General features: G+C 44.7%; 12 non-coding genes across 12 annotated transcripts; all 12 read left to right on the top strand.

The window, feature by feature from the left end:
* The first annotated feature begins 33,364 nt into the window (after window positions 1–33,364).
* Window positions 33,365–33,437, top strand: trnav-cac (transfer RNA valine (anticodon CAC)). Its single transcript has one exon. It is a non-coding gene; the product is annotated as a tRNA-Val (tRNA).
* Window positions 33,438–36,745: 3,308 nt separating this feature from the next.
* trnav-aac (transfer RNA valine (anticodon AAC)) lies at window positions 36,746–36,818 on the top strand. The gene has a single exon. It is a non-coding gene; the product is annotated as a tRNA-Val (tRNA).
* A 3,303-nt stretch (window positions 36,819–40,121) lies between these two features.
* trnav-aac (transfer RNA valine (anticodon AAC)) lies at window positions 40,122–40,194 on the top strand. Its single transcript has one exon. It is a non-coding gene; the product is annotated as a tRNA-Val (tRNA).
* Window positions 40,195–43,480: 3,286 nt separating this feature from the next.
* On the top strand, window positions 43,481–43,553 carry trnav-aac (transfer RNA valine (anticodon AAC)). The gene has a single exon. It is a non-coding gene; the product is annotated as a tRNA-Val (tRNA).
* Window positions 43,554–46,856: 3,303 nt separating this feature from the next.
* Window positions 46,857–46,929, top strand: trnav-aac (transfer RNA valine (anticodon AAC)). Its single transcript has one exon. It is a non-coding gene; the product is annotated as a tRNA-Val (tRNA).
* Window positions 46,930–50,214: 3,285 nt separating this feature from the next.
* Window positions 50,215–50,287, top strand: trnav-aac (transfer RNA valine (anticodon AAC)). Its single transcript has one exon. It is a non-coding gene; the product is annotated as a tRNA-Val (tRNA).
* A 3,285-nt stretch (window positions 50,288–53,572) lies between these two features.
* Window positions 53,573–53,645, top strand: trnav-aac (transfer RNA valine (anticodon AAC)). Its single transcript has one exon. It is a non-coding gene; the product is annotated as a tRNA-Val (tRNA).
* Window positions 53,646–56,948: 3,303 nt separating this feature from the next.
* On the top strand, window positions 56,949–57,021 carry trnav-aac (transfer RNA valine (anticodon AAC)). The gene has a single exon. It is a non-coding gene; the product is annotated as a tRNA-Val (tRNA).
* A 3,285-nt stretch (window positions 57,022–60,306) lies between these two features.
* trnav-aac (transfer RNA valine (anticodon AAC)) lies at window positions 60,307–60,379 on the top strand. The gene has a single exon. It is a non-coding gene; the product is annotated as a tRNA-Val (tRNA).
* Window positions 60,380–63,682: 3,303 nt separating this feature from the next.
* Window positions 63,683–63,755, top strand: trnav-aac (transfer RNA valine (anticodon AAC)). The gene has a single exon. It is a non-coding gene; the product is annotated as a tRNA-Val (tRNA).
* A 3,303-nt stretch (window positions 63,756–67,058) lies between these two features.
* On the top strand, window positions 67,059–67,131 carry trnav-aac (transfer RNA valine (anticodon AAC)). Its single transcript has one exon. It is a non-coding gene; the product is annotated as a tRNA-Val (tRNA).
* Window positions 67,132–70,416: 3,285 nt separating this feature from the next.
* Window positions 70,417–70,489, top strand: trnav-aac (transfer RNA valine (anticodon AAC)). Its single transcript has one exon. It is a non-coding gene; the product is annotated as a tRNA-Val (tRNA).
* Window positions 70,490–71,490: the final 1,001 nt, after the last annotated feature.

Here is a 71,490-nt window from a genome sequence, read left to right as displayed (position 1 = left end):
TGGTTTGCCCTCTGGTATTAGGAGAGCACCAGAGGACATGAACTCAGACTTAGATATTGCCTATTTAATTCAGAAATGAGGAGGAATTTCTTTGCTCAAGGCCCAGTGATTCTGTGGAACTCTTTCCTTAAACTGTTGGTGAGGCTGATTTGTTGTGCATTTTCAAACTGTGCCAGACAGATATTTAACCAGAAAGTCGATGAAGCATTATCGAGGTTAGGCAGGAAAATGGAGGTGAAGATTATCAGATCAGCCATGAGTTCGTTGAATGGCGGAGAAGATTCGATGGGCTGAATGGCCGACTCACAATCCTATATCATTTGATGTAACGCCTTTTTTTATGGATAAGTTTAGAATTTTGAGGGGATGGGATGAAGTGATAGAAAAGGTTTCTCAAACTGATCAGACAGATCAGGAACTCGGCTCATAAACTGATGGACATGAAATGTGCTGTAGCTTGGAGGCATAAATGGCACGGGGCACACCGCAGATGGGTATGTGCAGACGCTGTGTTTGCTAAAGAAAATTCGTGGATCTTATGTTGTTGCCAACTTGGTGACCACGCTGGATGATTGATCGCGGTATGATTCACACAACAAAAGGTTGTGGAAGAATGAATAATTCGTTTCATTGTAAAAGTTTTCTGCTGTTCCAATTCAATTGACTGTTTAAAATACTGATCAGAACTTTGTGTGGAATGTTACATTAAAATTCACAATCCCACTGGATAAACTATTGCACCCGATCTCTCCTTATTTGCTTCACTTTCATTCGATGTAAATTCATAGAAAGTCAAGATGGAATGAAAGGAGGAAAGAAACGTTACACTCCTTTACATTATCCCAATCTAACTTACAACAGAATCAAATTGCTTTATTTCGACATCGATTTATCACAAATCTCCAGTCCAATGAAGGACAAGAGCAAGAATCTCCATCCAATGTACATTAAATATGCGAGGCACAAAGAGAAACCACAGCTGTGTTTGATAGAAGTAACAGCCAGAGTCGGATTCAAATCCACACATGCGCAATGGAAGAGCAATCCATCGCCTTCACCTCTGGGCCACTTCAGCCCACGGCAAAGGCGCTCACATGTGAAAACATCAAGATTACGTATGGTGCACCGAGAAGATAAGAAATTCCCTGAGCGGAATCGAATCCACACCATTATGTTTCTGCTTTCAGTGGAATAGTAATACCAGCAAAATCCAAGGAATTGACCTTGTCCTTGGAAGGAATACCTTGTCCTTGATTCATTCCGAGTCGGAACTGTCTCAGAATGAACCAGCAAACATGTAATTCCCGTCACATTCACACACACATTTAGTCTTGACGCATAATTTCTTCAGACAGTTTATCTGACACGTGAAGAAGTATATATGGACAGAGAAGTGAAGGTGATGTTTTAGTTCGATGGGCTTTCTCATATGGTTGAACCTGAAGTGGATAAAATTCCCAGAAATGCAGTGTTTTTCGTTTCATTTTATTAATTTTGCTGCAACTTCACTTTGTTCATTGCAATGATCGGAAGTGAATTGGATTTATGTGATTGGAACGTTTAATGTTGCATTCAATTTTGATCCGAGTTTATTTCAGCTTAAAGAAAATACTTATGATATAAACAGTAGGTTAAACTACAAAACAAGACGCCAGTTTTGAGTCTCAGTTACTTTGGCAGATTTCATTGGGTATCAAATGAACCCAATATCATGGTGATTGTCCTCCCATCTTTAAACCATGAGATTAAAGCAGGAAATCGATCTCTAAGAGTCGGGTCACTTCCTGTTCATTATGGAATAGCTTTCCTTGACAATATGCAAAATCTGCTCAGTTCCATTTATAATGCTTCATTTGAAATATGAATAGAAATCTTTCAAAACTCTGAGGTTTTTTTGCTGAATCTTACTCAGCTGCATACGTTTCCGATATTTCTTTGCATCTGAAGTCATCCAAATTAGACATTGTTTCCTCGCATCTTCTACCCTCCCCCCCCCCCCCCCCCACCCAACCACACACCACTTTTACACTTTTACCTGGCCACAGGCTGTCTCTCTCCTGGTGAAACACACTGCTTGTGTGACTCTAAATGTGCCTTTCCAAATGTTTTGGAAACGGATTCTCTGAGTGACAGAAATTCTGCTCCCATCATTTCTTTGTCCTACATCGATGGTTTTGAATACCTGACGTTCAGAAATATACGAACTTGAATGAGTGAATTTACCACTTATTTACTCTCTCCAAACCTCAAATACTCCGGAAAACTTCCATTCGGTTTGACTTGGTTCAGTTTCAAATTATCCAACACACAAATAAATAAACTTTCATCCCCACTAAACGCCGTCAGCATCGTCTCTAATGTCTTAGCAGCCCAATAAACGCTGGCAGTGTCTTCTCTGATAGAATCACAGATTCCCAAGAATGCAGAAAGTACAGTTCAGCCAATCGAGTCTGTAGGGACATTCTGAACAGCACCTCAACCAGACCAAGCTCCCTTCTCTATCCCCGTAGGCGTACGACTTGTGATTTCAAATAAACCTTTTGGAATAAAACCTGGCATCATGTGACTGCTGACCTTATCACTGCATTACCCATGGCTAATTCACTTAACATACTGAATTCACTCCGTGGACACATCAGCATAATTTAACATGGCCAATCCACCTAATCTACAGACTTAACAGCAGTGCGAACCACTGAGCAAATGTACCATCACATTGAAAACGATCTGTATCATGTGTAATGGCTTTACACACTGGTAACTCCGCCTCGTGAAAGCACGCTGCGCCCACCAACCTGTTTTCAATGCATCCAAACGCGGTTCTACGCTGTACAACCTCATTAGTGCTGCTGGGAATATTTCTGCACTCAGATCTGAATGGGTTTGCTCTGTTCTCTTCCTCAGATTCCTGCTTTAAATAAACACATCAGTCAGGAACAACTCTATATAATGGTTTTCATTCCAACACAAACACAATGTGCAGTTTGCAGAAGTTACTTGTTTGCACTTTCACTGACATTCTCTCTCCCCAGGAGCTGCAGTCCTTCTCCAGCTGATTCAGACAGCTGTCCTTCCTGTGACATATCCAATCGAGAATGGAAAGCCAAGCATTAATAACCTCAGTGGGGAACAGAGCGACAGGTTTAAAACCTTTACGATTCCCTCAGCGGAGAATTGAGCCCTGTGACAGGAGGGGACACTAACCACGATACTGTGGAGGAGGACAACATCGAAGGAAGCCCTTCAGCCTTTTCTGGCCGCACTTGTCCAACGCAACTGCTTAACGACCTGAATCAAGTTTTCCATCGTTTAGCCCATAGTCTTATATGTTTTGGCATCACAAATTAACATCTCAATTTTTTTAAGGTTAGAACGATTCCCGCCTCTCTGACCCTTTCCGCATATCTACTCTAACCTTTCTACCTTTTTCCGAAATCTCTTGGCCCCAGTGTTCGATCTCTCCATCAATAAGAAACGCTTCTTTCAGCCTATCCTATCCATATCCCTCAGCATTTTGTACATCTCAGTCATGTCTTCTCCAATCTCCTCTGCTCAGTGACAAACTACCCCAGTCTGTCAAAGCTCTCCCCATAACTGAAACTCTTCATCCCAGACAATATCCCAGTGAATCTTTACTGCAACGTTCCCAGTGCGATCACATCCACGCTGTACTGTGAATTGCAGAACTGCACACAGTAATCTAGCTATAGCCGAATGAACTTTTTTTCTATTCTGTTACAGTATGAGGGCGTCGCTGGTTCGGCAGTATTTATTGCTATCCCTAATTGCACAGCGGGCAGTTGAGACTAAACCATATTGTAGTGAGCCTGAAGTCACATGGAGGCCCGAGCAGGTAAGAATGGCAGTTCCATTCCTTAAAGGACGTCAAATGGTTTTGATTTTTCAACAATTGAACATGGATACATAGGTGTTATTAGATTCGTAATTCCAGATATTTACTGAATCCCAATTCTAGCACCTAGCATGGTCGGAGTCAATCCCGGGACCCTGACGTCTGAATTAACAGTTCAGTGGTTAGTGGTAATAGCGCTCGGCCATTGCAGAAAAGCAGTGAAACTGATCTTATCCAATGAAGTCGCTTTTCCCCGATACTGTCCTGTGCCATTTTCCTGAGCTTGACCACCCCCCCCCCCCACTCCTCCAATAATCCCTGGTCCATGTCGGTAAAAGCTACTACATGAGTATTGATCTCACAACAGTGGTAACCAAGTGGATCAAATGGTCTGCAGGTCCCGATGGTAGGGCTGGGGCACGTTCACCCAGCAACAATGACCGCAGCCACACAGACTGATCGGTATCAATGTGAGAGTCTGTATTAGATTCTGCAATGCCTTAGTGAAATAGGAAATGATGAAAGAGCAGCGCTCCGAAAGCTAGTGCTTCAATTAAACCAGTAAGACCATAACCTGGTGTTGGGTGATATTTAACTTTGTACTCCATAGTCCAACGCCGGCATCTCTAAATTAATGAAATGGGGTGTGGGACAGAAAGTTCGGTTAGTGGTCGGAGGAGGAACGAAATCTCTGAGAACGGGTGGATTTGAATTCTGACATATGAAGCACAGAGATGTGACCGAGCAGAGCTTGAAGGAAAAAAAAATCACCTTGGAGAAAATCACCATGTTAAAACAACTGATTCCTTTGTGTTTCACAAAAGCCTGGGACACATAGAGCAATTACTGTCGTGACTCGGATTCAAACTGAGGTTGCTGCGGCCACAACACAGAGTACTAACCACTATACGATCACGGCACCCACCGATGGACACACTAACCACTAGCAATAAGTAAAGTATCATTAGAAATGCTAGGCAGAGCACCAAATGCAAAATATCAGTGCTTAGCGAACAGTGGCAGATATATGGGAACTCAGAATGGGCTGACCGTAAACATCGGTGCCCACAGAGGCTGTGGTGATTCCATCGTTAATGTACTGAAGGCTGAGATAAATAGATTTCTCCAAAGCATTAAAGACTCCGGGGACATTGCAGCTCTTGTTACCTGCACAACCACCAATAACATTTATGGTATCCGTTGCTCCCGGTGCGGTCTCCTCTACATTGGGGAGACTGGACACCTCCTAGCAGAGTGCTTTAGGGAACATCTCTGGGACACCCACACCAATCAACCACACCGCCCTGTGGACCAACATTTCAACTCCCCCTCCCACTCTGCCGACGACATGGAGGTCCTGGGCCTCCTTCACCGTCGCTCCCTCACCACCAGACGCCTGGAGGAAGAACGCCTCATCTTCCGCCTCGGAACACTTCAACCCCAGAGCATCAACGTGGACTTCAACAGTTTCCTCATCTCCCCTTCCCCCACCCCACCCCAGTTCCAAACTTACAGCTCAGCACTGTCCCCATGCCTTGCCCTGACTTGTCCTACCTGCCTATCTTCTTTTCCACCTATCCACTTCAACCTCTCCCCGACCTATCACCTTCATCCCCTCCCCCACTCAAATATTGTACTCTATGCTACTTTCTCCCCACCCCTACCCTCCTCTCACTTATCTCTCCACCCTTCAGGCTCTCTGCCTTTATTCCTGATGAAGAGCTTTTGCCCGAAACGTCGATGTTACTGCTACTCGGATGCTGCCTGAGCTGCTGTGCTCTTCCAGCACCACTGATCCAGAATCTGGTTTCCAGCATCTGCAGTCATTGTTTTTACCAAGCTTTTGTTGAAATGTATGCTTCAATAGCAATGCAGTTTAACATCGGCTACTTCACGAGTTTCCCCCAGAAGGCAGTAACCACTGCTGCCACACAGTCCCAGTTCCTAGCCCCAGAATCAGAGGAACTGAGTGGCGCAGTCGCGAAGATCCAACTTGAAATCGAGATGGGAATGAGGTCGCAGAGATACTCGAGGGCTCAAGTGACACAACCGGAGAATGCACGATATTTCTATGATGGTTTAGAGGCGCAAGCAATTCCGAGGTTGGGAGTGCTCCTGGTCAAAGGCGGGGCAGAAGGGAAAATGTGTTCCCGTTTATAATAACAGCAATCTACAGTGCATCTTGCTGAGACAGCTGAGTGCCACAACTGTAGCGTGGGCAGCTGGTTTGAAGTTTAATTTTGCCTCACTATCACCCAATTCCCTGGAATGAATTGCTTTTACCATTTTTATTTCCAATTGTTTGATATCTCCCTGCAGTCTGCGGCTTTCTTCCTCATGGTTAATTGCAGGACTAACTGTTGTATGATAAGCACACTGCTAAATCACGGCCACTACAAGTCAATATGAATCATTGATCTATATGGGAAAACAGTGGGACTCACAGCAGGCATGCTTCGTAGGTTTGCAGGCGACACCAGAATTGTAGACAGTGAGGAAGATTATCTAAGTTTCAAACGGATCCTAATTCAATGAGTAGTTGGACTTAAAAATGTAACATGGAGTTCAATCTGAATAAATGGCAGGTATTGCATTTTGGTATAACAAAAAGAATATGGCTTTGCGTATATTGGAGAACACGGAAGCTCGGTGTGCAGGTACATAATTCCTTGTAGTTTGCATTACCTACAGAAAAGGTGGTTCAAAGGTATTTGACACACTTCCCTTCATTGCTCAGTCCTTTGTGTATACTAGTTGGGACGTTATGTTGAAATTTTGCAGGACATTGATGAGGCCTCTTCTGGAATATTATGTCCAGTTCTGGTCACCCAGTTGTAGAAATGATATTATTTAGCTGGAGCAGGTTCAGAAAAGGTATACGCGCATGCTGCTCTGTGTTGCAGGTTTGAGTTATAATGAAAGGCTGGATAGGCTGAGACTATTTTCAGATTCGAGATTGGGGTGCTGGAAAACCACATCAGGTAAGACAGAATCCGAGGAGAAGGAGAATCATTCTTTTTCACGCAAGTGTCGTTCATCAGGCTCTTCCCAGAAACGTCGATTCTCCTGCTCCTCAGATACTGCCTGACCTGCTGTGCTTTCCCTGCACAACACTCTCGACTCTGATGTCTCATTTGCAGTTCTCACTTTCTCCGAGTTGAGAGTGTTTTCACTCTAGGTTAGGGGTTTGAGCGGCGACCTGACAGAAGTTTATGAATTATTGAGAGGTAAGTTAGAGTTAACGATAGATGCCTTTTCCCAGGATAGGGATTTCAAGGCGAGAGGGCATATGTTTAAGATGAAAAGAGAGAGGTTTTTTTTTAAAAAAAAGACATGTGAGGCTTTTTTTTAGGGAAGGTGTTTTACGTGTGCAATTAACTTGCTGAGGAAGTGATGGATGAGAGTACCTTTGCAACATTTAAAGGACAATTGATTCCAAACACGAATGGGAAAGTGGGATTTTTAAAATAAATTTATTCATGCCTAGTACATCAGTTATTTCCCAGAGGACATTTAAGAGTCAACCACGATATTATCCATCTGGAGTCTCCTGTGGGACAGATCATATGAATATGAGAGTTTGCTTCCCGAACTGGCATGAGTGAATCAGATGGTATTTTCCACACAACTGATGCAGGTCATCACGAGACTCTTCAATTCCAGGTCCTTAGTGAATTCAAACTCCACTATCTGTCATACCAGGACCTGAACCCTTTGTCCCCAAAATATTACCAGGTTTTTTTTGATTAACAACACAGTAATAAAACTACAACGGCATTATAACCACTCAACGGGTACAGGAGGAGGCAGATGGGACAAGGTTAGTTTGGCAGTATGTTCAGCATGGATTGGTTGGACTGACGGGCCTGTTTTCATGCTGTATAACTCTATGATTGACGCTATGTAACAAATAGCTGGTTGGGATTAACAGCAGCACTGACAGCATAATTGAACACCTGATGGGATATATAATCCTGCTGGAGGCTCCGGAGGTTGTTTTGCTTAGAGATCCCTTCCCACACACGGGACTGGTGAACGGTCTCTCCCCAGTGTTACTGATTAAATGAGTTTCCATTTCTGTAGTTAATTGAATCCCTTCCAGCAGTTCCCACATTGCTCTGCTTTCTCTGTGGTATCAGCGTCCTTTTTTCTACCCAGGGTGAACGATCCTTTCAAATTGTGTCCACACAGATACAAATCCAGTTTCCATGTTGTGAATATGTTTTCATTGTTTCTCATTCACCCACAGGGTGTGAGTATGACTGGTCAGGACAACATTTATTCTTCACCCCTCGTTCATTGCTATCTGGCTGCACCACAAACCCGGGTGCCATCCCAGCCTCGGGTAACTGTCTGTGGGCACTCTGCACATTCTCTCTGTGTTTGTGTTTTTATTTCTCCCTCGAACCAAAGATGTGCCAGTTACAGGTATCAACAATGGAAAATGCAGGCTTATGGGATAGGGAATACCGTGGGGTCTGGTGGGATGCGCTTCGGATGGACGTGTGGACTGGACGGGCCGATTAGACTGCTTCCCCACACACAGGAGATTCTTGGATTCAGGGTCAGCTCATATTTTTTTCTGGTCCTGGAGTCTCTCATCGGCAGGACTGGGTGAAGATGGTAGAATCCCCTGCACAAGAGACATGAATGAATGGGATTGCAGGAAATTAAAGTCAGGATCTCTGTTCCTGAGGTCAGGCTTGCATTTCAGGTTTTATTCGTGGAACTTAAACATCACCCTTTCCGTGTTCCAATCGCCAAGGATGACAAGTTTAAAATATCACCCCAACACCACATTCTCCAGGTTGAAATCTTGCCTGTGTGGAAGAAACTGATACTGAGCTGATGAGAGCAAATGTAGCTGCCACCGCCAGTGTCGGAAAAACAGATCCAAATAGCAAAATCATCTTTTAAACCCACCACTGCAAAGTTAAGGGCTCAACACGCCCCAGTTGTGCCACTCAGCTGTCTTAGAAAGATGCACCGGAAATCGCTATGATAGTATAAACGGGGACAACCATTCCCTTGAGCAGGACCACACTCAATCTCGGAATTTCTTGCGCCTCTATACCATCCTAGAAGGACAGCACGCTCACCTGTTGCATCACTGGAGCCAGAGAGTAACTCTGCGCACTCATTCCCATCCCAATTTCCGGTCGGATCTGGGCGGCTGTGCCGATGTTAAGCTAAAATGCTATTGAAGAATACATTTCAACAATATCCTGTACTGTCCCCGAGACTTTGATGTTTTGTCGAAATCGATCAATCTCAGTTTTCAACATTCTCATTCAAGGGATCTCCACAGCCTCTGAGGACATCGAACTGAAAGATTCAGCTCATTCTCAGTTCCCACATATCTGTCACTGTTTGCTGAGTACTGATAATGTACACTTGCTGTTCTTCCGAATATTTCCTCTGCAAGCATCCAGTTCTGTTGTTGCTGTGATCGTGGTTGTCGGTATTTTGCATTGTGACCACAGCAACCTCGATTTGAAACCAAATCACGGCACTAAGTGTTCCCTCCGTTGCTCTTTTTGTGACACATGCTAAGAAATTAATTGTTTTACCTTCAAATTCCGCTCTCTTACATCTCTGCGTTTCATATATCAGGATTCAAAAAGAACCGTTGTCGGAGATTCCTCTCCTTCCCACGATCATTAAACCTCCTTTCCATCCATCCGCCCCATTTCTCTGAGGCAATGCACAATCTATCACTCTCTTTCACATTGATGTTGTTTTGTCTGTGGTGCTGCTGCGGTCACTGTTGTTGCGTGAAGGTGCCCCAATCCCACCAGCGGGACACCCAAACAAGTCGATCCATTTGGATACCGCGGTTGCGAAATCAACCCCCATGTAGCAGCTTATGCTCACATAGGCCAGAGACAATTGGAGGCTTAGGCTCATGAAAAGGACGCAGGGCAGTTTTGGGGAAAATATATTTTATTCATAAAGATCATCTTTTGTGGTTTCTGCGATGGTCTTGTGTCAATTTCATCGTACTGATAATCCAGAGACCGAGCTAATAGTCTGGGTACTCGGGCTTGAATCCCATCATGCTAAGATTTTAAAATTTGATTCATTAAACATCTGCAATGAAGGATCTATTGACTACTATAGATCCATTGACAATTGTTGAAAAAAAATCTGTTTCAAAGATGGCATTTTGCGGTGGAATCGGCTATCCTTTCTTGATCTGGCCTGCATGTGATTTCATACTCATAGCAGTATGGTTGAGTCTCAACTGCCCTCTGGGCAATTCGGAATGGGTAATAAATTCTGCCTAGCCATAATCGCCCTCATACTAATACAGAAATTTTAAAACAAATGCTCATAAGGTTCAAGCAAAAGTTTTGTGTGCAGTTTTGCCAGTCACATTATCGCAGGCATGTGATCACACTGAGAAAATTGCAGGAGATATTTACCGGGATACTGTTTGGGCTGAAGAGTTTCAGTTGTGAAGAAAGACAGGACAGAGTGGACTGTTTGTCGCAGTGCAAAGGAGATGGAGAGAAGACATGATTGAGTTAGGGTATGGACAGGGATGACTGAACGAGTTTCCCACTGATGGAGAGATCGATCAGCAGGGGCCACAGATTTAAGGAGAAAGGCAGAATGGTTTGAGAAGATGTGCGGAAAAGCTTTATCAGCCAGCTGCGGGATTGGAATTTGGAATACACTGTCTGCATTGTTCAGAGCGGCAGAAACCTTTACGACTTGAATAAATATTCAGATGTGAACTTGTGATGCCAAGATAGATTAGGCTGTGGGATAAACATTGGGAAATGGGATTCAGTTCATTAAGCAGTTGTTTTTGACAAGTGCGGCCACAATTGGCTGAAGGACCTCTTTTGACACACTTGTCTTCGGTAGTGTCCCCGCCTGTCACAGGGCTCAATTCTACGCTGGGGACAGTGTAAATATTTTAAAACAGTCGCCTCGTTCCCAAGTGCGAGTATTGATACTTGTCCTTCCATTCTCGATGGGGCATGTCACAGGAAGGACAGTGCTGCCTGTACCAAGGTGGGGAAGGGTTGCAGCTGCATGAAGGCAGAGTTTCAGTGAAAGTGCAAATATGTGACTTCTGCAAACTGCATCATGTGTTGGAATGAAAACTATTTGACAGAGTTTTTTTTTTCCGGATTGGAATGTCGACTGGAAGCAGGAAGCTGAGGAAGAAACAGGGTAAAAGTATCCAAATATGATTGCAGAAACATATCTCGCAGCACGAACTGCTGTTCGGTCTGAGGCTTAGTTTGATTGGCCAAGTTAAATTGCCCTCTTGTGTCCAGGGAGAGAATTAAGTACGTTAAGTGAATTAGCCATGGGTAACTCGGGGACAAGGTCAGAATTCAGAGGACGCCAGTTTATCGTCCAACAGGTTTATTTGACATCATATAGGGGAGGGATGCCCCTTCTTCAGGTGAAATATAAGGGAATAGGGCGGGGAGATAGGTCTGGGTGAGATGCTCTTCAGAAAGTGGAAACTGGATCGATTGACTGAAATGCTCTTTCTGCACTGTAAGATTCTATGATTCTATCGGAGAGGATAATGACGGTGTTTACTGGGATGTAAAGCCATAACAGACGATGCTGACGGGGTTGACTAAGGATGAGATTTTATTCACTTGTTTTCTTGGAAAATTTAGAACAGTTATCCCTGAACCAAGGAAGACTTATTGGGGTTTTTTCACGTTATGAAATGTTTGGACAGAGTAAATAGGTGGAAAATTTCCTCTTTCAAGTAAGTAAAAATCTTAACATCAGGCATTCAAAACCTTTAATAAAACTTTGAAGGACTAAGAAATGATGAGAGCAGAATCGCTGTCACTTTGAATCTGTTTTTCAAAGCATTTGGAAAGGCACATTTGGTGACATACAAGGAATAAATTTCACAAGGAGAGACAGTGTGTAGCTAGGTAAAGGAGTACGGGTGGGGTTTATTTGGTTGGAAGCCACGGGGGAAATAATGTCCAAGCTGGTTGACTTTAAATGTAAAGACATTTCGTGAACGTGTGCACCTGAATTCGATTCGGTTCCAAAACTCTGGATTTTGAAAGATTTGTCATAATATTCCACCAAAAGCATTATAAATGGCCCAGCGGCTCAGTGGTTAGCCCTGTTGCCTCACGGCACCACCGTCCCAGGTTCGATTTGAGCCTCAGGTGGAGTTTGCACATTCCTCCTGTGGGTTTGCTCCGGTTTCCTCTCACCGTCTAAGATGTGAGTCCGCCCCAACATTCAACGAACTCATGGTTGATCTGATCGTTTTCAACTCCTTTCTGCTCACTTACCTCGATAAATGTTCATCATCTTTCTGATTAACTATCTGACACAGCCTGAAAGTATCCAACACCTCAAACTCAACAGTGGTTGTGGCAAAAATGGCACAGACTCTCTGGCCCCTGAGCAAAGAAATTACTCCTCATTTCTGAATTAAATGGGCAATATCTAATTCTGAGATTATGCCATCTGTGCTCTCTTCACAGCATAGGCAAGCCACCTGCCTGTATCTCCCCTGTCAAGACCCATGAATATTGAACGTTTATAATTGTTTTTGTGAGATTATAGAGTTCCCCTCCACCTCCCCTGTCTGAAGCAGAATAATCCCAGTCTAACCAATCGTGCAACGAAGCTCCATTTTATACAGAGTTAGCAGCACGTTAGTAAATCTCTGCTGTCCTTCACACCCTCCTTACATATTTTGAAGACAGGTGGAGAAATTTTGGCGAGGAAACGGGTTGAAAGTTCAGGCGCAGACGGGAATTGGAACTTAAAATCTGAAAGCGATTGGAATCAGATTGATCCACAGAAGGACCAAATGCAGAAATGATAAATCTGACAAATGAGAGTCTAATCATATCGATTGACATTCAATGGCTTCATTGTAACTGAATTCCTCTGTGTAATCGTCCTGGGAGCTAGTATTTAGGAGAACTGCAACCTGACCGCCCGTACAAAGAAGTTGACAACAAAAGCATCTCCGTCGGTCGACTTTGTTTGATTATTAACTCAACTCTTGTCTCAGTGAAGCCTTCATCGTCCACAACGCACAAACTAGATGTTTAACAGAACTCTCCATTTGCCTAGGTGGGTGCAGCTTCGATACCACTGAAGAAACTGGACACCCTCCACGACAATGCAGTCACATAACGTACATTGTTCAACACCGGAATATTTATCCCCTTAACTGCTAAGGCACAATTGCAGCAGAGTTCACCACCTAGAAGATTCACTGGAGTAAGTCATCCAGGCTTTGTTGACAGAACATTCAAAGCTCAAAATCTGTACTGACAATAAGGACAAGGGTGAAGATGCCTGAAACGTCACCATTTACAAATTACCCTCCAAGACACATACCAGCATGACTTGGAGAGGAATCAGTGGTAAATTCATTGAGTGGTGAAGCGGTCTTGATGGGCAAAGAGCTATACTTCAGCCCTCCATCTTTTATCGTACAATTTTTAAAAATGTTGATTATTGCATTTACCAGACTTCTGATCATTTCTTTAGTTGCTTCCTAAACTGGCGGTTGCTAAAGATCGAATATCATCCTCAGCCTGTGGTCAACAATAGAAAATATCCAAAAACCCTCTCGAACAACTGATCTCCCTGTCCAACAATCTTCAGAGATCTCTGAATGTCCACTCCAAGATCTCTTTGTTCCTGTACACCACTCAGAATCCTCACTGTTATTGTTTCAACTCCCCAAATGCATTACCACTTATTGGTCTGGATTCAATTCCATTCGCCTTTTTTCCCTTCCACCTCATTGATACATCCCTGCAATCCCTGATATTATTCATCACAGTCAACTACATGAACAATTGTTGCATCGTCTGTAAACTTCTACGACAACTAAGATTGAATTATTGATCTACATCAGGAAACAGTGGTACTCCACTGGAAAAAGGCATCCAAACATGGTTCATTGCTGGATGAGATGAAAACCTGTAATAACAACAGAATCGGACCCTTGCTATCAATTGTAAACCTAATGGCAACTCTGCAGGTTGGTCTCCTGACTGATTCCTTCTCAAATATGGGAGTGGTGAATGACCTATCCACATTGTGACTGAGCAAGTGAGTGTACATTTCAGCGGGTCATTTAATCCCTTCCTAAAGACCCCGCCCCCATAGACCTTACTTCATGGCAGCGAGGGTATCCTTTTGTCTATTTAGTTTGGATAATCGGTTGAATTTGAGTCCACGCTGAGACGACTCCGATTTTTTCCCCGTCATCCATGTATCTTTTTTACCCTTCCTTATTCTCCCAAGCAGTGTGGCTATCATAGTCTGAACAGCATTTGTTGTTCATCCTTAACTCTCCTTGAACTGAGTCAGAGGGAATTTATGGGTGAACCGTACTATTGTGGGTCTGGAGTTAAATGTTGGCAGGTCTCGTTAAGGACGACAGATTTCCCTTTTGAAGGGACATAAATGAATGGGTTTCCAGCAAATTAGAACGTTTAGTCACTCTTCCTCTGAGCGGGTTTATATTCCAGATTTTATTCATCAAAACTAATTACCAGCAGCTGCCATGCTCCAGTCTCCAAGGGTTGCTGGCCCAAATATCGCCATTGCATTTGCAGATGACACGAAGATTGTTGGAGTTGCAGACAGCATAGCGGACCGTCAAAGAATGAAGGAGAATGTAGATAGACAGGAGAGTTGAGTGGAGGAGTGGCAGGTGGAGTTGGGTCCAGGTAAGTGTGCAGTGATGCATTTTGAGAAGTCTAATTCTCGAGTCAAGTAAACGTAGGATCTTTGGGCAAAGTTGATAAGCAGAGAGATCTGGGAATTCAGGTACTTTAGATTAGATTAGATTACTTACAGTGTGGAAACAGGCCCTTCGGCCCAACAAGTCCACACCGCCCCGCGGAAGCGCAACCCACCCATACCCCTACATTTACCCCTTACCTAACACTACGGGCAATTTAGCATGGCCAATTCACCTGACCTGCACATCTTTGGACTGTGGGAGGAAACCGGAGCACCCGGAGCAAACCCATGCAGGCACAGGGAGAACGTGCAAACTCCACACAGTCATTCGACTGAGGCGGGAATTGAACCCGGGTCTCTGGCGCTGTGAGGCAGCAGTGCAAACCACTGTGCCACGGTGCCCCCCACGGTGGCACGATAGCTCCCCCCACACCCCCTCAGGAGGTGCAATCCGGTCCCCATCACCCTCTATCTTAAATGTATCTTAGCTCTATCTTGTCTATTGTGTGCAGTTCTGCAATTTGCATGACAGCACGGATATGATAGCACTGGAAATGATGTAGGAGAGATTTACTAGGGTATTGTCTGGGTAGAAGAGTTTCAGTTATGAAGAGAAATTGGATAAACTGAAGGCGTTTTTCTTCAAGCAGAAGAAATTGGGAGCAAAAATGATTGAGACGTACAAAATAATAAGGAATATGAATGGCGTAGACTGAAATAAACGTTTCTCTTTGATGGTGAGATCGATCACGGGGGGAGGGGTAGGGTGGCATCCATTTAAGAATATAAGAGGAAAGATTTCAGTGAATGTGCCTACAAATTTTTTGAAACAGCGGTTGTTTTAAATTTGGAATCAGTGCATGCAAAGCTTGGAGAGGCAGAAATCCTCATAACTTCTGGAAGCATTCAGATGTGAATTTGTGATGCCAAGACATACAGGGCGATAGGCAAAGAAATTTTAAAAAGAGCTTGGATAGTTAAGCAAATGTTAATTTCCAGTATTAACAAATAGGCGCCTTTTTGCATACAATTCCTGAAAAGTACCACTGCCTGTCACTGCGTGAGACCGGGTTCAATTCGCTTCCAGGATGGGCGCTTGCATATTTTGAGGGCTCAGTGGGTAGTACTGCGCCTCTCAGCGCCAGAAACCCGCTTTCGATTCCAGACTTGTGTGACTGACTGTGTGGAATTTGCACACTCATTTTCTCTCTCTCCCGTGTGAGTTTCCTCTGGCTGCTCCAATTCCTTCCCAAAGTGCAAAGGTGTGCAATTCAGGTAAATGGCAAACAAAGTCTGAATGGACTGTAAGTGTTGTAAATCAGAGTCAAAAGTCAGAATTGCAGCTGGTGGAAAACAGAATGACCATTTCGGGTCAACAGACTCTTCCTCGGAACTGTTTTTCATTCGCAATGTTAACTCTGATTTCTCTCCACTGAAGCTGCCTGACTCGTTGAGCTTTTGGAGTAATATCTATTTTTTGTAAGTAGATCATAAATGCATGTTTAGAAAGATAGAGTGGGGGAGTGTGAATCTCTTGCACGGCACAGTGCAGACTCAACTGGCCAAATGGTTTCTGTGTGCACTGTCTCTAATTCTATTAACTCTGAATCTATACGTTTTTGTCCTTTTTAAGCCTATGGTTTTCACATCTCTCCTGTCATGTGAATTGCAGAGCAGGACAATCGACGTTTCGGGCATAAGCCACCACCAAACCGTTACCACCTGAGCCTGGAAGATGAACGCCTCATATTCTGCCTTGGGACCCTGAAACCACACGGGATAAATGTGGATTTCAACGGCTTCCTCATTTCCCCTCCTCCCACATTATCATAGTCTGAAGCATCCAACTCAGCACCACCCTCCGGACCCATTCATCTCTCTCCCTCTGACTTATCACATTCTCCTCGCCTCCATCCACCATTCGCTTTCCCAGCTACCTTGCAGCCAACTCCAACCCCCTCCCATTTATCTCTCAGTCCCCACCCACAAAACTCATTCCTGATGAAAGACTTATGCCAGAAACGTCGATTCTCCTGCTCCTCGGATGCTGCCAGACCTGCTGTACTTTTCCAGCACGACACTATCGCCATGGCAAAGATAGACGAGCTCAGCTCAGGCTCTTTATCTGAGAGCGGAGAAGCCTGAGTGAGGAAGGGATTAAGGTGCACATTAAGGGGATCGGTATGTGTGATATGAGTAAACTTCTTATGGGGAGAGTTAACAACCAGGGATCTCCGTTAAACGCAAGCGAGAGGATGTTCAGACGAGATATAGGAAGAACGTTTTCACTCTGAGAGTGTTGTTTGTTTGGAATTCACTGTTCGAACGTGTGGTAAAACTATGAGTCATCAAAATATTTCAGGAGTATTTAGCCGAATACTTGAGAAGCTAGAACATACATGGATAAAGACCAGGTACTGGAAAGTGGAGTGAAGATAAACAGATGTCTGATTAAAACTTCGAACACTGTACAGAAAATGCAGAGAATGAAAGCATGGGAAGAGTAAAGGCATGGAAACTACTGGCGATCTGTTACAAAGGTCCGCGAATGCTACACTCGTCAAAAGTTTACTGGGGCAGGATGGGGCCATTGTGGCAGGATGGGATAAGAATAGTGGAATGCTCCTACACCAACCAGCAGAGTCAGACTGGGCTGAAAGTTTACTATGGCAGACTGAGATAATAACAATTAGTAAAGTCAGACTCGCCTACTAACTACCATCATGGCAGGTTGGGACAAGTCGTGACAAGAAATACTTAGGACCTGACTTTAAATAATAAATTCATAGTAGAGTCAGCCTGCTTGACACGTTTGTAGCAGGACATGACATTAAATATCTAATCAGTAGTTAGTAGAGTCAGCTTGGGAAAGGAAAACATTGTGATATATGGGGTAGCTAAATATCTAATCATGACAGATTAGTCTGAGATGGAAGATCATTGTAGCACAGGTGGCAGTATAATACCTAATAGTGACAGTCGAATAATATTAAGGAGAATTAGGAAAAAACCGTGGCAGAAGTAGACAATGGGAACTAACACTATTGGTTTATTGTATAGCTGGAGTGAGGTAATTCTGATTAACACAATTGGGCATTCAGATATGCTAACAAAACATGATTAAAGAAAAGGTATGAAGTGATGGAGTTTAATTCAGATACATGCGAGCTGCTGCATTTTGAGAAAGCAAACCTTAGCAGGACTTATACACTTAATGGTAATGTCCTAGCGTGTGTTGCAGAACAAAGAGACCTTAGATTGCAGGTTCATAGCTCCCTGAAAGTGGAGTCGCAGGTAGATAGGAGAGTGAAGAAGGCGTTTGGTACGCTTTCCTTTATTGGTCAGAGTATTGAGTACAGGAGTTGGGAGGTGATGTTGCGGCTGTACAGGGCATTGGTTAGGCCACTGTTGGAATATTGCGTGCAATTCTGGTCTCCTTCCGATCGGAAAGATGTTGTGAAACTGGAAAGGGTTCAGCAAAGATTTACAAGGATGTTGCCAGAATTGGAGGATATGAGCTATAGGGAGAGGCTGAACAGGCTGGGGCTGTTTCCCTGGACCTTCGGAGGCTGAGGGGTGGCCTTATAGCGGTTTACAAAATTATGAGGGACATGGTTAGGATAAATGGACAAAGTCTTTTCCATGGGGTCGGGGAGTCCAGAACGAGAAGGTAAGAGGGTGAGAGGGGATTAGGGTGAGAGGGGAAAGATATAAAACAGAGCTAAGGAGCAACTTTTTCTCGCAGAGGCTGATAGGTGTATGGAATGAGCTGCCAGAGCATGTGGTAAGGCTGGTACAATTGCATCATTTAAAAGGCATTTGGATGGGTATATGAATAGGAAGATATGGAGGGATATGGGCCGGGTGCTGGCAGGTGGGATTAGATTGGGTTGACAGAAGGGTCTGTTTCCATGCTGTACATCTCAGTGACTCTATGACCCTATGCCATGGGCCCTGAGGTTCGGCGGCATTCAAGAATTTAGTTTCTGAATGTCACGGTTTTTGTTTGCAAATAAAAGATCTACTCATTGAAAAACTCTCCGCATCTCCTGGTGATTGTCAACATTTTCTCCACGACAAACGCAAATTTGGGTGCAGTAAAATTGTGGTGACTGCAGCTCTGTGGCGCAATGAGAAGTGTGTTAGATTTCTACAACTTTGGGAACATTGCTATTCAATGTTTGTGGTGTCTGTAAACACCAAAATTGGTAGTAACTTCAATTTTCAGCTGAATCATTGATTGTTGTGCTGATTCATCGCCAATTCCTGTCGTCTGGAGTTCTCGTCCCTGCTTCTGACCAGAGGCAATTCCGTACCTTCTTGGTTGTGAGCTTTTACGGAATCATATTTTTTGAAACATGATCAGACCAGAATCAGATGCTCACCCGCAGAACCTGCAAATTTCGTTCAGAAACACACTGTCTGTAAACACATTTCCCTACGAATGTTGCACATAAATTTTTGATTGCTTAAATTTATTTATTCCGTTGTGTGGCAGGTTGTTGTGGATGAGGTGGTGAAAGACATTGACCTGTTTGGTCAGCCATGATGATATCAAACGGCGGGTAGGACAGGTGTTTGGAATAGCCTCCTCCTGTTCCTCTCTTTCTGTGCTGTTTCTTACAGAGGGTTTTCAACAATAACTTGATGAGGGCAATGTAAATCGACACTACGGAATATCAAGGTCCCCCCCTTTATCCCACTGCTCTCACAGCTGGAATAGACAGCTCCTGTTGCAACTTTAGATCAGACAGTGGAGGATTCTCTCAGGCGCTCTGTCATATTGCATGCTCATTCACACAGGTTTTCAACTGCACACATGGAGCGAGCAAACGTGTGGATATTGGGGATTCAGGGACAGATTTCTAATCTGCTGGGCTGCAGTTCTGGTCACATGAATTTCTTAAATGCTGAGACTTTCTGTGCATTCTTCCTACTTTCCAATTTCAACTGTAATTGAATTTATTCTTGCATACCATTCTTACATCTTCAATATTCATGGAAACTGTGCAACGTGTTCTTGGATGCAGGAATGGTAAAGCTTATTGATTAATGGAAAATGTTTCATGTTACCTATATTAACTTTCAGAAGGAAGATGTTGAAGTTTAATTGATTCGAATTCTGTGCCGATTGAAGCTGATCGAAGGAAAAACCCTGCGACAGCGGCAAGGTAACACTGTCTGTAAACAACGCAGAAACCAACGGAAACCCATTTTTCAATGTAGTCTATTTTTAACATTTTTGTGTCCCTTTTGTATCCTTTTCGTGAACTTGATGCTTCAATAATCAAACGTTCATGTCAGTTTCACCGTGTGTGCATTAGCGGTAATTTCAGAACCAGACGGTTCAGGGAAATGAAGCAGGGTGAGTGACTGAGGTACCAGTGAGGCAGCACATCACCACCAAAGATCCCACAGTGTTGTGGTTCAGTGGTTAGCACTGCTGCCTCAACAGGGTCCCAAGTTCGATTCCAGCCTCGGTGGACTGTCTGTGTAGTTTGCTCATTCTCCCCGTGACTGCGTGGGGTTCCTCCGGGTGTTCCATTTTCCTCCCACAGTCCAAAGATTGTGCAGATCAGGTGTGTTGTCCATTCTAAATTGCCTAGTGCATTTGTCAGAGGGGAAATGGTTCTGGTTGGGTTACTCTTCGGAAAATTGGACTGGACCTGTTGGTCCGAAGGGCCTGTTTCCATACTGTAGAGCATCTAATCATCACAGCAGAAGTAGAGCAGTTGAGTTAACGTTCCCAAAGTATGTGTAGGTCACGTGACAGGCTTGCTGTCTGCGGCTCCAGTCGCGCAATTGGTCAGCGCCTAGCACTTAAAGGTGCATAAAATGCCAAGGTTGTAAGTTCAATGCTGATCTAAAGATGCTGTTACTGACATTGACCAGGGATTATTGAAGTATTAGACTGAAAGGGAGTTGAAAACAATGTTGAGTAATGTAGCATTTATTTGAAAACTCCAGTTTCTGACGTGGGGAAAAGTTTTGTCTTCAGGAAAAATGCCAATTATTAAATCTGCAAATTTTCCCCAGTTGAATATCCATCTGTGGATAAAGAAACAGAGGTTAAGTTTCAGCTTGATGACCTTCCTCAAACCGCTGACCCAGCACTGGATCACATCCTGGGAAAGTCTGTTTAACTCGTTTCATATCATTCCATTTCCTGAGAGCTGCACAGATCATTAAACCAATCGAAATTATTATATTTATCTCTTTGTGGAGTTTGAATGTTGTCAGCAAACCTGGTAAAGGATCTGAACAAGTGGTTTTGCTGTTGGGATGAACAGGGGGTCAAACTGGAATGAGGTTGAGTCTTGACACAGGATTTTTCAAGCGGAGATAAAAGAGTATTAAATGGACTCATTCCCCTTTCGCTTGAGTATTACCAATTTTCAAGACAACAGATGGCAATGATAATGATGTTTTACATCGACAGGCCAAATCTTGCTCACTAGAGGCACCACAGTGTTACTGGTCAAGTGAGCGATGGAGATGATGATCCTTGTAGAATCCTGATACAGTGAGAGAATTAATACCACGCTGTCGGTCTCACTTTTCTCATAAACCAGTTAGTCAGCGGACTGAGCTGACAGACTTCCATTTAAAATAAAGCTAAACCAAACAGCTCAGTGCATTTACATTAGATAATATTTCATGTAAAATGAGCTGCTGCACCTTCCAACTCCACCAGCTCTTGTTAACATTTTCAGTTGCATGTATTTTGCAATTTCTTTCCTTTGAATATTAACCAATTCGAGACTATTTCCCTTTTGCATCCCCATCCAGGCAGCCCAGAATCCCTGTCGCTGTTTAAGCCACTCCTTGTGTGCCTGCACGCGCTTTTCAAATATTCTGGAATCAGCTGCTAAAATGCTTTTATTTATGAAAATTCATCTCCGCATTCAATAATGCTCAGAATAAAGATTGCCAACTGCAAATATCTTTATCGTGCCCTGCGGGGTTGGAAGCTCTAACCTCTAGTTTCCACTCACCTAAACGAGGGAATTCCCTCGTATTTTACTCTTAACAACTTCACATCAGCTGGATAGCCTCTCTTTGGACACAACTAAATCTTTCCTGATTTCTCTCGCATTATTCTTTATCTATGCTACATCCAATTAAACCCCCTGTATTCTTTTCTAGTGGCTTTATCACCCAGTAAACCTCATTTCCATCGTTTTACCGACATGATATCAAGTGAGCCATGTCATTCCTAACGTCTTTATATTTCAATAAACGCTGCTCGTGTCATTCATCATGTCTTTATATCCCAATAAATTTCAACCTGAGAAAGGATGCCGAGTCCAATTCAATGCAAGAAAAACTCACTTCTAAGTTATGCAATCTTATTACGGACACAGGAAAGGTGGAAGCAATTTCAATTACAGCTGAATGGATTGGTTGCAACAGAATCGGGTCAAATCCCAGTCACATACTTGACTGTTGTTCTTATAGTTATTTGTTCTCTACGTGTGCTGGAGTAACACAGTGAGGGATCAATTACTATTGCCAGACATACATAAGGGGGCGTATGAAATGCTGAAGTTGTGAGATTAGAGCAGTTTTTATTGACATAGGCCATTCATTGTTCGAATATCAGTCTTAGGAATTAGACAGAGAGCGATTTTGAACGAAATTTGAGCTGGGAAGTTTACCGCATGATGTGACACAAAATTGTGTGGTTACTTTGGTTTTACCTCATTTGTGTGTTTTGCCTCTTTGGGGATTTTGAAGTTATCCCCTCTATACAAAAGTTCCGTGCTTTTGCACCATTATACAAAAGATGCAGTACAATAACACCCAACGCTGTTTCAGTCTACTTGTACAGATATTGACTCCTGGAAACAGCACTGTGCACTCTCCTCGAGTCTGGAAAATAATTTGCTGCATTCCCACTCTTATGGCTCTTATCATTACATCGGCCTCTGTTCTTCACGGAATCTGATTCAGCAGATCTTGTCACTGAGTCATTTCTTTGTCTGTGTTCAGATCATGTGAGCAGAATATCACGTTCCATAACCCAGAAGTCAGACCATACTCAGAGAACTATACTCTGCTCTTGATCATTTCATGAACACCAGTAAGAAATATCTATGTTCTTCAAAAATTACTAACCTGTTTTTCAGAAGCAAGATAAACAGTCCCAGGTTTCTGCTTCTGTTGTCACACGGACCAAGATTGTAAATGTTGGAACCAGTTGAGACTGTCTGCTCTCCCACATCCATTTTCTCCACAGGAAGTGTTAACTTGATTGTCTGAATTGGATTCTTCTAAAAAGAAGAATATTTTTATCCATTGATTTCTGGTTTATGGGCCACTAGGCTCCCGCTGGGCCTCTGTGTATTGCACTGACGACAGCAGTTTCCAGCCGTCTTCAGTTTTTTTGTAGCAAGTACCTTCGAGGATGACATCAAAAGCTGTTCGCTGTGACTGTGTGATACTGTACCAATGGAGACAGCTCTATCAATGGAGGCTGCTCAGTCCGCTGGGATGGGATAATTTCTGCAGTGTGTCCTGCGGATCAGATACAGTGCACTTTATCATTCAGATCATACAGAGTGAGAGCGCTCCAAAAGGCCAAATGAGTTTTCCCCACAGGAGTTTATTGTAGGTGGAACAATACCAACGGCACCACCCTAACCCAGGAAAGAATTGTCTCAGAAGTCCATTTGGTAAGTTTAGTTTTCAGACTCTGGTCACCATGCTCCACGAGTCCTGCAGCCTGTGGGCAATAAGCACAATAAAGTTGGTGGTGGATCCCAAAATGAGAGCATAATTTCTCATTAATATCTCCAATAAAATGGGGGTGGTGGGGGGGGGGGGGGGGGGGGGCATTGTCAGAGGTTAGACAAAACAAATACCAAAGCAGGTAATAATCTCCTTGAGTAAAATATTTACAACAGTTTTAGCAGTAGCGTTGGAAGTGCGGTAAGCTTCAACTCATCAAGGAAAAGAAAATCAACAATGACCAAAACATACTTATATTGCTGACACCTTTGCAACTCAATGAAGTCTTTAAACATCTTTTGCAGTTGGCATTAGGTGGTCAGAGGTCGACTCACCCTTGTCAGAGAACATAGAACATAGAAAGTACAGCACAGAACAGGCAGTTTCATCCACGATGTTGTGCCGAGATATAATCCTAATGTAAATTATAGTTACAACCTACATATCCCTCAATTGACTGCTATCCATGTGCAAGTCTAGAAGTCGCTTAAGTGTCCCCAGTAACTCTGCTTCCACCACTACCACTGGTAACGCATTCCATGCAATTATAGCTCTCTGTGTTAAAAAGAAACTACCTCTGACATCTCCTTTATACCTTCCTCCGACTATTTTCAACACATGAGTTCTCATACCAGTCAATCTTGCCCGTGGGCAAATTCTCTAGCTATTGACTCTATCTTTTCCTCTCATTATTTTGTATACCTCTATCAGGTCTCCTCTCTTCCTCCTTCTCTCCAGAGAGATGTCCGACCCTATTCAACCTTCTTTTCATAAGCCAAGCCCTCCAGTCCAAGCAGCATCCTGGTAAACCTTCTTTGCACCCTCTCCCAAGCCTCTGTATCTTTCCAATAGTAGGGCGACCAGAATGGACAAAATATTTCAAGTATTGCCTCACCAGGGACTTGTGGAGCTGCAGCAAAACGTCATGGCTCTTAAACTATATCCCCCTATTAATGAAAGCCAAAACACCATATGCTTTCTTAACAACCTTCTCCACTTGTATGGCACCTTTGAGGGATCTATGTTCTTGCACATCCAAATCCCTCTGTTCCTCCACACTGCGAAGAATCCTGTCTTTAATCCAATATTCAGCATTCGAGTTCCACCTTCCAACATGCATCACTTCGCATTTATCCAGGTTGAACTCAATCTGCCATTTCTCAGCCCAGCTCTGCATTCTTCCTATGTCGCGCTGCAGCCTGCAGTAGCCCTTTATACTATCGCTGACGCCTCCAAGCTTTGTGTCATCTGCAAATTTACTAATCCTCATCCTCATCATCCAAATCATTTATAAAAACTACAAAGAGCAGAGGCCCACATACAGAGCCCTGGGAGACCCCACTCAACATTGTCGTCTAGGCAGAATACTTTCCATCTGCAACCACTCTCTGCCTTCTGTCAGCCAGCCAATTCTGTGTATATCTGTTTAATGCCTGGAAACAGAGTGTTGATGGAGGGTTGTCTGTTTATGTCTGATTAATGGTCCGTGATAGGGGGTGGTGCAGGGTTGTCTGTGTTATTTTGTATATATCTGCTTAATGACAGGAGACAGACTGGTGGTGGTCGAATGTTGTGTGTATGTATTTCTTGTGTATATCTGCTCAATGGAAGGATAACAGGGCGGTGGTGGAGGGTTGTGTGTGTGTGTTTCTGTGTATATCTGTTTAATGGCAGGAGATAGGGTTTCTTGGAGGGGTGTGCGTGTGATTCTGTGTATGCCTATTTAAGGGCTGGAGACAGGGTGGTAGTGTGTGTGTTTCTGTGTATATCTGTTCGTGGCAGGAGACAAGGTGGTCATGGAGGATTGTGTGTGTGTTCCTGCATATATCTGCTCAATGACAGGAGACACGTTGTTCATGGAATGTTGCGCTTGTGTGTGTGTTTCTGCGTACATCTATTTAATTGCAGGAGATAGGGTGGTGGTGGAGGATTGTGTTTGCATGTACGTTTTTGTGTATATCTGTTGAAGAGCAGTAGGCAGGGTGTCCGTGGAAGGTTGTGTGTGTATATTTCCGTGTATAACTGTTTGATGACAGGAGACAGGGTGGTGAAGGAGGTTTGAGTGAGTATGCGTGTGTGTTTCTGTGTTAATGTACATAATGGCACGAGACAGTTTGGTGTGTGTATGTTATTGTGTATATCTGTCCAATGGCAGGAGGCAGGGTGTTCATGGAGTGTTGTGCAAGTGGGTGTTTCTGCATATATCCTTTTAATGGCAGGAGACAGGGTGGTGATGGAGGGTAGATGTCTGTGATTCTGTGTCTAAGTGCTTATTGGTAGGAGACATGTTGGTGGTGGAGGTTTCTGTGTGTGTGTTTCTGTGCATATCTGTTTAATGGCAGGAGACGGGGTGGTGGTGGTGGAGGGGTGTGTGTATTTATGTGTATATCTGTTTAATGCCAGGAGACAGAGTGTTGGTGGAGGGTTGCCTGTGTGTGTGTGTGTGTTTCTTTTTCTGTGTCTGTCTGTTTAATGCTGGTGTTAGGGTGGTGGTGCAGGGATGTGTATGTTTTTCTGTAAGTATCTGCTTAATGACAGGAGACAGACTGGTGGTGGTGGAGGGGTGTGTGCGTGTCTATTTCTGTGTATATCTGATTAATTACAGGAAACAGGGTGGCGGTGGAGCGTTCTGTATGTATGTGTGTTTCTGTGTATATCTCTTTAAGGGCAGGAGACAGGGTGATGGTAGAGGGATGTGTGCGTGTTTCTGTGTATATCTGTTTTAAGGGCTGGAGAGAATGTGGTGATGGAGGGTTGTGCGTGTGTGTTTCTGTGTATATCTGATAAACGGCAGGAAACGGGGTGGTGGTCTAGGAATGTGTATGTGTGTGTGTTTGTGCATATACCTGCTTAAAGGCAGGAGACAGGTGGTGGTGGAGAGTATAGCGTCTGTATTCCTGTATCTGGCAGGAGACAGGGTGGTGGTCGAGGGTTGTGTATGCATGTACGTTTTTGCATATATCCGTTTAAAGTCAGTAGGCAAGGGTGTTCATAGAAGATAGAACATAGATCATTACAGCGCAGTACAGGCCCTTCAGCCCTCAAAGTTGCGTCGATGTCATACCAATCTGAAGCCTATCTAACCTACACTATTCCATGTACGTCCATATGCTTGTCCAATGACGACTAAAATGTACTTAAAGTTGGCGAAACCACTACCATTGCAGGCAAAGCATTCCATACCCTTACTACTCACTGATTCAAGAAACTACCTCTGACATCTGTCCTATATCTGTCACCTCTCAATTTAAAGCTATGCCCCCTCGTGCTCGCGTCACCATACTTGGAAAAAGGCTCTCCCTGTCCACCCTATCTAACCCTCTGATTATCTTATATGTCTCTATTGAGTCACCTCTCAACCTTCTTCTCTCCAACGAAAACAGCCTCAAGTCCCTCAGACTTTCCTCAGAAGACCTTCTCTCCATACCAGGCAAGATCCTAGTAAATCTCTTCTGCACCCTTTCCAAAGCTTTCACAGACTTCTTATAATAGGGCGACTAGAACTGTACACAATACTCCAAGTGCGGCCGCACCAGAGTTTTGTACAAATGTAGCATAACCTCATAGTTCCAGAACTTGATCCCTCTATTAATGCCTTCTTAATAATACAGTCAACCTGGGTGGCAACTTTCATAGATCTGTGTACCTGGACACCGAGATCTCTCTGCTCATCTACAGTACCAAGAATCTTATCACAAGCCCAGTATTTTGAATTTCTGTTCCTCCGACCAAAGTGCATCACCTCACATTTGTCCACATTAAACTCCATTTGCTACCTCTCAGCCCAGCTCTGCGGCTTATCTATGTTTCTCTGTAACCTACAACATCTTTCGTCACTATCTACAACTCCACCGACCTTAGTGTTGTCTGCAAATTTACTAACCCACCCTTCTACTCCATCATCCAGGTCGTTTTTTAAAATGACGAACAGCAGTGGACCTAACGCCGACCCTTGCGGTACATCACTAGTAACTGGACTCCAGGATGAACATTTCCCATGATCCACAACCCTCTGTCTTCTTTCAGCAAACCAATTACTGATCCAAACTGTTATATCTCCCACAATCCCATTCCTCCGCATTTTGAACAATAGCCTACTGTGGGGAACCTGATCAAACGCCATGCTGAAATCCATATACATCACATCAACTGGTTTACTCTCATCTACCTGTTTGGTCACCTTTTCAAAGAACTCAATACGGTTTGTGAGGCATGACACAACTTTCACAAAACCGTGCAGAATATCCATTATCAAATTATTATTTTCTAGATGATTGCAAATCCTAACTCTTATAACCTTTTTCCAACACTTTACCAACAACTGAAGTAAGGCTCACTGGTCTATAATTACCAGGGTTGTCTCTACTCCCCTGCTTGAACAGGGGAACCACATTTGCTATCCTCCAGTCTTCTGGCATTATTCCTGCAGACAATGACCATATAAAGATCAAGGCCAAAGGCTCGCTAACCTCCTCCCTGGCTTCCCAGAGGATCCCAGGCTAAATCTCATCCGACCCAGTGGGCTTATCTATTTTCACACTCTGCAGGATTTCTAATACCTCTTCCTTGTGAACCTCAATCCCACTAGTCTAGTATCCTGTATCTCATTATTCTCCGCGACAAATTGTCATTTTTTTTAGAGTGAATACTGTCGAAGAATATTCATTTAGTGCTTCCTCTGTCTCCTCCGACTCCTCACACAATTTCCCATTAATATCCTTGATTGGCCCTAATCTTACTCTTGTCATTCTTTTATTCTCTTAAATACCTATAGAAAGCCTTATGGTTTACCCTGATCCTATCGGCCAACAACTTCTCATGTCTCCTCCTGGCTCTTCTGAACTCTCTCTTTAGGTCTTTCCTGGCTCCCTTGTAACCCTCAAGTGCCCTAACTGAGCCTTCACATCTCATCCTAACATAAGCCTCCCTCTTCCTCTTGACCAGAGATTCCACTTCCTTCGTAAACCACGGCTCCCGCGCTCTACAGTTTCCTCCCTGCCTGACAGGTACATATTTATCTAGGACACTCAGGAACTTTTCCTTGAATAAGCTCCACATTTCTAATGTGCCCATTCCCTGCAGGTTCCTTCCCTATCCTATACTTCCTAAATCTTGCCTAATCGCATCGTAACTGCTGTTCCCTCAGCTGGAGATTTTGTGGAATGTTGTGTGTGTGTGTGTGTGTGTATTTCCGTGTATAACTGTTTGATGACAGGAGACAGGGTGGTCAAGGAGATTTGTGTGAGTGAGTGTGTGTGTGTGTGTGTATATATGTGTGTGTGTGTGTGTGTGTGTGTGTGTGTGTGTATGTGTGTGTTTCCTTGGATATGTGCTTACTGGCACAAGCCAGTTTGGTGTTTGTGTGTTTTTGTGTATATCTGTCTAATGGCAGGAGGCAGGGTGTTCATGGAGTTTTGTGTGTGTGTGTGTGTGTGTGTGTGTGTGTGTGTGTGTGTGTGTGTGTGTGTGTGTGTGTGTGTGTGTGTGTGTGTGTGTGTGTGTGTGTGTGTGTGTGTGTGTGTGTGTGTGTGTGTGTGTGTGTGTGTGTGTGTGTGTGTGTGTGTTTTGGCATATATCTTTTTTCATGGCAGGATACAGGGTGGTGGTAGAGGGTAGGTTGTCTGTGTTTCTGTATCTATGTGCTTACTGGTAGGAGACAGGGTGGTGGTGGAGGGGGGGGGGTGTTTCCGTGTATATCTGTTTAATGTCAGGAGACAGAGTGTTGGTGCGGGGGTTGTGTCTGCGTGTTTCTGTGTAAAATCGATTAATTGCAGGAAACAGGGCGGTGTTTGTCTGTGTGTGTTTTATTTTCTGTGTATATCTGTTTAATGGTAGGTGGTAGGCGGTGGTGCAGGGTTGTGCCTATTTTTCTGTATATATCTACTTAATTACAGGAGACAGACTAGTGGTGGAGGGCTGTGTGTGAGTGTTTCTGTGTAAAATTGATTAATTGCAGGAATCAGGGCGGTGGTGGAGGGTTGTGCTTGTGTTTCCGTTTATATCTATTTAATGGCAGGAGGCAGGGTGGTCGTGGAGCTTTGTGTGTGTGCGTGTTTCTGTGTATATCTGATTAACGGCAGGAAACAGGGTGGTGGTCGAGGGATGTGTGCGTTTCTGTGTATATCTGTTTAATGGCAGGAGACAGCGTGGTTGTGGAGGGCTGTGCGCGTGTGTTTCTGTGTATATCTGATTAACGGCAGGAAACAGGGTAGTAGTGGAGGGTTGTGTGTGTGTTTCTGTGTATAACTGTTTACTGGCAGGTGGCATGTTGGTGATGGAGGGTTGTGTGTGCGTTTCTGCGTATATGTGCTTAATGGCAGAAGACATGATGTGTGTGTGCTTCTCGGTATACTTGTTCAATGGCAGGAGACAGGATGGTGTGTTTCTGCATATATGTGTGTTTCTGCACCATGGTGGTGGTGAAATGCTGAGTGCGTGTTTGTGTGTATATCTACTTAATGGCTGGAAATAAGGTGGTGGTGGAGGGTTGTGTGTGTGTGTTTCTGCATACATCAGTTTAATGGCGGGTGACATGGAGGTAGTGGGATGTTGTGTGTGAGTATTTCTGTATATATCTGTTGAATTGCAGGAGACAGGCTGGCAGTGGAGGGTTGTGTATGTGTGCTTCTGTATATATCTGTTGAATTGCAGGAGACAGGGTGGCAGTGGAGGGTTGTGTGTGTGCTTCTGTATACATCTCATCATTGGCAGAAAACAACTTGCTTGTGTAATGGTGTGTGTGTGTCTCTGTGTATCCCTGTTTAATGGCAGGAGACAGGATGGTAGTGGAGGTTTGTGTGCGTGTGTTTCTGTGTATAATTGATTTATGGCAGCAAACATGGTGGTGGGGGAGGGTTCTCTGTGTGTGTGTTTCTGTGTACACCTGTTTAATTGCAGGAGACAGGTTGGTGGTGCAGGATTGTATATGTTTGTTTCTGATTATATCTGTTTCATGGCAGGAGACATAGCGGTGGTTGATGGTTGTGCGTGTGTTTCTGTGTATATCTGCTTAATGGCAGAAAACAATGTGGTGGTGTACTGTTGTGTGTGTTTTTCTATGTATATCTGTTTAATGGCAGGAGACAGGGTTGTGGTGGAGGGTGGTGTGTGTGTGTGTGTGTTTCTGCGTATATCTGATAAATGATAGGCGAGGGGGTGGTCGTGGTGGTGTGTGTGTGTTTGTGTATATCTGTTTAATTACAGGAGACAGGGTGGTTTTGGAGGTTGTGTGTGTGTTTCTGTGTATGTCTGTTTAATGAAAGGAGACAGGGTGGTGGTGGAGGGTTGTTGAATGTTTCTGTAAATTTCTGTTGAATAGCAGCAGACAGCGTGGTGGTGGAGGATGGTGAGTGTGTGTTTCTGTATTTAACTGTTTAATATCCGGAGACAGTGTGGTGCTGGAGTTTGGTGTGTGTATTTCTGTACATATCTGTTTAATTACAGGAGACAGGTGGAGGGTTGCGTTTGTGTTTCTGTGTATATCTCCTCAATGACAGGACACAAATTGGGTGTCAAGGATTGCGTGTGTGTTCCTGTGTTTCTGTTTAATGGCAGAAAACAATGTGGTGGTGGAGGGGTGTGTGTGTGTTTCTGTATATATCTGCTTAATGACAAGAAAGAATTTGGATGTCAAGGGTTGTGTGTGTCTTTCTATGTATATCTGTTTAATGGCAGAAAACCATGTGTGGTGAAGGGTTGTGTGTGTGTGTGTTTCTGTGTATGTCTATTTAATGGCAGGGGGCTGGTGTCGAGATGTGTGTGTTTCTTTTTATACCTGTTTAATTCCCGGTGAGTGTGTGATGGTGGACCATTGTGTGTGTGAGTGTGTGTGCGTGGGTTTATGTGTAGATCTGTGTAATGGCAGGAGACAGTGTGGTCGTGGATGATTGTCTATGTGTTTCTGTGTATATTTGTTTAATGTCAGAAAACAATGTGGTGGTGAAGGGCTGTGTTTGTGTGTGTGTGTGTGTGTGTTTCTGTGTATATCTGTTTAATGCCAGGAGACAGGAAGGTGGTTTAGAGATTTGTGTGCGTTTCTGTGTATATCTGTTTATTGACCGGAGGCAAAGTGTTGGAGCAAGGTTGTGTGTGTGTGTGCTTCTGCGTATATCTGCTTAATAGCTGAGACAACGTGGTGGTGGAGGCTTGTGTTGTGTGTTTTAGTGTATATCAGATTACTGGCAAGAAAGAGGATTTTGGTGAAGAGTTGTGTGTCTGTGTTTTTGTGTATATTTATTTAATGGAAAGAGACAGCGTGATGATAGAGGATTGTGTGAGTTTCTGCATATATCTGCTTAATGGCAGGAGACAGGATTGTGGTGGAACGTTGTGTGCTTGTGTTTCTGTCTGTACCCGTTTAATAACAGAAGACAGGTATTGGTGCAGTTTGGTGTGTATGTGTTTCTGCATTTTACCTTAACTGTGCAATTTGCTGCAGAGATGTTCACATCTGGACATGAGCCACATGGATACCAACTGAGATGGAATTGTGTGTTGGAACTGAGTTGGAAACGTGTCTTTTTCTTACGTTTTCAAGACACCAATTACGCAAAAGATCCCCAGTTTGAAACCGAGTCGAAACTGCTTTGCTCTTTAAGTGCAGAAGGTGCTGGATCCAGGTTCCAATCTCGAAAGAGGCGTGGGTTCGAATACCAGCACTGCCATTTCTGCAGATCAACTCCAACGCTGCGGCTTGTTGAAATCGCAAGCAGCTCTGCTGTTCCAGGCCAGTTGAGCTTTTACTGGAACCGAATGGAGACTGTTATTTCATCGCTGTTGTGAAACAAAGTCGAGCGGTGACTCGACTCGTCGTTATTTGGTTTTCTGGCGAATGGGAAAATCGTTCCAATGAATTTCGATGTGATATGTTATTGAATTTCTCCCATTTCCTTCATTTCTGTCCTGGAGACATCGGAAGGGAAAAGTAATCTAATCGAGACTGTGATTGGTGAAATTCACTTTTTACGGCCCATTCTTATTATGTTCTTTCTTTCTCTCTTTTCAGCATTGTCCGGCAAGTGGTGGTGCACTAAGGCGCCAGTATGTTAGAAAGAGTAGTTTGGAATCGCCCTGTTATTAGTTGTGAGATTAATTTATCACTCATGCCCTCGGACTGTCTCACGTTTAGCATTCATGCTTCGCTGTGTCTGAAAATACATTAGGTATGCCAGTTTTGTTTGTGTTCCGTGTTAAATGCTTTCTGTTTTGCGATTCGCTCAATACATTTCGAGTTAACAGGGTTTCTGAGGTAACTTCCAGCAGCAAAAATCCTCATCAGAGGATCTGGGAAAATTTCCCGGAGTATGGTCAGTCGGAGCAAAAGTAAGAAAGTCGTTCGTTTCTGCAGTGTTTCACAATACTACCTTTCCCGTGAGCAGTCGAACAGACTAAATGATTGTGCCACAGACTGCGACGGCAAACTCCGCTAAAAAGTAATCCTTTTAAGCCAATGTAAGCAACACGACGTTATTGGGGTACACCGCGTGGAAACAGATACTTCGGTGTATCTCGTCCATGCTCACCACATAGCCAAAATTAAACAAGTCCCGTTCCCCAGCATTTGGCCCCAATCCCTCTAAACCCATCCTATCCAGAAACTCCTCCGATTACATTTGCAATTTTCTGAGTGCAATTGCCTCCTCCACTTCCTCTGTTAGCTCATTCCAAACACGCACAACCTTCTGTGTGGGAAATGTGCCTCAGGTCCTTTGTCAATTTCAACCCACTCACCTTAAACCTATGCTCTCGAGTTTTCAACTCACCCCAACTTGGGTAAAACAAGTAAATACTCAGTTTACAACCCTTCCATCAGATCATGTCGCAGCCGTTCCGCTGCAGGGAAAGTCGTCCCAAACTATTCCAACTCGCCCTACTGTCCAAACATTGACGACATCTTTGTCTATATTTTGTCATCAATTTCACGGGTCTTTGTTTTACGTTTTCAAGATGTCAATTCCGCTGGACAACAACGAGCTGTTGGAAACAGAAAGGTGAAACGTAGAATGGCTTCAACTTTCAGTGCTGGATGGCACTAAGCCGCAAGTCGGGCACCTGCGGCTTGTTTCTGTAGTGTAGTGGTCATCACGTTCGCCTCACACGCGAAAGGTCCCCAGTTCGAAACTGGGCAGAAACGGCGTTGTTCTTCAATTGCTGCCTTTCACATGGACAACAACGGAGCTTTCTTGCTTGCTTTCCCATCTGCAAACCTGCCTTCGAATTTGCTTGAACAAATATGCTCTCGTAGTGAAATGTAATGTAATGCAATTCCATTTAATTACTGTGCAAAGCATTGTAAAGTTTTTCTCCAACCTGGTTCTGATCGTATGCCATTCTGTTTGAGAGTGTAGTTACCGCCTTCTGTTCGTTCCACGAAAAGCAGTACCGCATTTGCATTCCTTGCGCAGGCGGCCCGGTTCAAAGACAGGGAAGAAGCTGATGAGCTGGTGTCACAGCGCACCACGGATTCCTGAACTTGTCTGTCTGTCAAATGTACCCCAAGGTCGTCTCTGAAAGCCCTCATTTGGAAGCTGTCTGTCGTTATTCAACGTGCGAGAATTGGCACCAGAGGTCCTGAATCATGTTTGGAGCAAGTCGCACGTTAGTGGCTCATTCAATCAGCAACAGCAATGAAAGAAATTGCACTCTCAGAGGAACCTTTCGACTTGCGCATTCAGAGCGTCGCTATTATGAAGGTCCGCACCGAGATCTAAGTCATGTTGGAACTGAAACGGAGAAATCGACAGAGAGGCTACAGAATGACATCGCGTCCATTTGGTTTTCTTTAAATCACTGACGAGCAGGAAAATGTAAACGGGGAGGGCGAGTGGGGAAGTGAGGCAGTTGCAGCTCTGGTGAAATTCCTTCTTTGTGATTCACTCAGCAACCAGAGACGTGAAGGTGACTCAGGGGTGAAAGCTCTTCACATCGAGAACAAAAAGCACTCAAGGGCAGTTAGCACCTCTTCTGGAGTGGGGGTGGGGTGAGGTAATTACCTTTTGACTTCTGTTACTATGTTCAGAAACTGGCTTTTAGATTGAGGTGAACAGAAACTGCATTTATAAAAAGCACCACGGAATTTAGCAAAATTTATTGAGTCGCTTCTCCTCGATTCCCACACAGGTTTCCAATTCAGTTGGTATCCATGTGGCTCATGTCCAGGAGTGAACGTCTCAGTAGCAAATTGCACGGTTAAGGTAAAAGGCAAGGAAAGTGGCATCTCGAACTGGCTCCGAGGTCAGAGCATTCTCTCAAGGTGATCTGTCGTTCTCGGATTGTAATGCTACCTCCGGTTTTAGGGTGGAGAACATTCTTTGGGACTCCTATTCTGAAAAAAAAACACATACACAGTGACTGAAACGATGCTGCACGGTATGATGCGGAACACGGCCTGCTCAGGTTTGTGCATTTTCCCTGTAGTCCGGTGTGTTTCGTGTTCCGTGTAAACGTGAAAGTCGTCCTGTTTCGAGCAATGGGTGAAATCATTTAGCAAAGCAAGAATGGAAATTCCAGTAATGTCAAGCAGCTCATGGTTATTTGACCAAATCATAAGCGAACCCATATTCTCACGCACTCACAGATACATTTGTAGCTGAAAAGAGTCTGACAAGATAGACTGAGCTTACCATTGATTTTTGCCTGGATTGATGGGCTATCAATATCTGCTGCGAAATTGACATTGTTGCCGGGCACATCCCAGCAGCTGTGCGAGTCCGAGAGGAATCATGGAACCCTTTTCATGTGACTTTGCATCTGTTGTTATGCAGGAGCACAATTGGAAATATAAGAAAATGAGGCGGCGCCGCCGGCTGGTAGTGTGGCCGAGCGGTCTAAGGCGCTGGATCCAGGTTCCAGTCTCGAAAGGGGCGCGGGTTCGAATCCCACCACTGTCATTTCTGCTGATCAACTCCAATGCTGCAGCATTGTTAAAATGCTGTTTCGGTGTCCACTGTATATTGATGTTGAAAACAAAAGTAAAATGGGTTTGCTTCGCAGGGAATTAACTGTGGTGTGGGATACTGCCAAATATTCCAAAATGTCTCTACTGTCATGATCATGATCGTGTTCGACTCCCGCGCGGAAAATCGCAAACAGTTGTGCCGTCCCAGGCAAGTTGAGCCTTCACTGGAACCGAATGGAGACTGTTATTTCATCGCTGTTGTGAAACGAAGTCCTACGGTGACTCTACTCGTTGTTATTTGGGTTTCTAGCTAATGGGAAAATCGTCCCAATGAATTTCGATGTCCTACCTTATTGAATTTCTCACATTTCCTTCATTTCCGTCCTGGAAACATCAGAAGGGAAAGGTAATCTAATCGAGACTGTGATTGGTGAAATTCACTTTTTACGGCCAATTCTTATTATGTTCTTTCTTTCTCTCTTTTCAGCATTGTCTGGAAAGTGGTGGTGCAGTAAGGCTGCAGCATGTTTGAAAGAGTCGTTTGGAAATGCCCCGTTGTTAGTTGTGAGATTACTTTATGACTCATGCCCTCGGACTGTATCACATTTAGCATTCATGCATCTCTGTGTCTGAAAATGCGTGAGGTATGCCAGTTTTGTTTGTGTTCCGTGTTAAATGCTTTCTGTTTTGCGATTCGCTCAATACATTTCGATTTAACAGGGTTTCTGAGGTAACTTCCAGCAGCCAAAATCCTCAGCTGAGGATCTGGGAAAATTTCACAGAGTATGGTCAGTCGGAGCTAAAGTAAGGAAGTCCTTCGTTTCTACACTGTTTCACAATACTACCTTTCCCGTGAGCAGTCGAACAGACTAAATGATTGTGCCACAGACTGCGATGGCAAACTCCGCTGAAAAGTAATCCTTTAAAGCCGGTGGAAGCAACATGACGTTATTGGGGTACACCGTGGAAAAAAATACTTCGGTGCACCCCTCGTCCATGCTCACCACATAGCCAAAATTACACAAGTCCCGTTCCCCAGCATTTGGCCCCAATCCCTCTAAACGCATCCTATCCAGAAACTCACCCGATTACCTTTGCAATTTTCTGAGTGTAATAGCCTCCTCCACTTCCTCTGGTAGATCATTCCAAACACGCACAACCTTCTTTGTGGGAAATGTGCCTCAGGTCCTTTGTCACTTTCAGCCCACTCACCTTAAAGCTATGCTGTCGAGTTTTCAACTCACACCAACTTGGGTAAAACACGTAAATACTCAGTTTACCACCCTTCCATAAGGTCATGTCGCAGCTGTTACGCTGCAGGGAAAGTTTATTCCACCAGCCTATTCCATCTCGCCCCACGGTATAAACATCGACGACATCTTTGTCTATATCCTGTCATCAATTTAAAGTGTCTTTTTTACGTTTTCAAGATGTCGATTACGCTGGACAATAACGAGCTATCGGAAACAGAAAGGTGAAACATAGAACGGATTCAACTTTCAGTGCTGGACGCCACAGGGCCGCAGCACGGGTGGCTGTGGCTCGTTTCTGTAGTGTAGTGGTCATCACGTTCGCCTAACACGCGAAAGGTCCCCAGTTCGAAACTGGGCAGAAACTGTTTTGTTCTTCAACTGCAGCCTTTTACATGGACAAGAGCTGAGCTTTCTTGCATCTTTCCCATCTGCAAACCTGCCTTCGAATTTGCTTCAACAAATCTGTTCTCGTCGTGAAATGTAATGCAATTCCATTTAATTACAGTGCAAAGCGTTGTTAAGTTTTTCTCCAACCTGGTTCTGATCATATGCCATTCTGTTGGAGAGTGTAGTTACCGCCTTCTGATCCTTCCACGAAAAGCAGTACCGCATTTGCCTTCCTTGCGCAGGCGGCTCGCTTCAAAGACAGGAAAGAAGCAGATGCTCTGGTGTCACAGCGCACCACGAATTCCTGAACTTGTCTGTCTGTCAAATGTACCCCAAGGTCGTCTCAGAAATACCTCATTTGGAAGCTGTCAATCGTTATTCAACGTGCGGGAATTGGCACCAGATATCCTGAATCATGTTTTGGAGCAATTCGCACGTTAGTGGCTCATTCAATCAGCAACAGCAATGAAAGAAATTGCACTCTCAGAGGAACCTTTCGACTTGCGCATTCAGAGCGTCGCTATTATGAAGGTCCGCACCGAGATCTAAGTCATGTTGGAACTGAAACGGAGAAATCGACAGAGAGGCTACAGAATGACATCGCATCCATTTGGTTTTCTTTAAATCACTGACGAGCAGGAAAATGTAAACGGGGAGGGCGAGTGGGGAAGTGAGGCAGTTGCAGCTCTGGTGAAATTCCTTCTTTGTGATTCACTCAGCAACCAGAGACGTGAAGGTGACTCAGGGGTGAAAGCTCTTCACATCGAGAACAAAAAGCACTCAAGGGCAGTTAGCACCTCTTCTGGAGTGGGGGTGGGGTGAGGTAATTACCTTTTGACTTCTGTTACTATGTTCAGAAACTGGCTTTTAGATTGAGGTGAACAGAAACTGCATTTATAAAAAGCACCACGGAATTTAGCAAAATTTATTGAGTCGCTTCTCCTCGATTCCCACACAGGTTTCCAATTCAGTTGGTATCCATGTGGCTCATGTCCAGGAGTGAACGTCTCAGTAGCAAATTGCACGGTTAAGGTAAAAGGCAAGGAAAGTGGCATCTCGAACTGGCTCCGAGGTCAGAGCATTCTCTCAAGGTGATCTGTCGTTCTCGGATTGTAATGCTACCTCCGGTTTTAGGGTGGAGAACATTCTTTGGGACTCCTATTCTGAAAAAAAAACACATACACAGTGACTGAAACGATGCTGCACGGTATGATGCGGAACACGGCCTGCTCAGGTTTGTGCATTTTCCCTGTAGTCCGGTGTGTTTCGTGTTCCGTGTAAACGTGAAAGTCGTCCTGTTTCGAGCAATGGGTGAAATCATTTAGCAAAGCAAGAATGGAAATTCCAGTAATGTCAAGCAGCTCATGGTTATTTGACCAAATCATAAGCGAACCCATATTCTCACGCACTCACAGATACATTTGTAGCTGAAAAGAGTCTGACAAGATAGACTGAGCTTACCATTGATTTTTGCCTGGATTGATGGGCTATCAATATCTGCTGCGAAATTGACATTGTTGCCGGGCACATCCCAGCAGCTGTGCGAGTCCGAGAGGAATCATGGAACCCTTTTCATGTGACTTTGCATCTGTTGTTATGCAGGAGCACAATTGGAAATATAAGAAAATGAGGCGGCGCCGCCGGCTGGTAGTGTGGCCGAGCGGTCTAAGGCGCTGGATCCAGGTTCCAGTCTCGAAAGGGGCGCGGGTTCGAATCCCACCACTGTCATTTCTGCTGATCAACTCCAATGCTGCAGCATTGTTAAAATGCTGTTTCGGTGTCCACTGTATATTGATGTTGAAAACAAAAGTAAAATGGGTTTGCTTCGCAGGGAATTAACTGTGGTGTGGGATACTGCCAAATATTCCAAAATGTCTCTACTGTCATGATCATGATCGTGTTCGACTCCCGCGCGGAAAATCGCAAACAGTTGTGCCGTCCCAGGCAAGTTGAGCCTTCACTGGAACCGAATGGAGACTGTTATTTCATCGCTGTTGTGAAACGAAGTCCTACGGTGACTCTACTCGTTGTTATTTGGGTTTCTAGCTAATGGGAAAATCGTCCCAATGAATTTCGATGTCCTACCTTATTGAATTTCTCACATTTCCTTCATTTCCGTCCTGGAAACATCAGAAGGGAAAGGTAATCTAATCGAGACTGTGATTGGTGAAATTCACTTTTTACGGCCAATTCTTATTATGTTCTTTCTTTCTCTCTTTTCAGCATTGTCTGGAAAGTGGTGGTGCAGTAAGGCTGCAGCATGTTTGAAAGAGTCGTTTGGAAATGCCCCGTTGTTAGTTGTGAGATTACTTTATGACTCATGCCCTCGGACTGTATCACATTTAGCATTCATGCATCTCTGTGTCTGAAAATGCGTGAGGTATGCCAGTTTTGTTTGTGTTCCGTGTTAAATGCTTTCTGTTTTGCGATTCGCTCAATACATTTCGATTTAACAGGGTTTCTGAGGTAACTTCCAGCAGCCAAAATCCTCAGCTGAGGATCTGGGAAAATTTCACAGAGTATGGTCAGTCGGAGCTAAAGTAAGGAAGTCCTTCGTTTCTACACTGTTTCACAATACTACCTTTCCCGTGAGCAGTCGAACAGACTAAATGATTGTGCCACAGACTGCGATGGCAAACTCCGCTGAAAAGTAATCCTTTAAAGCCGGTGGAAGCAACATAACGTTATTGGGGTACACCGTGGAAAAAAATACTTCGGTGCACCCCTCGTCCATGCTCACCACATAGCCAAAATTACACAAGTCCCGTTCCCCAGCATTTGGCCCCAATCCCTCTAAACGCATCCTATCCAGAAACTCACCCGATTACCTTTGCAATTTTCTGAGTGTAATAGCCTCCTCCACTTCCTCTGGTAGATCATTCCAAACACGCACAACCTTCTTTGTGGGAAATGTGCCTCAGGTCCTTTGTCACTTTCAGCCCACTCACCTTAAAGCTATGCTGTCGAGTTTTCAACTCACACCAACTTGGGTAAAACACGTAAATACTCAGTTTACCACCCTTCCATAAGGTCATGTCGCAGCTGTTACGCTGCAGGGAAAGTTTATTCCACCAGCCTATTCCATCTCGCCCCACGGTATAAACATCGACGACATCTTTGTCTATATCCTGTCATCAATTTAAAGTGTCTTTTTTACGTTTTCAAGATGTCGATTACGCTGGACAATAACGAGCTATCGGAAACAGAAAGGTGAAACATAGAACGGATTCAACTTTCAGTGCTGGACGCCACAGGGCCGCAGCACGGGCGGCTGTGGCTCGTTTCTGTAGTGTAGTGGTCATCACGTTCGCCTAACACGCGAAAGGTCCCCAGTTCGAAACTGGGCAGAAACTGTTTTGTTCTTCAACTGCAGCCTTTTACATGGACAAGAGCTGAGCTTTCTTGCATCTTTCCCATCTGCAAACCTGCCTTCGAATTTGCTTCAACAAATCTGTTCTCGTCGTGAAATGTAATGCAATTCCATTTAATTACAGTGCAAAGCGTTGTTAAGTTTTTCTCCAACCTGGTTCTGATCATATGCCATTCTGTTGGAGAGTGTAGTTACCGCCTTCTGATCCTTCCACGAAAAGCAGTACCGCATTTGCCTTCCTTGCGCAGGCGGCTCGCTTCAAAGACAGGAAAGAAGCAGATGCTCTGGTGTCACAGCGCACCACGAATTCCTGAACTTGTCTGTCTGTCAAATGTACCCCAAGGTCGTCTCAGAAATACCTCATTTGGAAGCTGTCAATCGTTATTCAACGTGCGGGAATTGGCACCAGATATCCTGAATCATGTTTTGGAGCTCATTCAATCAGCAACAGCAATGAAAGAAATTGCACTCTCAGAGGAACCTTTCGACTTGCGCATTCAGAGCGTCGCTATTATGAAGGTCCGCACCGAGATCTAAGTCATGTTGGAACTGAAACGGAGAAATCGACAGAGAGGCTACAGAATGACATCGCATCCATTTGGTTTTCTTTAAATCACTGACGAGCAGGAAAATGTAAACGGGGAGGGCGAGTGGGGAAGTGAGGCAGTTGCAGCTCTGGTGAAATTCCTTCTTTGTGATTCACTCAGCAACCAGAGACGTGAAGGTGACTCAGGGGTGAAAGCTCTTCACATCGAGAACAAAAAGCACTCAAGGGCAGTTAGCACCTCTTCTGGAGTGGGGGTGGGGTGAGGTAATTACCTTTTGACTTCTGTTACTATGTTCAGAAACTGGCTTTTAGATTGAGGTGAACAGAAACTGCATTTATAAAAAGCACCACGGAATTTAGCAAAATTTATTGAGTCGCTTCTCCTCGATTCCCACACAGGTTTCCAATTCAGTTGGTATCCATGTGGCTCATGTCCAGGAGTGAACGTCTCAGTAGCAAATTGCACGGTTAAGGTAAAAGGCAAGGAAAGTGGCATCTCGAACTGGCTCCGAGGTCAGAGCATTCTCTCAAGGTGATCTGTCGTTCTCGGATTGTAATGCTACCTCCGGTTTTAGGGTGGAGAACATTCTTTGGGACTCCTATTCTGAAAAAAAAAACACATACACAGTGACTGAAACGATGCTGCACGGTATGATGCGGAACACGGCCTGCTCAGGTTTGTGCATTTTCCCTGTAGTCCGGTGTGTTTCGTGTTCCGTGTAAACGTGAAAGTCGTCCTGTTTCGAGCAATGGGTGAAATCATTTAGCAAAGCAAGAATGGAAATTCCAGTAATGTCAAGCAGCTCATGGTTATTTGACCAAATCATAAGCGAACCCATATTCTCACGCACTCACAGATACATTTGTAGCTGAAAAGAGTCTGACAAGATAGACTGAGCTTACCATTGATTTTTGCCTGGATTGATGGGCTATCAATATCTGCTGCGAAATTGACATTGTTGCCGGGCACATCCCAGCAGCTGTGCGAGTCCGAGAGGAATCATGGAACCCTTTTCATGTGACTTTGCATCTGTTGTTATGCAGGAGCACAATTGGAAATATAAGAAAATGAGGCGGCGCCGCCGGCTGGTAGTGTGGCCGAGCGGTCTAAGGCGCTGGATCCAGGTTCCAGTCTCGAAAGGGGCGCGGGTTCGAATCCCACCACTGTCATTTCTGCTGATCAACTCCAATGCTGCAGCATTGTTAAAATGCTGTTTCGGTGTCCACTGTATATTGATGTTGAAAACAAAAGTAAAATGGGTTTGCTTCGCAGGGAATTAACTGTGGTGTGGGATACTGCCAAATATTCCAAAATGTCTCTACTGTCATGATCATGATCGTGTTCGACTCCCGCGCGGAAAATCGCAAACAGTTGTGCCGTCCCAGGCAAGTTGAGCCTTCACTGGAACCGAATGGAGACTGTTATTTCATCGCTGTTGTGAAACGAAGTCCTACGGTGACTCTACTCGTTGTTATTTGGGTTTCTAGCTAATGGGAAAATCGTCCCAATGAATTTCGATGTCCTACCTTATTGAATTTCTCACATTTCCTTCATTTCCGTCCTGGAAACATCAGAAGGGAAAGGTAATCTAATCGAGACTGTGATTGGTGAAATTCACTTTTTACGGCCAATTCTTATTATGTTCTTTCTTTCTCTCTTTTCAGCATTGTCTGGAAAGTGGTGGTGCAGTAAGGCTGCAGCATGTTTGAAAGAGTCGTTTGGAAATGCCCCGTTGTTAGTTGTGAGATTACTTTATGACTCATGCCCTCGGACTGTATCACATTTAGCATTCATGCATCTCTGTGTCTGAAAATGCGTGAGGTATGCCAGTTTTGTTTGTGTTCCGTGTTAAATGCTTTCTGTTTTGCGATTCGCTCAATACATTTCGATTTAACAGGGTTTCTGAGGTAACTTCCAGCAGCCAAAATCCTCAGCTGAGGATCTGGGAAAATTTCACAGAGTATGGTCAGTCGGAGCTAAAGTAAGGAAGTCCTTCGTTTCTACACTGTTTCACAATACTACCTTTCCCGTGAGCAGTCGAACAGACTAAATGATTGTGCCACAGACTGCGATGGCAAACTCCGCTGAAAAGTAATCCTTTAAAGCCGGTGGAAGCAACATGACGTTATTGGGGTACACCGTGGAAAAAAATACTTCGGTGCACCCCTCGTCCATGCTCACCACATAGCCAAAATTACACAAGTCCCGTTCCCCAGCATTTGGCCCCAATCCCTCTAAACGCATCCTATCCAGAAACTCACCCGATTACCTTTGCAATTTTCTGAGTGTAATAGCCTCCTCCACTTCCTCTGGTAGATCATTCCAAACACGCACAACCTTCTTTGTGGGAAATGTGCCTCAGGTCCTTTGTCACTTTCAGCCCACTCACCTTAAAGCTATGCTGTCGAGTTTTCAACTCACACCAACTTGGGTAAAACACGTAAATACTCAGTTTACCACCCTTCCATAAGGTCATGTCGCAGCTGTTACGCTGCAGGGAAAGTTTATTCCACCAGCCTATTCCATCTCGCCCCACGGTATAAACATCGACGACATCTTTGTCTATATCCTGTCATCAATTTAAAGTGTCTTTTTTACGTTTTCAAGATGTCGATTACGCTGGACAATAACGAGCTATCGGAAACAGAAAGGTGAAACATAGAACGGATTCAACTTTCAGTGCTGGACGCCACAGGGCCGCAGCACGGGTGGCTGCGGCTCGTTTCTGTAGTGTAGTGGTCATCACGTTCGCCTAACACGCGAAAGGTCCCCAGTTCGAAACTGGGCAGAAACTGTTTTGTTCTTCAACTGCAGCCTTTTACATGGACAAGAGCTGAGCTTTCTTGCATCTTTCCCATCTGCAAACCTGCCTTCGAATTTGCTTCAACAAATCTGTTCTCGTCGTGAAATGTAATGCAATTCCATTTAATTACAGTGCAAAGCGTTGTTAAGTTTTTCTCCAACCTGGTTCTGATCATATGCCATTCTGTTGGAGAGTGTAGTTACCGCCTTCTGATCCTTCCACGAAAAGCAGTACCGCATTTGCCTTCCTTGCGCAGGCGGCTCGCTTCAAAGACAGGAAAGAAGCAGATGCTCTGGTGTCACAGCGCACCACGAATTCCTGAACTTGTCTGTCTGTCAAATGTACCCCAAGGTCGTCTCAGAAATACCTCATTTGGAAGCTGTCAATCGTTATTCAACGTGCGGGAATTGGCACCAGATATCCTGAATCATGTTTTGGAGCAATTCGCACGTTAGTGGCTCATTCAATCAGCAACAGCAATGAAAGAAATTGCACTCTCAGAGGAACCTTTCGACTTGCGCATTCAGAGCGTCGCTATTATGAAGGTCCGCACCGAGATCTAAGTCATGTTGGAACTGAAACGGAGAAATCGACAGAGAGGCTACAGAATGACATCGCATCCATTTGGTTTTCTTTAAATCACTGACGAGCAGGAAAATGTAAACGGGGAGGGCGAGTGGGGAAGTGAGGCAGTTGCAGCTCTGGTGAAATTCCTTCTTTGTGATTCACTCAGCAACCAGAGACGTGAAGGTGACTCAGGGGTGAAAGCTCTTCACATCGAGAACAAAAAGCACTCAAGGGCAGTTAGCACCTCTTCTGGAGTGGGGGTGGGGTGAGGTAATTACCTTTTGACTTCTGTTACTATGTTCAGAAACTGGCTTTTAGATTGAGGTGAACAGAAACTGCATTTATAAAAAGCACCACGGAATTTAGCAAAATTTATTGAGTCGCTTCTCCTCGATTCCCACACAGGTTTCCAATTCAGTTGGTATCCATGTGGCTCATGTCCAGGAGTGAACGTCTCAGTAGCAAATTGCACGGTTAAGGTAAAAGGCAAGGAAAGTGGCATCTCGAACTGGCTCCGAGGTCAGAGCATTCTCTCAAGGTGATCTGTCGTTCTCGGATTGTAATGCTACCTCCGGTTTTAGGGTGGAGAACATTCTTTGGGACTCCTATTCTGAAAAAAAAACACATACACAGTGACTGAAACGATGCTGCACGGTATGATGCGGAACACGGCCTGCTCAGGTTTGTGCATTTTCCCTGTAGTCCGGTGTGTTTCGTGTTCCGTGTAAACGTGAAAGTCGTCCTGTTTCGAGCAATGGGTGAAATCATTTAGCAAAGCAAGAATGGAAATTCCAGTAATGTCAAGCAGCTCATGGTTATTTGACCAAATCATAAGCGAACCCATATTCTCACGCACTCACAGATACATTTGTAGCTGAAAAGAGTCTGACAAGATAGACTGAGCTTACCATTGATTTTTGCCTGGATTGATGGGCTATCAATATCTGCTGCGAAATTGACATTGTTGCCGGGCACATCCCAGCAGCTGTGCGAGTCCGAGAGGAATCATGGAACCCTTTTCATGTGACTTTGCATCTGTTGTTATGCAGGAGCACAATTGGAAATATAAGAAAATGAGGCGGCGCCGCCGGCTGGTAGTGTGGCCGAGCGGTCTAAGGCGCTGGATCCAGGTTCCAGTCTCGAAAGGGGCGCGGGTTCGAATCCCACCACTGTCATTTCTGCTGATCAACTCCAATGCTGCAGCATTGTTAAAATGCTGTTTCGGTGTCCACTGTATATTGATGTTGAAAACAAAAGTAAAATGGGTTTGCTTCGCAGGGAATTAACTGTGGTGTGGGATACTGCCAAATATTCCAAAATGTCTCTACTGTCATGATCATGATCGTGTTCGACTCCCGCGCGGAAAATCGCAAACAGTTGTGCCGTCCCAGGCAAGTTGAGCCTTCACTGGAACCGAATGGAGACTGTTATTTCATCGCTGTTGTGAAACGAAGTCCTACGGTGACTCTACTCGTTGTTATTTGGGTTTCTAGCTAATGGGAAAATCGTCCCAATGAATTTCGATGTCCTACCTTATTGAATTTCTCACATTTCCTTCATTTCCGTCCTGGAAACATCAGAAGGGAAAGGTAATCTAATCGAGACTGTGATTGTTGAAATTCACTTTTTACGGCCAATTCTTATTATGTTCTTTCTTTCTCTCTTTTCAGCATTGTCTGGAAAGTGGTGGTGCAGTAAGGCTGCAGCATGTTTGAAAGAGTCGTTTGGAAATGCCCCGTTGTTAGTTGTGAGATTACTTTATGACTCATGCCCTCGGACTGTATCACATTTAGCATTCATGCATCTCTGTGTCTGAAAATGCGTGAGGTATGCCAGTTTTGTTTGTGTTCCGTGTTAAATGCTTTCTGTTTTGCGATTCGCTCAATACATTTCGATTTAACAGGGTTTCTGAGGTAACTTCCAGCAGCCAAAATCCTCAGCTGAGGATCTGGGAAAATTTCACAGAGTATGGTCAGTCGGAGCTAAAGTAAGGAAGTCCTTCGTTTCTACACTGTTTCACAATACTACCTTTCCCGTGAGCAGTCGAACAGACTAAATGATTGTGCCACAGACTGCGATGGCAAACTCCGCTGAAAAGTAATCCTTTAAAGCCGGTGGAAGCAACATGACGTTATTGGGGTACACCGTGGAAAAAAATACTTCGGTGCACCCCTCGTCCATGCTCACCACATAGCCAAAATTACACAAGTCCCGTTCCCCAGCATTTGGCCCCAATCCCTCTAAACGCATCCTATCCAGAAACTCACCCGATTACCTTTGCAATTTTCTGAGTGTAATAGCCTCCTCCACTTCCTCTGGTAGATCATTCCAAACACGCACAACCTTCTTTGTGGGAAATGTGCCTCAGGTCCTTTGTCACTTTCAGCCCACTCACCTTAAAGCTATGCTGTCGAGTTTTCAACTCACACCAACTTGGGTAAAACACGTAAATACTCAGTTTACCACCCTTCCATAAGGTCATGTCGCAGCTGTTACGCTGCAGGGAAAGTTTATTCCACCAGCCTATTCCATCTCGCCCCACGGTATAAACATCGACGACATCTTTGTCTATATCCTGTCATCAATTTAAAGTGTCTTTTTTACGTTTTCAAGATGTCGATTACGCTGGACAATAACGAGCTATCGGAAACAGAAAGGTGAAACATAGAACGGATTCAACTTTCAGTGCTGGACGCCACAGGGCCGCAGCACGGGCGGCTGTGGCTCGTTTCTGTAGTGTAGTGGTCATCACGTTCGCCTAACACGCGAAAGGTCCCCAGTTCGAAACTGGGCAGAAACTGTTTTGTTCTTCAACTGCAGCCTTTTACATGGACAAGAGCTGAGCTTTCTTGCATCTTTCCCATCTGCAAACCTGCCTTCGAATTTGCTTCAACAAATCTGTTCTCGTCGTGAAATGTAATGCAATTCCATTTAATTACAGTGCAAAGCGTTGTTAAGTTTTTCTCCAACCTGGTTCTGATCATATGCCATTCTGTTGGAGAGTGTAGTTACCGCCTTCTGATCCTTCCACGAAAAGCAGTACCGCATTTGCCTTCCTTGCGCAGGCGGCTCGCTTCAAAGACAGGAAAGAAGCAGATGCTCTGGTGTCACAGCGCACCACGAATTCCTGAACTTGTCTGTCTGTCAAATGTACCCCAAGGTCGTCTCAGAAATACCTCATTTGGAAGCTGTCAATCGTTATTCAACGTGCGGGAATTGGCACCAGATATCCTGAATCATGTTTTGGAGCTCATTCAATCAGCAACAGCAATGAAAGAAATTGCACTCTCAGAGGAACCTTTCGACTTGCGCATTCAGAGCGTCGCTATTATGAAGGTCCGCACCGAGATCTAAGTCATGTTGGAACTGAAACGGAGAAATCGACAGAGAGGCTACAGAATGACATCGCATCCATTTGGTTTTCTTTAAATCACTGACGAGCAGGAAAATGTAAACGGGGAGGGCGAGTGGGGAAGTGAGGCAGTTGCAGCTCTGGTGAAATTCCTTCTTTGTGATTCACTCAGCAACCAGAGACGTGAAGGTGACTCAGGGGTGAAAGCTCTTCACATCGAGAACAAAAAGCACTCAAGGGCAGTTAGCACCTCTTCTGGAGTGGGGGTGGGGTGAGGTAATTACCTTTTGACTTCTGTTACTATGTTCAGAAACTGGCTTTTAGATTGAGGTGAACAGAAACTGCATTTATAAAAAGCACCACGGAATTTAGCAAAATTTATTGAGTCGCTTCTCCTCGATTCCCACACAGGTTTCCAATTCAGTTGGTATCCATGTGGCTCATGTCCAGGAGTGAACGTCTCAGTAGCAAATTGCACGGTTAAGGTAAAAGGCAAGGAAAGTGGCATCTCGAACTGGCTCCGAGGTCAGAGCATTCTCTCAAGGTGATCTGTCGTTCTCGGATTGTAATGCTACCTCCGGTTTTAGGGTGGAGAACATTCTTTGGGACTCCTATTCTGAAAAAAAAACACATACACAGTGACTGAAACGATGCTGCACGGTATGATGCGGAACACGGCCTGCTCAGGTTTGTGCATTTTCCCTGTAGTCCGGTGTGTTTCGTGTTCCGTGTAAACGTGAAAGTCGTCCTGTTTCGAGCAATGGGTGAAATCATTTAGCAAAGCAAGAATGGAAATTCCAGTAATGTCAAGCAGCTCATGGTTATTTGACCAAATCATAAGCGAACCCATATTCTCACGCACTCACAGATACATTTGTAGCTGAAAAGAGTCTGACAAGATAGACTGAGCTTACCATTGATTTTTGCCTGGATTGATGGGCTATCAATATCTGCTGCGAAATTGACATTGTTGCCGGGCACATCCCAGCAGCTGTGCGAGTCCGAGAGGAATCATGGAACCCTTTTCATGTGACTTTGCATCTGTTGTTATGCAGGAGCACAATTGGAAATATAAGAAAATGAGGCGGCGCCGCCGGCTGGTAGTGTGGCCGAGCGGTCTAAGGCGCTGGATCCAGGTTCCAGTCTCGAAAGGGGCGCGGGTTCGAATCCCACCACTGTCATTTCTGCTGATCAACTCCAATGCTGCAGCATTGTTAAAATGCTGTTTCGGTGTCCACTGTATATTGATGTTGAAAACAAAAGTAAAATGGGTTTGCTTCGCAGGGAATTAACTGTGGTGTGGGATACTGCCAAATATTCCAAAATGTCTCTACTGTCATGATCATGATCGTGTTCGACTCCCGCGCGGAAAATCGCAAACAGTTGTGCCGTCCCAGGCAAGTTGAGCCTTCACTGGAACCGAATGGAGACTGTTATTTCATCGCTGTTGTGAAACGAAGTCCTACGGTGACTCTACTCGTTGTTATTTGGGTTTCTAGCTAATGGGAAAATCGTCCCAATGAATTTCGATGTCCTACCTTATTGAATTTCTCACATTTCCTTCATTTCCGTCCTGGAAACATCAGAAGGGAAAGGTAATCTAATCGAGACTGTGATTGTTGAAATTCACTTTTTACGGCCAATTCTTATTATGTTCTTTCTTTCTCTCTTTTCAGCATTGTCTGGAAAGTGGTGGTGCAGTAAGGCTGCAGCATGTTTGAAAGAGTCGTTTGGAAATGCCCCGTTGTTAGTTGTGAGATTACTTTATGACTCATGCCCTCGGACTGTATCACATTTAGCATTCATGCATCTCTGTGTCTGAAAATGCGTGAGGTATGCCAGTTTTGTTTGTGTTCCGTGTTAAATGCTTTCTGTTTTGCGATTCGCTCAATACATTTCGATTTAACAGGGTTTCTGAGGTAACTTCCAGCAGCCAAAATCCTCAGCTGAGGATCTGGGAAAATTTCACAGAGTATGGTCAGTCGGAGCTAAAGTAAGGAAGTCCTTCGTTTCTACACTGTTTCACAATACTACCTTTCCCGTGAGCAGTCGAACAGACTAAATGATTGTGCCACAGACTGCGATGGCAAACTCCGCTGAAAAGTAATCCTTTAAAGCCGGTGGAAGCAACATGACGTTATTGGGGTACACCGTGGAAAAAAATACTTCGGTGCACCCCTCGTCCATGCTCACCACATAGCCAAAATTACACAAGTCCCGTTCCCCAGCATTTGGCCCCAATCCCTCTAAACGCATCCTATCCAGAAACTCACCCGATTACCTTTGCAATTTTCTGAGTGTAATAGCCTCCTCCACTTCCTCTGGTAGATCATTCCAAACACGCACAACCTTCTTTGTGGGAAATGTGCCTCAGGTCCTTTGTCACTTTCAGCCCACTCACCTTAAAGCTATGCTGTCGAGTTTTCAACTCACACCAACTTGGGTAAAACACGTAAATACTCAGTTTACCACCCTTCCATAAGGTCATGTCGCAGCTGTTACGCTGCAGGGAAAGTTTATTCCACCAGCCTATTCCATCTCGCCCCACGGTATAAACATCGACGACATCTTTGTCTATATCCTGTCATCAATTTAAAGTGTCTTTTTTACGTTTTCAAGATGTCGATTACGCTGGACAATAACGAGCTATCGGAAACAGAAAGGTGAAACATAGAACGGATTCAACTTTCAGTGCTGGACGCCACAGGGCCGCAGCACGGGCGGCTGTGGCTCGTTTCTGTAGTGTAGTGGTCATCACGTTCGCCTAACACGCGAAAGGTCCCCAGTTCGAAACTGGGCAGAAACTGTTTTGTTCTTCAACTGCAGCCTTTTACATGGACAAGAGCTGAGCTTTCTTGCATCTTTCCCATCTGCAAACCTGCCTTCGAATTTGCTTCAACAAATCTGTTCTCGTCGTGAAATGTAATGCAATTCCATTTAATTACAGTGCAAAGCGTTGTTAAGTTTTTCTCCAACCTGGTTCTGATCATATGCCATTCTGTTGGAGAGTGTAGTTACCGCCTTCTGATCCTTCCACGAAAAGCAGTACCGCATTTGCCTTCCTTGCGCAGGCGGCTCGCTTCAAAGACAGGAAAGAAGCAGATGCTCTGGTGTCACAGCGCACCACGAATTCCTGAACTTGTCTGTCTGTCAAATGTACCCCAAGGTCGTCTCAGAAATACCTCATTTGGAAGCTGTCAATCGTTATTCAACGTGCGGGAATTGGCACCAGATATCCTGAATCATGTTTTGGAGCTCATTCAATCAGCAACAGCAATGAAAGAAATTGCACTCTCAGAGGAACCTTTCGACTTGCGCATTCAGAGCGTCGCTATTATGAAGGTCCGCACCGAGATCTAAGTCATGTTGGAACTGAAACGGAGAAATCGACAGAGAGGCTACAGAATGACATCGCATCCATTTGGTTTTCTTTAAATCACTGACGAGCAGGAAAATGTAAACGGGGAGGGCGAGTGGGGAAGTGAGGCAGTTGCAGCTCTGGTGAAATTCCTTCTTTGTGATTCACTCAGCAACCAGAGACGTGAAGGTGACTCAGGGGTGAAAGCTCTTCACATCGAGAACAAAAAGCACTCAAGGGCAGTTAGCACCTCTTCTGGAGTGGGGGTGGGGTGAGGTAATTACCTTTTGACTTCTGTTACTATGTTCAGAAACTGGCTTTTAGATTGAGGTGAACAGAAACTGCATTTATAAAAAGCACCACGGAATTTAGCAAAATTTATTGAGTCGCTTCTCCTCGATTCCCACACAGGTTTCCAATTCAGTTGGTATCCATGTGGCTCATGTCCAGGAGTGAACGTCTCAGTAGCAAATTGCACGGTTAAGGTAAAAGGCAAGGAAAGTGGCATCTCGAACTGGCTCCGAGGTCAGAGCATTCTCTCAAGGTGATCTGTCGTTCTCGGATTGTAATGCTACCTCCGGTTTTAGGGTGGAGAACATTCTTTGGGACTCCTATTCTGAAAAAAAAACACATACACAGTGACTGAAACGATGCTGCACGGTATGATGCGGAACACGGCCTGCTCAGGTTTGTGCATTTTCCCTGTAGTCCGGTGTGTTTCGTGTTCCGTGTAAACGTGAAAGTCGTCCTGTTTCGAGCAATGGGTGAAATCATTTAGCAAAGCAAGAATGGAAATTCCAGTAATGTCAAGCAGCTCATGGTTATTTGACCAAATCATAAGCGAACCCATATTCTCACGCACTCACAGATACATTTGTAGCTGAAAAGAGTCTGACAAGATAGACTGAGCTTACCATTGATTTTTGCCTGGATTGATGGGCTATCAATATCTGCTGCGAAATTGACATTGTTGCCGGGCACATCCCAGCAGCTGTGCGAGTCCGAGAGGAATCATGGAACCCTTTTCATGTGACTTTGCATCTGTTGTTATGCAGGAGCACAATTGGAAATATAAGAAAATGAGGCGGCGCCGCCGGCTGGTAGTGTGGCCGAGCGGTCTAAGGCGCTGGATCCAGGTTCCAGTCTCGAAAGGGGCGCGGGTTCGAATCCCACCACTGTCATTTCTGCTGATCAACTCCAATGCTGCAGCATTGTTAAAATGCTGTTTCGGTGTCCACTGTATATTGATGTTGAAAACAAAAGTAAAATGGGTTTGCTTCGCAGGGAATTAACTGTGGTGTGGGATACTGCCAAATATTCCAAAATGTCTCTACTGTCATGATCATGATCGTGTTCGACTCCCGCGCGGAAAATCGCAAACAGTTGTGCCGTCCCAGGCAAGTTGAGCCTTCACTGGAACCGAATGGAGACTGTTATTTCATCGCTGTTGTGAAACGAAGTCCTACGGTGACTCTACTCGTTGTTATTTGGGTTTCTAGCTAATGGGAAAATCGTCCCAATGAATTTCGATGTCCTACCTTATTGAATTTCTCACATTTCCTTCATTTCCGTCCTGGAAACATCAGAAGGGAAAGGTAATCTAATCGAGACTGTGATTGGTGAAATTCACTTTTTACGGCCAATTCTTATTATGTTCTTTCTTTCTCTCTTTTCAGCATTGTCTGGAAAGTGGTGGTGCAGTAAGGCTGCAGCATGTTTGAAAGAGTCGTTTGGAAATGCCCCGTTGTTAGTTGTGAGATTACTTTATGACTCATGCCCTCGGACTGTATCACATTTAGCATTCATGCATCTCTGTGTCTGAAAATGCGTGAGGTATGCCAGTTTTGTTTGTGTTCCGTGTTAAATGCTTTCTGTTTTGCGATTCGCTCAATACATTTCGATTTAACAGGGTTTCTGAGGTAACTTCCAGCAGCCAAAATCCTCAGCTGAGGATCTGGGAAAATTTCACAGAGTATGGTCAGTCGGAGCTAAAGTAAGGAAGTCCTTCGTTTCTACACTGTTTCACAATACTACCTTTCCCGTGAGCAGTCGAACAGACTAAATGATTGTGCCACAGACTGCGATGGCAAACTCCGCTGAAAAGTAATCCTTTAAAGCCGGTGGAAGCAACATGACGTTATTGGGGTACACCGTGGAAAAAAATACTTCGGTGCACCCCTCGTCCATGCTCACCACATAGCCAAAATTACACAAGTCCCGTTCCCCAGCATTTGGCCCCAATCCCTCTAAACGCATCCTATCCAGAAACTCACCCGATTACCTTTGCAATTTTCTGAGTGTAATAGCCTCCTCCACTTCCTCTGGTAGATCATTCCAAACACGCACAACCTTCTTTGTGGGAAATGTGCCTCAGGTCCTTTGTCACTTTCAGCCCACTCACCTTAAAGCTATGCTGTCGAGTTTTCAACTCACACCAACTTGGGTAAAACACGTAAATACTCAGTTTACCACCCTTCCATAAGGTCATGTCGCAGCTGTTACGCTGCAGGGAAAGTTTATTCCACCAGCCTATTCCATCTCGCCCCACGGTATAAACATCGACGACATCTTTGTCTATATCCTGTCATCAATTTAAAGTGTCTTTTTTACGTTTTCAAGATGTCGATTACGCTGGACAATAACGAGCTATCGGAAACAGAAAGGTGAAACATAGAACGGATTCAACTTTCAGTGCTGGACGCCACAGGGCCGCAGCACGGGTGGCTGTGGCTCGTTTCTGTAGTGTAGTGGTCATCACGTTCGCCTAACACGCGAAAGGTCCCCAGTTCGAAACTGGGCAGAAACTGTTTTGTTCTTCAACTGCAGCCTTTTACATGGACAAGAGCTGAGCTTTCTTGCATCTTTCCCATCTGCAAACCTGCCTTCGAATTTGCTTCAACAAATCTGTTCTCGTCGTGAAATGTAATGCAATTCCATTTAATTACAGTGCAAAGCGTTGTTAAGTTTTTCTCCAACCTGGTTCTGATCATATGCCATTCTGTTGGAGAGTGTAGTTACCGCCTTCTGATCCTTCCACGAAAAGCAGTACCGCATTTGCCTTCCTTGCGCAGGCGGCTCGCTTCAAAGACAGGAAAGAAGCAGATGCTCTGGTGTCACAGCGCACCACGAATTCCTGAACTTGTCTGTCTGTCAAATGTACCCCAAGGTCGTCTCAGAAATACCTCATTTGGAAGCTGTCAATCGTTATTCAACGTGCGGGAATTGGCACCAGATATCCTGAATCATGTTTTGGAGCAATTCGCACGTTAGTGGCTCATTCAATCAGCAACAGCAATGAAAGAAATTGCACTCTCAGAGGAACCTTTCGACTTGCGCATTCAGAGCGTCGCTATTATGAAGGTCCGCACCGAGATCTAAGTCATGTTGGAACTGAAACGGAGAAATCGACAGAGAGGCTACAGAATGACATCGCATCCATTTGGTTTTCTTTAAATCACTGACGAGCAGGAAAATGTAAACGGGGAGGGCGAGTGGGGAAGTGAGGCAGTTGCAGCTCTGGTGAAATTCCTTCTTTGTGATTCACTCAGCAACCAGAGACGTGAAGGTGACTCAGGGGTGAAAGCTCTTCACATCGAGAACAAAAAGCACTCAAGGGCAGTTAGCACCTCTTCTGGAGTGGGGGTGGGGTGAGGTAATTACCTTTTGACTTCTGTTACTATGTTCAGAAACTGGCTTTTAGATTGAGGTGAACAGAAACTGCATTTATAAAAAGCACCACGGAATTTAGCAAAATTTATTGAGTCGCTTCTCCTCGATTCCCACACAGGTTTCCAATTCAGTTGGTATCCATGTGGCTCATGTCCAGGAGTGAACGTCTCAGTAGCAAATTGCACGGTTAAGGTAAAAGGCAAGGAAAGTGGCATCTCGAACTGGCTCCGAGGTCAGAGCATTCTCTCAAGGTGATCTGTCGTTCTCGGATTGTAATGCTACCTCCGGTTTTAGGGTGGAGAACATTCTTTGGGACTCCTATTCTGAAAAAAAAACACATACACAGTGACTGAAACGATGCTGCACGGTATGATGCGGAACACGGCCTGCTCAGGTTTGTGCATTTTCCCTGTAGTCCGGTGTGTTTCGTGTTCCGTGTAAACGTGAAAGTCGTCCTGTTTCGAGCAATGGGTGAAATCATTTAGCAAAGCAAGAATGGAAATTCCAGTAATGTCAAGCAGCTCATGGTTATTTGACCAAATCATAAGCGAACCCATATTCTCACGCACTCACAGATACATTTGTAGCTGAAAAGAGTCTGACAAGATAGACTGAGCTTACCATTGATTTTTGCCTGGATTGATGGGCTATCAATATCTGCTGCGAAATTGACATTGTTGCCGGGCACATCCCAGCAGCTGTGCGAGTCCGAGAGGAATCATGGAACCCTTTTCATGTGACTTTGCATCTGTTGTTATGCAGGAGCACAATTGGAAATATAAGAAAATGAGGCGGCGCCGCCGGCTGGTAGTGTGGCCGAGCGGTCTAAGGCGCTGGATCCAGGTTCCAGTCTCGAAAGGGGCGCGGGTTCGAATCCCACCACTGTCATTTCTGCTGATCAACTCCAATGCTGCAGCATTGTTAAAATGCTGTTTCGGTGTCCACTGTATATTGATGTTGAAAACAAAAGTAAAATGGGTTTGCTTCGCAGGGAATTAACTGTGGTGTGGGATACTGCCAAATATTCCAAAATGTCTCTACTGTCATGATCATGATCGTGTTCGACTCCCGCGCGGAAAATCGCAAACAGTTGTGCCGTCCCAGGCAAGTTGAGCCTTCACTGGAACCGAATGGAGACTGTTATTTCATCGCTGTTGTGAAACGAAGTCCTACGGTGACTCTACTCGTTGTTATTTGGGTTTCTAGCTAATGGGAAAATCGTCCCAATGAATTTCGATGTCCTACCTTATTGAATTTCTCACATTTCCTTCATTTCCGTCCTGGAAACATCAGAAGGGAAAGGTAATCTAATCGAGACTGTGATTGTTGAAATTCACTTTTTACGGCCAATTCTTATTATGTTCTTTCTTTCTCTCTTTTCAGCATTGTCTGGAAAGTGGTGGTGCAGTAAGGCTGCAGCATGTTTGAAAGAGTCGTTTGGAAATGCCCCGTTGTTAGTTGTGAGATTACTTTATGACTCATGCCCTCGGACTGTATCACATTTAGCATTCATGCATCTCTGTGTCTGAAAATGCGTGAGGTATGCCAGTTTTGTTTGTGTTCCGTGTTAAATGCTTTCTGTTTTGCGATTCGCTCAATACATTTCGATTTAACAGGGTTTCTGAGGTAACTTCCAGCAGCCAAAATCCTCAGCTGAGGATCTGGGAAAATTTCACAGAGTATGGTCAGTCGGAGCTAAAGTAAGGAAGTCCTTCGTTTCTACACTGTTTCACAATACTACCTTTCCCGTGAGCAGTCGAACAGACTAAATGATTGTGCCACAGACTGCGATGGCAAACTCCGCTGAAAAGTAATCCTTTAAAGCCGGTGGAAGCAACATGACGTTATTGGGGTACACCGTGGAAAAAAATACTTCGGTGCACCCCTCGTCCATGCTCACCACATAGCCAAAATTACACAAGTCCCGTTCCCCAGCATTTGGCCCCAATCCCTCTAAACGCATCCTATCCAGAAACTCACCCGATTACCTTTGCAATTTTCTGAGTGTAATAGCCTCCTCCACTTCCTCTGGTAGATCATTCCAAACACGCACAACCTTCTTTGTGGGAAATGTGCCTCAGGTCCTTTGTCACTTTCAGCCCACTCACCTTAAAGCTATGCTGTCGAGTTTTCAACTCACACCAACTTGGGTAAAACACGTAAATACTCAGTTTACCACCCTTCCATAAGGTCATGTCGCAGCTGTTACGCTGCAGGGAAAGTTTATTCCACCAGCCTATTCCATCTCGCCCCACGGTATAAACATCGACGACATCTTTGTCTATATCCTGTCATCAATTTAAAGTGTCTTTTTTACGTTTTCAAGATGTCGATTACGCTGGACAATAACGAGCTATCGGAAACAGAAAGGTGAAACATAGAACGGATTCAACTTTCAGTGCTGGACGCCACAGGGCCGCAGCACGGGCGGCTGTGGCTCGTTTCTGTAGTGTAGTGGTCATCACGTTCGCCTAACACGCGAAAGGTCCCCAGTTCGAAACTGGGCAGAAACTGTTTTGTTCTTCAACTGCAGCCTTTTACATGGACAAGAGCTGAGCTTTCTTGCATCTTTCCCATCTGCAAACCTGCCTTCGAATTTGCTTCAACAAATCTGTTCTCGTCGTGAAATGTAATGCAATTCCATTTAATTACAGTGCAAAGCGTTGTTAAGTTTTTCTCCAACCTGGTTCTGATCATATGCCATTCTGTTGGAGAGTGTAGTTACCGCCTTCTGATCCTTCCACGAAAAGCAGTACCGCATTTGCCTTCCTTGCGCAGGCGGCTCGCTTCAAAGACAGGAAAGAAGCAGATGCTCTGGTGTCACAGCGCACCACGAATTCCTGAACTTGTCTGTCTGTCAAATGTACCCCAAGGTCGTCTCAGAAATACCTCATTTGGAAGCTGTCAATCGTTATTCAACGTGCGGGAATTGGCACCAGATATCCTGAATCATGTTTTGGAGCTCATTCAATCAGCAACAGCAATGAAAGAAATTGCACTCTCAGAGGAACCTTTCGACTTGCGCATTCAGAGCGTCGCTATTATGAAGGTCCGCACCGAGATCTAAGTCATGTTGGAACTGAAACGGAGAAATCGACAGAGAGGCTACAGAATGACATCGCATCCATTTGGTTTTCTTTAAATCACTGACGAGCAGGAAAATGTAAACGGGGAGGGCGAGTGGGGAAGTGAGGCAGTTGCAGCTCTGGTGAAATTCCTTCTTTGTGATTCACTCAGCAACCAGAGACGTGAAGGTGACTCAGGGGTGAAAGCTCTTCACATCGAGAACAAAAAGCACTCAAGGGCAGTTAGCACCTCTTCTGGAGTGGGGGTGGGGTGAGGTAATTACCTTTTGACTTCTGTTACTATGTTCAGAAACTGGCTTTTAGATTGAGGTGAACAGAAACTGCATTTATAAAAAGCACCACGGAATTTAGCAAAATTTATTGAGTCGCTTCTCCTCGATTCCCACACAGGTTTCCAATTCAGTTGGTATCCATGTGGCTCATGTCCAGGAGTGAACGTCTCAGTAGCAAATTGCACGGTTAAGGTAAAAGGCAAGGAAAGTGGCATCTCGAACTGGCTCCGAGGTCAGAGCATTCTCTCAAGGTGATCTGTCGTTCTCGGATTGTAATGCTACCTCCGGTTTTAGGGTGGAGAACATTCTTTGGGACTCCTATTCTGAAAAAAAAACACATACACAGTGACTGAAACGATGCTGCACGGTATGATGCGGAACACGGCCTGCTCAGGTTTGTGCATTTTCCCTGTAGTCCGGTGTGTTTCGTGTTCCGTGTAAACGTGAAAGTCGTCCTGTTTCGAGCAATGGGTGAAATCATTTAGCAAAGCAAGAATGGAAATTCCAGTAATGTCAAGCAGCTCATGGTTATTTGACCAAATCATAAGCGAACCCATATTCTCACGCACTCACAGATACATTTGTAGCTGAAAAGAGTCTGACAAGATAGACTGAGCTTACCATTGATTTTTGCCTGGATTGATGGGCTATCAATATCTGCTGCGAAATTGACATTGTTGCCGGGCACATCCCAGCAGCTGTGCGAGTCCGAGAGGAATCATGGAACCCTTTTCATGTGACTTTGCATCTGTTGTTATGCAGGAGCACAATTGGAAATATAAGAAAATGAGGCGGCGCCGCCGGCTGGTAGTGTGGCCGAGCGGTCTAAGGCGCTGGATCCAGGTTCCAGTCTCGAAAGGGGCGCGGGTTCGAATCCCACCACTGTCATTTCTGCTGATCAACTCCAATGCTGCAGCATTGTTAAAATGCTGTTTCGGTGTCCACTGTATATTGATGTTGAAAACAAAAGTAAAATGGGTTTGCTTCGCAGGGAATTAACTGTGGTGTGGGATACTGCCAAATATTCCAAAATGTCTCTACTGTCATGATCATGATCGTGTTCGACTCCCGCGCGGAAAATCGCAAACAGTTGTGCCGTCCCAGGCAAGTTGAGCCTTCACTGGAACCGAATGGAGACTGTTATTTCATCGCTGTTGTGAAACGAAGTCCTACGGTGACTCTACTCGTTGTTATTTGGGTTTCTAGCTAATGGGAAAATCGTCCCAATGAATTTCGATGTCCTACCTTATTGAATTTCTCACATTTCCTTCATTTCCGTCCTGGAAACATCAGAAGGGAAAGGTAATCTAATCGAGACTGTGATTGGTGAAATTCACTTTTTACGGCCAATTCTTATTATGTTCTTTCTTTCTCTCTTTTCAGCATTGTCTGGAAAGTGGTGGTGCAGTAAGGCTGCAGCATGTTTGAAAGAGTCGTTTGGAAATGCCCCGTTGTTAGTTGTGAGATTACTTTATGACTCATGCCCTCGGACTGTATCACATTTAGCATTCATGCATCTCTGTGTCTGAAAATGCGTGAGGTATGCCAGTTTTGTTTGTGTTCCGTGTTAAATGCTTTCTGTTTTGCGATTCGCTCAATACATTTCGATTTAACAGGGTTTCTGAGGTAACTTCCAGCAGCCAAAATCCTCAGCTGAGGATCTGGGAAAATTTCACAGAGTATGGTCAGTCGGAGCTAAAGTAAGGAAGTCCTTCGTTTCTACACTGTTTCACAATACTACCTTTCCCGTGAGCAGTCGAACAGACTAAATGATTGTGCCACAGACTGCGATGGCAAACTCCGCTGAAAAGTAATCCTTTAAAGCCGGTGGAAGCAACATGACGTTATTGGGGTACACCGTGGAAAAAAATACTTCGGTGCACCCCTCGTCCATGCTCACCACATAGCCAAAATTACACAAGTCCCGTTCCCCAGCATTTGGCCCCAATCCCTCTAAACGCATCCTATCCAGAAACTCACCCGATTACCTTTGCAATTTTCTGAGTGTAATAGCCTCCTCCACTTCCTCTGGTAGATCATTCCAAACACGCACAACCTTCTTTGTGGGAAATGTGCCTCAGGTCCTTTGTCACTTTCAGCCCACTCACCTTAAAGCTATGCTGTCGAGTTTTCAACTCACACCAACTTGGGTAAAACACGTAAATACTCAGTTTACCACCCTTCCATAAGGTCATGTCGCAGCTGTTACGCTGCAGGGAAAGTTTATTCCACCAGCCTATTCCATCTCGCCCCACGGTATAAACATCGACGACATCTTTGTCTATATCCTGTCATCAATTTAAAGTGTCTTTTTTACGTTTTCAAGATGTCGATTACGCTGGACAATAACGAGCTATCGGAAACAGAAAGGTGAAACATAGAACGGATTCAACTTTCAGTGCTGGACGCCACAGGGCCGCAGCACGGGTGGCTGTGGCTCGTTTCTGTAGTGTAGTGGTCATCACGTTCGCCTAACACGCGAAAGGTCCCCAGTTCGAAACTGGGCAGAAACTGTTTTGTTCTTCAACTGCAGCCTTTTACATGGACAAGAGCTGAGCTTTCTTGCATCTTTCCCATCTGCAAACCTGCCTTCGAATTTGCTTCAACAAATCTGTTCTCGTCGTGAAATGTAATGCAATTCCATTTAATTACAGTGCAAAGCGTTGTTAAGTTTTTCTCCAACCTGGTTCTGATCATATGCCATTCTGTTGGAGAGTGTAGTTACCGCCTTCTGATCCTTCCACGAAAAGCAGTACCGCATTTGCCTTCCTTGCGCAGGCGGCTCGCTTCAAAGACAGGAAAGAAGCAGATGCTCTGGTGTCACAGCGCACCACGAATTCCTGAACTTGTCTGTCTGTCAAATGTACCCCAAGGTCGTCTCAGAAATACCTCATTTGGAAGCTGTCAATCGTTATTCAACGTGCGGGAATTGGCACCAGATATCCTGAATCATGTTTTGGAGCAATTCGCACGTTAGTGGCTCATTCAATCAGCAACAGCAATGAAAGAAATTGCACTCTCAGAGGAACCTTTCGACTTGCGCATTCAGAGCGTCGCTATTATGAAGGTCCGCACCGAGATCTAAGTCATGTTGGAACTGAAACGGAGAAATCGACAGAGAGGCTACAGAATGACATCGCATCCATTTGGTTTTCTTTAAATCACTGACGAGCAGGAAAATGTAAACGGGGAGGGCGAGTGGGGAAGTGAGGCAGTTGCAGCTCTGGTGAAATTCCTTCTTTGTGATTCACTCAGCAACCAGAGACGTGAAGGTGACTCAGGGGTGAAAGCTCTTCACATCGAGAACAAAAAGCACTCAAGGGCAGTTAGCACCTCTTCTGGAGTGGGGGTGGGGTGAGGTAATTACCTTTTGACTTCTGTTACTATGTTCAGAAACTGGCTTTTAGATTGAGGTGAACAGAAACTGCATTTATAAAAAGCACCACGGAATTTAGCAAAATTTATTGAGTCGCTTCTCCTCGATTCCCACACAGGTTTCCAATTCAGTTGGTATCCATGTGGCTCATGTCCAGGAGTGAACGTCTCAGTAGCAAATTGCACGGTTAAGGTAAAAGGCAAGGAAAGTGGCATCTCGAACTGGCTCCGAGGTCAGAGCATTCTCTCAAGGTGATCTGTCGTTCTCGGATTGTAATGCTACCTCCGGTTTTAGGGTGGAGAACATTCTTTGGGACTCCTATTCTGAAAAAAAAACACATACACAGTGACTGAAACGATGCTGCACGGTATGATGCGGAACACGGCCTGCTCAGGTTTGTGCATTTTCCCTGTAGTCCGGTGTGTTTCGTGTTCCGTGTAAACGTGAAAGTCGTCCTGTTTCGAGCAATGGGTGAAATCATTTAGCAAAGCAAGAATGGAAATTCCAGTAATGTCAAGCAGCTCATGGTTATTTGACCAAATCATAAGCGAACCCATATTCTCACGCACTCACAGATACATTTGTAGCTGAAAAGAGTCTGACAAGATAGACTGAGCTTACCATTGATTTTTGCCTGGATTGATGGGCTATCAATATCTGCTGCGAAATTGACATTGTTGCCGGGCACATCCCAGCAGCTGTGCGAGTCCGAGAGGAATCATGGAACCCTTTTCATGTGACTTTGCATCTGTTGTTATGCAGGAGCACAATTGGAAATATAAGAAAATGAGGCGGCGCCGCCGGCTGGTAGTGTGGCCGAGCGGTCTAAGGCGCTGGATCCAGGTTCCAGTCTCGAAAGGGGCGCGGGTTCGAATCCCACCACTGTCATTTCTGCTGATCAACTCCAATGCTGCAGCATTGTTAAAATGCTGTTTCGGTGTCCACTGTATATTGATGTTGAAAACAAAAGTAAAATGGGTTTGCTTCGCAGGGAATTAACTGTGGTGTGGGATACTGCCAAATATTCCAAAATGTCTCTACTGTCATGATCATGATCGTGTTCGACTCCCGCGCGGAAAATCGCAAACAGTTGTGCCGTCCCAGGCAAGTTGAGCCTTCACTGGAACCGAATGGAGACTGTTATTTCATCGCTGTTGTGAAACGAAGTCCTACGGTGACTCTACTCGTTGTTATTTGGGTTTCTAGCTAATGGGAAAATCGTCCCAATGAATTTCGATGTCCTACCTTATTGAATTTCTCACATTTCCTTCATTTCCGTCCTGGAAACATCAGAAGGGAAAGGTAATCTAATCGAGACTGTGATTGGTGAAATTCACTTTTTACGGCCAATTCTTATTATGTTCTTTCTTTCTCTCTTTTCAGCATTGTCTGGAAAGTGGTGGTGCAGTAAGGCTGCAGCATGTTTGAAAGAGTCGTTTGGAAATGCCCCGTTGTTAGTTGTGAGATTACTTTATGACTCATGCCCTCGGACTGTATCACATTTAGCATTCATGCATCTCTGTGTCTGAAAATGCGTGAGGTATGCCAGTTTTGTTTGTGTTCCGTGTTAAATGCTTTCTGTTTTGCGATTCGCTCAATACATTTCGATTTAACAGGGTTTCTGAGGTAACTTCCAGCAGCCAAAATCCTCAGCTGAGGATCTGGGAAAATTTCACAGAGTATGGTCAGTCGGAGCTAAAGTAAGGAAGTCCTTCGTTTCTACACTGTTTCACAATACTACCTTTCCCGTGAGCAGTCGAACAGACTAAATGATTGTGCCACAGACTGCGATGGCAAACTCCGCTGAAAAGTAATCCTTTAAAGCCGGTGGAAGCAACATGACGTTATTGGGGTACACCGTGGAAAAAAATACTTCGGTGCACCCCTCGTCCATGCTCACCACATAGCCAAAATTACACAAGTCCCGTTCCCCAGCATTTGGCCCCAATCCCTCTAAACGCATCCTATCCAGAAACTCACCCGATTACCTTTGCAATTTTCTGAGTGTAATAGCCTCCTCCACTTCCTCTGGTAGATCATTCCAAACACGCACAACCTTCTTTGTGGGAAATGTGCCTCAGGTCCTTTGTCACTTTCAGCCCACTCACCTTAAAGCTATGCTGTCGAGTTTTCAACTCACACCAACTTGGGTAAAACACGTAAATACTCAGTTTACCACCCTTCCATAAGGTCATGTCGCAGCTGTTACGCTGCAGGGAAAGTTTATTCCACCAGCCTATTCCATCTCGCCCCACGGTATAAACATCGACGACATCTTTGTCTATATCCTGTCATCAATTTAAAGTGTCTTTTTTACGTTTTCAAGATGTCGATTACGCTGGACAATAACGAGCTATCGGAAACAGAAAGGTGAAACATAGAACGGATTCAACTTTCAGTGCTGGACGCCACAGGGCCGCAGCACGGGCGGCTGTGGCTCGTTTCTGTAGTGTAGTGGTCATCACGTTCGCCTAACACGCGAAAGGTCCCCAGTTCGAAACTGGGCAGAAACTGTTTTGTTCTTCAACTGCAGCCTTTTACATGGACAAGAGCTGAGCTTTCTTGCATCTTTCCCATCTGCAAACCTGCCTTCGAATTTGCTTCAACAAATCTGTTCTCGTCGTGAAATGTAATGCAATTCCATTTAATTACAGTGCAAAGCGTTGTTAAGTTTTTCTCCAACCTGGTTCTGATCATATGCCATTCTGTTGGAGAGTGTAGTTACCGCCTTCTGATCCTTCCACGAAAAGCAGTACCGCATTTGCCTTCCTTGCGCAGGCGGCTCGCTTCAAAGACAGGAAAGAAGCAGATGCTCTGGTGTCACAGCGCACCACGAATTCCTGAACTTGTCTGTCTGTCAAATGTACCCCAAGGTCGTCTCAGAAATACCTCATTTGGAAGCTGTCAATCGTTATTCAACGTGCGGGAATTGGCACCAGATATCCTGAATCATGTTTTGGAGCAATTCGCACGTTAGTGGCTCATTCAATCAGCAACAGCAATGAAAGAAATTGCACTCTCAGAGGAACCTTTCGACTTGCGCATTCAGAGCGTCGCTATTATGAAGGTCCGCACCGAGATCTAAGTCATGTTGGAACTGAAACGGAGAAATCGACAGAGAGGCTACAGAATGACATCGCATCCATTTGGTTTTCTTTAAATCACTGACGAGCAGGAAAATGTAAACGGGGAGGGCGAGTGGGGAAGTGAGGCAGTTGCAGCTCTGGTGAAATTCCTTCTTTGTGATTCACTCAGCAACCAGAGACGTGAAGGTGACTCAGGGGTGAAAGCTCTTCACATCGAGAACAAAAAGCACTCAAGGGCAGTTAGCACCTCTTCTGGAGTGGGGGTGGGGTGAGGTAATTACCTTTTGACTTCTGTTACTATGTTCAGAAACTGGCTTTTAGATTGAGGTGAACAGAAACTGCATTTATAAAAAGCACCACGGAATTTAGCAAAATTTATTGAGTCGCTTCTCCTCGATTCCCACACAGGTTTCCAATTCAGTTGGTATCCATGTGGCTCATGTCCAGGAGTGAACGTCTCAGTAGCAAATTGCACGGTTAAGGTAAAAGGCAAGGAAAGTGGCATCTCGAACTGGCTCCGAGGTCAGAGCATTCTCTCAAGGTGATCTGTCGTTCTCGGATTGTAATGCTACCTCCGGTTTTAGGGTGGAGAACATTCTTTGGGACTCCTATTCTGAAAAAAAAACACATACACAGTGACTGAAACGATGCTGCACGGTATGATGCGGAACACGGCCTGCTCAGGTTTGTGCATTTTCCCTGTAGTCCGGTGTGTTTCGTGTTCCGTGTAAACGTGAAAGTCGTCCTGTTTCGAGCAATGGGTGAAATCATTTAGCAAAGCAAGAATGGAAATTCCAGTAATGTCAAGCAGCTCATGGTTATTTGACCAAATCATAAGCGAACCCATATTCTCACGCACTCACAGATACATTTGTAGCTGAAAAGAGTCTGACAAGATAGACTGAGCTTACCATTGATTTTTGCCTGGATTGATGGGCTATCAATATCTGCTGCGAAATTGACATTGTTGCCGGGCACATCCCAGCAGCTGTGCGAGTCCGAGAGGAATCATGGAACCCTTTTCATGTGACTTTGCATCTGTTGTTATGCAGGAGCACAATTGGAAATATAAGAAAATGAGGCGGCGCCGCCGGCTGGTAGTGTGGCCGAGCGGTCTAAGGCGCTGGATCCAGGTTCCAGTCTCGAAAGGGGCGCGGGTTCGAATCCCACCACTGTCATTTCTGCTGATCAACTCCAATGCTGCAGCATTGTTAAAATGCTGTTTCGGTGTCCACTGTATATTGATGTTGAAAACAAAAGTAAAATGGGTTTGCTTCGCAGGGAATTAACTGTGGTGTGGGATACTGCCAAATATTCCAAAATGTCTCTACTGTCATGATCATGATCGTGTTCGACTCCCGCGCGGAAAATCGCAAACAGTTGTGCCGTCCCAGGCAAGTTGAGCCTTCACTGGAACCGAATGGAGACTGTTATTTCATCGCTGTTGTGAAACGAAGTCCTACGGTGACTCTACTCGTTGTTATTTGGGTTTCTAGCTAATGGGAAAATCGTCCCAATGAATTTCGATGTCCTACCTTATTGAATTTCTCACATTTCCTTCATTTCCGTCCTGGAAACATCAGAAGGGAAAGGTAATCTAATCGAGACTGTGATTGGTGAAATTCACTTTTTACGGCCAATTCTTATTATGTTCTTTCTTTCTCTCTTTTCAGCATTGTCTGGAAAGTGGTGGTGCAGTAAGGCTGCAGCATGTTTGAAAGAGTCGTTTGGAAATGCCCCGTTGTTAGTTGTGAGATTACTTTATGACTCATGCCCTCGGACTGTATCACATTTAGCATTCATGCATCTCTGTGTCTGAAAATGCGTGAGGTATGCCAGTTTTGTTTGTGTTCCGTGTTAAATGCTTTCTGTTTTGCGATTCGCTCAATACATTTCGATTTAACAGGGTTTCTGAGGTAACTTCCAGCAGCCAAAATCCTCAGCTGAGGATCTGGGAAAATTTCACAGAGTATGGTCAGTCGGAGCTAAAGTAAGGAAGTCCTTCGTTTCTACACTGTTTCACAATACTACCTTTCCCGTGAGCAGTCGAACAGACTAAATGATTGTGCCACAGACTGCGATGGCAAACTCCGCTGAAAAGTAATCCTTTAAAGCCGGTGGAAGCAACATGACGTTATTGGGGTACACCGTGGAAAAAAATACTTCGGTGCACCCCTCGTCCATGCTCACCACATAGCCAAAATTACACAAGTCCCGTTCCCCAGCATTTGGCCCCAATCCCTCTAAACGCATCCTATCCAGAAACTCACCCGATTACCTTTGCAATTTTCTGAGTGTAATAGCCTCCTCCACTTCCTCTGGTAGATCATTCCAAACACGCACAACCTTCTTTGTGGGAAATGTGCCTCAGGTCCTTTGTCACTTTCAGCCCACTCACCTTAAAGCTATGCTGTCGAGTTTTCAACTCACACCAACTTGGGTAAAACACGTAAATACTCAGTTTACCACCCTTCCATAAGGTCATGTCGCAGCTGTTACGCTGCAGGGAAAGTTTATTCCACCAGCCTATTCCATCTCGCCCCACGGTATAAACATCGACGACATCTTTGTCTATATCCTGTCATCAATTTAAAGTGTCTTTTTTACGTTTTCAAGATGTCGATTACGCTGGACAATAACGAGCTATCGGAAACAGAAAGGTGAAACATAGAACGGATTCAACTTTCAGTGCTGGACGCCACAGGGCCGCAGCACGGGCGGCTGTGGCTCGTTTCTGTAGTGTAGTGGTCATCACGTTCGCCTAACACGCGAAAGGTCCCCAGTTCGAAACTGGGCAGAAACTGTTTTGTTCTTCAACTGCAGCCTTTTACATGGACAAGAGCTGAGCTTTCTTGCATCTTTCCCATCTGCAAACCTGCCTTCGAATTTGCTTCAACAAATCTGTTCTCGTCGTGAAATGTAATGCAATTCCATTTAATTACAGTGCAAAGCGTTGTTAAGTTTTTCTCCAACCTGGTTCTGATCATATGCCATTCTGTTGGAGAGTGTAGTTACCGCCTTCTGATCCTTCCACGAAAAGCAGTACCGCATTTGCCTTCCTTGCGCAGGCGGCTCGCTTCAAAGACAGGAAAGAAGCAGATGCTCTGGTGTCACAGCGCACCACGAATTCCTGAACTTGTCTGTCTGTCAAATGTACCCCAAGGTCGTCTCAGAAATACCTCATTTGGAAGCTGTCAATCGTTATTCAACGTGCGGGAATTGGCACCAGATATCCTGAATCATGTTTTGGAGCTCATTCAATCAGCAACAGCAATGAAAGAAATTGCACTCTCAGAGGAACCTTTCGACTTGCGCATTCAGAGCGTCGCTATTATGAAGGTCCGCACCGAGATCTAAGTCATGTTGGAACTGAAACGGAGAAATCGACAGAGAGGCTACAGAATGACATCGCATCCATTTGGTTTTCTTTAAATCACTGACGAGCAGGAAAATGTAAACGGGGAGGGCGAGTGGGGAAGTGAGGCAGTTGCAGCTCTGGTGAAATTCCTTCTTTGTGATTCACTCAGCAACCAGAGACGTGAAGGTGACTCAGGGGTGAAAGCTCTTCACATCGAGAACAAAAAGCACTCAAGGGCAGTTAGCACCTCTTCTGGAGTGGGGGTGGGGTGAGGTAATTACCTTTTGACTTCTGTTACTATGTTCAGAAACTGGCTTTTAGATTGAGGTGAACAGAAACTGCATTTATAAAAAGCACCACGGAATTTAGCAAAATTTATTGAGTCGCTTCTCCTCGATTCCCACACAGGTTTCCAATTCAGTTGGTATCCATGTGGCTCATGTCCAGGAGTGAACGTCTCAGTAGCAAATTGCACGGTTAAGGTAAAAGGCAAGGAAAGTGGCATCTCGAACTGGCTCCGAGGTCAGAGCATTCTCTCAAGGTGATCTGTCGTTCTCGGATTGTAATGCTACCTCCGGTTTTAGGGTGGAGAACATTCTTTGGGACTCCTATTCTGAAAAAAAAACACATACACAGTGACTGAAACGATGCTGCACGGTATGATGCGGAACACGGCCTGCTCAGGTTTGTGCATTTTCCCTGTAGTCCGGTGTGTTTCGTGTTCCGTGTAAACGTGAAAGTCGTCCTGTTTCGAGCAATGGGTGAAATCATTTAGCAAAGCAAGAATGGAAATTCCAGTAATGTCAAGCAGCTCATGGTTATTTGACCAAATCATAAGCGAACCCATATTCTCACGCACTCACAGATACATTTGTAGCTGAAAAGAGTCTGACAAGATAGACTGAGCTTACCATTGATTTTTGCCTGGATTGATGGGCTATCAATATCTGCTGCGAAATTGACATTGTTGCCGGGCACATCCCAGCAGCTGTGCGAGTCCGAGAGGAATCATGGAACCCTTTTCATGTGACTTTGCATCTGTTGTTATGCAGGAGCACAATTGGAAATATAAGAAAATGAGGCGGCGCCGCCGGCTGGTAGTGTGGCCGAGCGGTCTAAGGCGCTGGATCCAGGTTCCAGTCTCGAAAGGGGCGCGGGTTCGAATCCCACCACTGTCATTTCTGCTGATCAACTCCAATGCTGCAGCATTGTTAAAATGCTGTTTCGGTGTCCACTGTATATTGATGTTGAAAACAAAAGTAAAATGGGTTTGCTTCGCAGGGAATTAACTGTGGTGTGGGATACTGCCAAATATTCCAAAATGTCTCTACTGTCATGATCATGATCGTGTTCGACTCCCGCGCGGAAAATCGCAAACAGTTGTGCCGTCCCAGGCAAGTTGAGCCTTCACTGGAACCGAATGGAGACTGTTATTTCATCGCTGTTGTGAAACGAAGTCCTACGGTGACTCTACTCGTTGTTATTTGGGTTTCTAGCTAATGGGAAAATCGTCCCAATGAATTTCGATGTCCTACCTTATTGAATTTCTCACATTTCCTTCATTTCCGTCCTGGAAACATCAGAAGGGAAAGGTAATCTAATCGAGACTGTGATTGGTGAAATTCACTTTTTACGGCCAATTCTTATTATGTTCTTTCTTTCTCTCTTTTCAGCATTGTCTGGAAAGTGGTGGTGCAGTAAGGCTGCAGCATGTTTGAAAGAGTCGTTTGGAAATGCCCCGTTGTTAGTTGTGAGATTACTTTATGACTCATGCCCTCGGACTGTATCACATTTAGCATTCATGCATCTCTGTGTCTGAAAATGCGTGAGGTATGCCAGTTTTGTTTGTGTTCCGTGTTAAATGCTTTCTGTTTTGCGATTCGCTCAATACATTTCGATTTAACAGGGTTTCTGAGGTAACTTCCAGCAGCCAAAATCCTCAGCTGAGGATCTGGGAAAATTTCACAGAGTATGGTCAGTCGGAGCTAAAGTAAGGAAGTCCTTCGTTTCTACACTGTTTCACAATACTACCTTTCCCGTGAGCAGTCGAACAGACTAAATGATTGTGCCACAGACTGCGATGGCAAACTCCGCTGAAAAGTAATCCTTTAAAGCCGGTGGAAGCAACATGACGTTATTGGGGTACACCGTGGAAAAAAATACTTCGGTGCACCCCTCGTCCATGCTCACCACATAGCCAAAATTACACAAGTCCCGTTCCCCAGCATTTGGCCCCAATCCCTCTAAACGCATCCTATCCAGAAACTCACCCGATTACCTTTGCAATTTTCTGAGTGTAATAGCCTCCTCCACTTCCTCTGGTAGATCATTCCAAACACGCACAACCTTCTTTGTGGGAAATGTGCCTCAGGTCCTTTGTCACTTTCAGCCCACTCACCTTAAAGCTATGCTGTCGAGTTTTCAACTCACACCAACTTGGGTAAAACACGTAAATACTCAGTTTACCACCCTTCCATAAGGTCATGTCGCAGCTGTTACGCTGCAGGGAAAGTTTATTCCACCAGCCTATTCCATCTCGCCCCACGGTATAAACATCGACGACATCTTTGTCTATATCCTGTCATCAATTTAAAGTGTCTTTTTTACGTTTTCAAGATGTCGATTACGCTGGACAATAACGAGCTATCGGAAACAGAAAGGTGAAACATAGAACGGATTCAACTTTCAGTGCTGGACGCCACAGGGCCGCAGCACGGGCGGCTGTGGCTCGTTTCTGTAGTGTAGTGGTCATCACGTTCGCCTAACACGCGAAAGGTCCCCAGTTCGAAACTGGGCAGAAACTGTTTTGTTCTTCAACTGCAGCCTTTTACATGGACAAGAGCTGAGCTTTCTTGCATCTTTCCCATCTGCAAACCTGCCTTCGAATTTGCTTCAACAAATCTGTTCTCGTCGTGAAATGTAATGCAATTCCATTTAATTACAGTGCAAAGCGTTGTTAAGTTTTTCTCCAACCTGGTTCTGATCATATGCCATTCTGTTGGAGAGTGTAGTTACCGCCTTCTGATCCTTCCACGAAAAGCAGTACCGCATTTGCCTTCCTTGCGCAGGCGGCTCGCTTCAAAGACAGGAAAGAAGCAGATGCTCTGGTGTCACAGCGCACCACGAATTCCTGAACTTGTCTGTCTGTCAAATGTACCCCAAGGTCGTCTCAGAAATACCTCATTTGGAAGCTGTCAATCGTTATTCAACGTGCGGGAATTGGCACCAGATATCCTGAATCATGTTTTGGAGCTCATTCAATCAGCAACAGCAATGAAAGAAATTGCACTCTCAGAGGAACCTTTCGACTTGCGCATTCAGAGCGTCGCTATTATGAAGGTCCGCACCGAGATCTAAGTCATGTTGGAACTGAAACGGAGAAATCGACAGAGAGGCTACAGAATGACATCGCATCCATTTGGTTTTCTTTAAATCACTGACGAGCAGGAAAATGTAAACGGGGAGGGCGAGTGGGGAAGTGAGGCAGTTGCAGCTCTGGTGAAATTCCTTCTTTGTGATTCACTCAGCAACCAGAGACGTGAAGGTGACTCAGGGGTGAAAGCTCTTCACATCGAGAACAAAAAGCACTCAAGGGCAGTTAGCACCTCTTCTGGAGTGGGGGTGGGGTGAGGTAATTACCTTTTGACTTCTGTTACTATGTTCAGAAACTGGCTTTTAGATTGAGGTGAACAGAAACTGCATTTATAAAAAGCACCACGGAATTTAGCAAAATTTATTGAGTCGCTTCTCCTCGATTCCCACACAGGTTTCCAATTCAGTTGGTATCCATGTGGCTCATGTCCA

This window comes from Chiloscyllium plagiosum, unplaced genomic scaffold, assembly GCF_037043375.1.
Source record: "Chiloscyllium plagiosum isolate Xiang-an unplaced genomic scaffold, Cpla_swu_hap1 HiC_scaffold_42, whole genome shotgun sequence".
NCBI classification, from domain to species: Eukaryota; Metazoa; Chordata; class Chondrichthyes; order Orectolobiformes; family Hemiscylliidae; genus Chiloscyllium; species Chiloscyllium plagiosum.
The sequence above is the reverse complement of the archived record's forward strand: the minus strand, read 5'-3'. Positions and strand labels throughout refer to the sequence as shown.